The sequence below is a fragment of the Camelus dromedarius genome, chromosome 21 (genome assembly GCF_036321535.1).
Source record: "Camelus dromedarius isolate mCamDro1 chromosome 21, mCamDro1.pat, whole genome shotgun sequence".
NCBI lineage: Eukaryota > Metazoa > Chordata > Mammalia > Artiodactyla > Camelidae > Camelus > Camelus dromedarius.
In genome coordinates, this window is record NC_087456.1 from 1068454 (window position 1) to 1140542 (window position 72089).

Here is a 72089-nt window from a genome sequence, read left to right on the forward strand (position 1 = left end):
GTCTCTCCACATGCTCAGGTCTGAGAGATAAGTGTGTGTGAAAGCCGTCCATCACCTAGATATTTGGGAACACATTGTTTCCTTACAGTTGCAAACACCACTCCATACATACATATGGGGAAGTACTAGTTCCAACACGGTTTTACAGTGAAAACTGCAGGTACTTCAAACCGGCACTAGGAAACAGACTGAGAAACCAGAGTAAAAGTTTCTCCTGAAACCAGTTCCCCTTTTGCTAGATGTACGAACGTCTATCCACATGCTCACTTCTGAGAGATAAGTGTGTGTGAAAGCCGTCCTTCACCTAGATTTTTGGGAACACTAATATTCTTTAGAGTTGCAAACTCCACTCCACACATATATATGGGTAGGTACAATCTCCAACTCTGTTTTACAGTGAAAACTGCAGGAACTTCAAACCGGCACTAGGAAACAGACTGAGAAAACAGAGTAAAAGTTTCCCCTGAAACCCGTTCCCTTGGTGCTAGATGAACGAACGTCTCTCCACATGCTCAGTTCTGAGAGATAAGTGTTTGTGAAAGCAGTCCTTTACCAAGCTTGTTGGGAACACAAAGATTCTTTTCAGTGGCAAACTCCACTCCATACATATATATGGGGAGGTACTAGCTCCAACTCGATTTTACAGTGAAAGCTGCAGGAACTTCAAACCGGCACAAGGAAACAGACTGAGAAACCAGAGTAAAAGTTTCTCCTGAAACCCGTTCCCCTTTTGCTAGATGAACGAACGTCTCTCCACATGCTCAGTTCTGAGAGATAAGTGTGGGTGAAAGCCGTCCTTCACCTAGATTTTTGGGAACACAAAGTTTCTTTACAGTTGCAAAATCCACTCCTTACATATATATGAGGAGGTATAAGCTCGAACTCGGTTTTACAGTGAAAACTGCAGGAACTTCACACCGGCACTAGGAAACAGACTGAGAAGCTAGATAAAAGTTTATCCTGCAACACGTTCCCTTGGTGCTAGATGAACGAACGTCCCTCCACATGCTCAGTTCTGAGAGATAAGTGTGTGTGAAAGCCGTCATTCACCTAGATTTTTGGGAACACAAAGTTTCTTTACAGTTGCAAACTCCACTCCATACATATAAATGGGGAGGTACTAGCTCCAACACGGTTTTACAGTGAAAACTGCAGGAACTTCAAACCGGCACTAGGAAACAGACTGGGAAACCAGAGTAAAAGTTTCTCCTGCAACCCGTTCCCTTGGTGCTAGATGAACGAACGTCTATCCACATGCTCACTTCTGAGAGATAAGTGTGTGTGAAAGCCGTCCTTCACCTAGATTTTTGGGAACACTAATATTCTTTAGAGTTGCAAACTCCACTCCACACATATATATGGGTAGGTACAATCTCCAACTCGGTTTTACCGTGAAAACTGCAGGAACTTCAAACCGGCACTAGGAAACAGACTGAGAAAACAGAGTAAAAGTTTCCCCTCAAACCCGTTCCCTTGGTGCTAGATGAACGAAAGTCTCTCCACATGCTCAGTTCTGAGACATAAGTGTTTGTGAAAGCCGTCCTTCACCAAGCTTGTTGGGAAAACAAAGATTCTTTTCAGTGGCAAACTCCACTCCATACATATATATGGGGAGGTACTAGCTCCAACTCGGTTTTACTGTGAAAACTGCAGGAAATTCAAACCGGCACTAAGAAACAGACCGAGAAACAATAGTAAAAGTTTCTGCTGCAACCCGTTGCTTTGGTGCTAGATGAACGAACGTCTCTCCACATGCTCAGTCCTGAGAGATAAGTGTGTGTGGAAACCGTCCTTCAACTAGCTTGTTGGAAACACAAAGTTTCTGTTCAGTTGCAAACTCCATACATACATTTATATGGGGAGGAACTAGCTCCAACTCATTTTTACAGCGAAAACTGCAGGAAGTAAAAACCAGCACTAGGAAACAGACTGAGAAACCAGAGAAATAGTTTCTCCTGCAACCCGTTCCCTTGGTGCTAGATGAAAGAAAGTCTCTCCATATGCTCAGTTCTGAGAGATAATTGTGTGTGAAAGCCGTCCTTCACGTAGCTTGTTGGGAACACAAATTTTCTTTTCAGTTGCCAACTCCACTCCATACATGTATATGGGGAGGAACTAGCTCCAAATCTGTTTTACGGTGAAAGCTGCAGGAACTTCAAACCGGCACCAGGAAACAGACTGAGAAATCAGAGTAAAAGTTTCAACTGCAACCCGTTCCATTTGTGCTGGATGAATGAACGTCTCTCCACATGCTCAGTTCTGAGAGGAAAGTATGTGTGACAGCTGTCCTTCATCTAGCTTGTTGGGAACACAAAGTTTCTTTTCACTTGCAAACTCCACTCCATTCATATATACGGGTAGGTAAGAACTCCAACTCGGGTTTATAGTGAAAACTGCAGTAACTTAAAACCGGCACTAGGAAACAGACTGAGAAACCAGAGTAAAAGTTTCTCCTGCAACCCTTTCCATTATGCTAGATGAACGAACGTCTCTCCACATGCTAGGTTCTGAGAGATAAGAGTGTGTGAAAGCCGTCCTTCACCTAACTTGTTGGGATCTCAAAGTTTCTTTTCAGTGGCAAACTCCACTCCATACATATATATGGGGAGGAACAAGCTCCAACTCGATTTTACTGTGAAAACTGCAGGAACTTCAAACCGGCACAAGGAAACAGACTGAGAAACCAGAGTTAATGTTTCTTCTGCAACCCGTTCCCTTTGTGCTAGATGAACGAACGTCTCTCACATGCTCAGTTCTGAGAGATAAGTGTGTGTGAAAGCCGTCCTTCACCTAGATTTTTGGGAACACATAGTTTCTTTACATTTGCAAACTCCATTCCTTACATATATATGGGGAGGTACTAGATCCAACACGGTTTTACAGTGAAAACTGCAGGAACTTCAAACCGGCACTTGGAAACAGACTGAGAAATCAGTGTAAAAGTTTCTCCTGAAACCAGTTCCCCTTTTGCAAGATGAACGAACGTCTCTCCACATGCTCAGTTTTGAGAGATAAGTGTGGGTGAAAGCAGTCCTTCACATAGCTTGTTGGGAACACAAAGTTTCTTTTCAGTTGCCAACTCCACTCCATACATTTATATGGGGAGGTACAAGCTCCAAATCGGTTTTAAAGTGAAAGCTGCAGGAACTTCAACCCGGCACTTGGAAACAGACTGAGAAATCAGTGTAAAAGTTTCTCCTGCAACCCGTTCCCTTTGTGCTAGATGGACGAACGTCTCTCCACATTCTCAGCTCTGAGAGATAAGTGTGTGTGAAAGCCGTCCTTCACCTAACTTGTTGGGATCTCAAAGTTTCTTTTCAGTGGCAAACTCCACTCCATACATATATATGGGGAGGAACAATCTCCAACTCGATTTTACAGTGAAAAATGCAGGAACTTCAAACCGGCACTAGGAAACAGACTGAGAATCCAGAGTAAATGTTTCTCCTGCAACACGTTCCCTTGGTGCTAGATGAACGAACGTCTCTCAACATGCTCAGTTCTGAATGATAAGTGTGTGTGAAAGCCGTCCTTCACCTAGATTTTTGGGAACACAAAGTTTCTTTACAGTTGCAAAATCCACTCCTTACATATATATGAGGAGGTATAAGCTCGAACTCGGTTTTACAGTGAAAACTGCAGGAACTTCACACCGGCACTAGGAAACAGACTGAGAAGCTAGATAAAAGTTTATCCTGCAACACGTTCCCTTGGTGCTAGATGAACGAACGTCCCTCCACATGCTCAGTTCTGAGAGATAAGTGTGTGTGAAAGCCGTCATTCACCTAGATTTTTGGGAACACAAAGTTTCTTTACAGTTGCAAACTCCACTCCATACATATAAATGGGGAGGTACTAGCTCCAACACGGTTTTACAGTGAAAACTGCAGGAACTTCAAACCGGCACTAGGAAACAGACTGGGAAACCAGAGTAAAAGTTTCTCCTGCAACCCGTTCCCTTGGTGCTAGATGAACGAACGTCTATCCACATGCTCACTTCTGAGAGATAAGTGTGTGTGAAAGCCGTCCTTCACCTAGATTTTTGGGAACACTAATATTCTTTAGAGTTGCAAACTCCACTCCACACATATATATGGGTAGGTACAATCTCCAACTCGGTTTTACCGTGAAAACTGCAGGAACTTCAAACCGGCACTAGGAAACAGACTGAGAAAACAGAGTAAAAGTTTCCCCTCAAACCCGTTCCCTTGGTGCTAGATGAACGAAAGTCTCTCCACATGCTCAGTTCTGAGAGATAAGTGTTTGTGAAAGCCGTCCTTCACCAAGCTTGTTGGGAAAACAAAGATTCTTTTCAGTGGCAAACTCCACTCCATACATATATATGGGGAGGTACTAGCTCCAACTCGGTTTTACAGTAAAAACTGCAGGAACTTCAAACCGGCACTAGGAAACAGACTGAGAAACCAGAGTAAAAGTTTCTCCTGAAACCCGTTCCCCTTTTGCTAGATGAACGAACGTCTCTCCACATGCTCAGTACTGAGAGATAAGTGTGGGTGAAAGCCGTCCTTCACATAGCTTGTTGGGAACACAAAGTTTCTTTTCAGTTGCCAACTCCACTCCATAAATGTATATTTGGGAGGTACTAGCTCCAACTCGGTTTTACAGTGAAACCTGCAGGAACTTCAAACCGGCACTAGGAAACAGACTGAGAAGCCAGAGTTAATGTTTCTTCTGCAACCCGTTCCCTTTGTGCTAGATGAACGAACGTCTCTCACATGCTCAGTTCTGAGATATAAGTGTGTGTGAAAGCCGTCCTTCACCTAGATTTTTGGGAACACATAGTTTCTTTACAGTTGCAAACTCCATTCCTTACATATATATGGGGAGGTACTAGCTCCAACACGGTTTTACAGTGAAAACTGCAGGAAGTTAAAACCGGCACTAGGAAACACACTGAGAAACCAGAGTAAAAGTTTCTCCTGCAACCCGTTCCTTGGTGCTAGATGAACGAACGTCTCTACACATGCTCAGGTCTGAGAGATAAGTGTGTGTGAAAGCCGTCCATCACCTAGATATTTGGGAACACATTGTTTCCTTACAGTTGCAAACAGCACTCCATACATACATATGGGGAAGTACAAGTTCCAACACGGTTTTACAGTGAAAACTGCAGGAACTTCAAACCGGCACTTGGAAACAGACTGAGAAATCAATGTAAAAGTTTCTCCTGAAACCAGTTCCCCTTTTGCAAGATGAACGAACGTCTCTCCACATGCTCAGTTCTGAGAGATAAGTGTGGGTGAAAGCCGTCCTTCACATAGCTTGTTGGGAACACAAAGTTTCTTTTCAGTTGCCAACTCCACTCCATACATATATATGGGGAGGAACTAGCTCCAAATCTGTTTTACAGTGAAAACTGCAGGAAATTCAAACCAGCACTAAGAAACAGACTGAGAAACCAGTGTAAAAATTTGCCCTGCAACCCGTTCCCTTGTTGCTAGATGAACGAACGTCTCTCCACATGCTCTGTTCTGTGAGATATGTGTGTGTGAAATCCGTCCTTCACTTAGCTTGTTGAGAACACAAAGATTCTTTTGAGTGGCAAACCACAGTCCATACATATATATGGGGAGGTACTAGCTCCAACTCTGTTTTAAAGTGAAAGCTGCAGGAACTTCAACCCGGCACTTGGAAACAGACTGAGAATTCAGTGTAAAAGTTTCACCTGCAACCCGTTCCCTTTGTGCTACATGAACGAACGTCTCTCCACATGCTCAGTTCTGAGAGATAAGTGTGTGTGAAAGCCGTCCTTCAACTAACTTGTTGGGATCTCAAAGTTTCTTTTCAGTGGCAAACTCCACTCCATACATATATATGGGGAGGTACAAGCTCCAACTCGATTTTACAGTGAAAAATGCAGGAACTTCAAACCGGCACTAGGAAACAGACTGAGAAACCAGAGTAAATGTTTCTCCTGCAACACGTTCCCTTGGGGCTAGATGAACGAACGTCTCTCCACATGCTCATTTCTGAGAGGTAAGTATGTGTGACAGCTGTCCTTCACCTAGCTTGTTGGGAACACAAAGTTTCTTTTCACTTGCAAACTCCACTCCATTCATATATATGGGTAGGTAAGAACTCCAACTCGGGTTTATAGTGAAAACTGCAGTAACTTAAAACCGGCACTAGGAAACAGACTGAGAAACCAGAGTAAAAGTTTCTCCTGCAACCCTTTCCATTATGCTAGATGAACGAACGTCTCTCCACATGCTAGGTTCTGAGAGATAAGAGTGTGTGAAAGCCGTCCTTCACCTAACTTGTTGGGATCTCAAAGTTTCTTTTCCGTGGCAAACTCCACTCCATACATATATATGGGGAGGAACAAGCTCCAACTCGATTTTACTGTGAAAACTGCAGGAACTTCAAACCGGCACTAGGAATCAGACTGAGAAACCAGAGTAAAAGTTTATCCTGCAACCCGTTGCCTTGGTACAAGTTAAACGAACGTCTCTCCACATGCTCAGTTCTGAGAGATAAATGTGTGTGAAAGCCGTCTTTCAACTAGCTTTTTGGGAACACAAAGTTTCTTTACAGTTGCAAACTCCACTCCATACATATATATGGGGAGGAACAAGCTCCAACTCGGTTTTACAGTGAAAACTGCAGGAAGTTCAAACCGGCACTAGGAAACACACTGAGAAACCAGAGTAAAAGTTTCTCCTGCAACCCGTTCCTTGGTGCTAGATGAACGAACGTCTCTCCAAATGCTCCTGTCTGAGAGATAAGTGTGTGTGAATGCCGTCCTTCACCTAGATTTTTGGGAACACAAAGTTTCTTTACAGTTGCAAACTCCCCTCCATACATATATATGGGGAGGAACAAGCTCCAACTCGGTTTTACAGTGAAAACTGCAGGAACTTCAAACCGGCACTAGGAAACACACTGAGAACCCAGAGTAAAAGTGTCTCCTGCAACCCGTTCCTTGGTGCTAGGTGAACGAACTTCTCTCCACATGCTCAGGTCTGAGAGATAAGTGTGTGTGAAAGCCGTCCTTCACCTAGATTTTTGGGAACACATACTTTCCTTACAGTTGCAAACACCACTCCATACATACATATGGGGAAGTACTAGTTCCAACACGGTTTTACAGTGAAAACTGCAGGAACTTCAAACCGGCACTAGGAAACAGACTGAGAAAACAGAGTAAAAGTTTCCCCTGAAACCCGTTCCCTTATTGCTAGATGAACGAACGTCTCTACACATGCTCAGTTCTGAGAGATAATTGTGTGTGAAAGCCGTGCTTCACATATATTTTGTGAACACAAAGTTTCTTTACAGTTGCAAACCCAACTCCATACATATATATGGGGAGAAACAAGCTCCAACTCGGTTTTACAGTGAAAACTGCAGGAAATTCAAACCGGCACTAGGAAACAGACTGAGAAAACACAGTAAAAGTTTCTCCTTCAACCCGTTCCCTTGGTACTAGATGAAAGAACGTCTATCCACATGCTCACTTCTGAGAGATAAGTGTGTGTGAAAGCCGTCCTTCACCTAGATTTTTGGGAACACTAATTTTCTTTAGTGTTGCAAACTCCATTCCATACATATATATGGGTAGGTACAAGCTCCAACTCGGTTTTACAGTGAAAACTGCAGGAACTTCAAACCAGAACTATGAAACAGAGTGAGAAACCAGAGTAAAAGTTTATCCTGCAACCCGTTGCCTTGGTACAAGTTAAACGAACGTCTCTCCACACGCTCAGTTCTGAGAGATAAATGTGTGTGAAAGCCGTCCTTCAACTAGCTTTTTGGGAACACAAAGTTTCTTTACAGTTGCAAACTCCACTCCATACATATATATGGGGAGGAACAAGCTCCAACTCGGTTTTACAGTGAAAACTGCAGGAAGTTCAAACCGGCACTAGGAAACACACTGAGAAACCAGAGTAAAAGTTTCTCCTGCAACACGTTCCTTGGTGCTAGATGAACGAACGTCTCTCCAAATGCTCCGGTCTGAGAGATAAGTGTGTGTGAAAGCCGTCCTTCACCTAGATTTTTGGAACACATTGTTTCCTTACAGTTGCAAACACCACTCCATACATACATATGGGGACGTACTAGATCCAACACGGTTTTACAGTGAAAACTGCAAGAACTTCAAACCGGCACTAGGAAACAGACTGAGAAAACAGAGTAAAAGTTTCCCCTGAAACCCGTTCCCTTGGTGCTAGTTGAACGAACGTCTCTCCACATGCTGAGTTCTGAGAGATAAGTGTTTGTGAAAGCCGTCCTTCACCAAGCTTGTTGGGAACACAAAGATTCTTTTCAGTGGCAAACTCCACTCCATATATATATATGGGGAGGTACTAGCTCCAACTCGGTTTTACAGTGAAAACTGCAGGAAATTCAAACCGGCACTAAGAAACAGAACGAGAAACAATAGTAAAAGTTTCTCCTGCAACCCGTTGCTTTGGTGCTAGATGAACGAACGTCTCTCCACATGCTCAGGTCTGAGAGATAAGTGTGTGTGAAAGCCGTCCTTCACCTCGATTTTTGGGAACACAATGTTTCCTTACAGTTGCAAACACCACTCCATACATATATATGGGGAAGTACTAGTTCCAACACGGTTTTACAGTGAAAACTGCAGGAACATCAAACCGGCACTAGGAAACAGACTGAGAAAACAGAGTAAAAGTTTCCCCTGAAACCCGTTCCCTTGGTGCTAGATGAACGAACGTCTCTCCACATGCTCAGTTCTGAGAGATAAGTGTTTGTGAAAGCCGTCCTTCACCAAGCTTGTTGGGAACACAAAGATACTTTTCAGTGGCAAACTCCAATCCATACATATATATGGAGAGGTACTAGCTCCAACTCGGTTTTACAGTTAAAGCTCCAGGATCTTGAAACCGGCACTAGGAAACAGACTGAGAAACCAGAGTAAAAGTTTCTCCTGAAACCCGTTCCCCTTTTGCTAGATGAACGAACGTCTCTCCACATGCTCAGTTCTGAGAGATAAGTGTGGGTGAAAGCCGTCCTTCACATAGCTTGTTGGAAACACAAAGTTTCTTTTCAGTTGCCAACTCCACTCCATACATTTTTATGGGGAGTTACTAGCTCCAAATCGGTTTTACAGTGAAAGCTGCAGGAACTTCAACCCGGTACTTGGAAACAGACTGAGAAATCAGTGTAAAAGTTTCACCTGCAACCCGTTCCCTTTGTGCTAGATGAACGAAAGTCTCTCCACATGCTCAGTTCTGAGAGATAAGTGTATGTGAAAGCCATCCTTCACCTAGCTTGTTGGGAACGCAAAGTTTTTTTCAGTTGCCAACTCCACTCCATACATATATATGGGGAGGAACTAGCTCCAAATCTGTTTTACAGTGAAAACTGCAGGAAATTCAAACCAGCACTAAGAAACAGACTGAGAAACCAGTGTAAAAATTTGTCCTGCAACCCGTTCCCTTGTTGCTAGGTGAACGAACGTCTCTCCACATGCTCTGTTCTGTGAGATATGTGTGTGTGAAATCCGTCCTTCACTTAGCTTGTTGAGAACACAAAGATTCTTTTGAGTGGCAAACCACAGTCCATACATATATATGGGGAGGTACTAGCTCCAACTCTGTTTTAAAGTGAAAACTGCAGGAAATTCAAACCGGCACTATGAAACAGACTGAGAAACCTGAGTAAAAGTTTCACTTGCAACTCGTTCCCTTGGTGCTAGATGAACGAACGTCTCTCCACATGCTCAGTTCTGAGAGATAAGTGTGTGTGAAAGCCGTCCTTCACCTAGATTTTTGGGTACACAAAGTTTCTTTACAGTTGCAAACTCCACTCCATACATATATATGGGGAGGAACAAGCTCCAACTCGGTTTTACAGTAAAAACTGCAGGACTTCAAACCGGCACTAGGAAACACACTGAGAAACCAGAGTAAAGTTTCTCCAGAATCCCGTTCCCTTTTTGCTAGATGAACGAACGTCTCTCCACATGCTCTGTTCTGAGGGATAAGTGTGGGTAAAAGCCATCCTTCACATAGCTTGTTGGGAACACAAAGTTTCTTTTCACTTGCCAACTCCACTCCATACATGTATATCGGGAGGTACTAGCTCCAAATCGGTTTTACAGTGAAAGCTGCAGGAACTTCAACCCGGCACTTGGAAACAGACTGAGAAATCAGTGTAAAAGTTTCACCTGCAACCCGTTCCCTTTGTGCTACATGAACGAACGTCTCTCCACATGCTCAGTTCTGAGAGATAAGTGTGTGTGAAAGCCGTCCTTCAACTAACTTGTTGGGATCTCAAAGTTTCTTTTCAGTGGCAAAATCCACTCCATACATATATATGGGGAGGTACAAGCTCCAACTCGATTTTACAGTGAAAACTGCAGGAACTTCAAACCGGCACTAGGAAACAGACTGAGAATCCAGAGTAAAAGTTTCTCCTGCAACACGTTCCCTTGGTGCTAGATGAACGAACGTCTCTCAACATGCTCAATTCTGAATGATAAGTGTGTGTGAAAGCCGTCCTTCACCTAGATTTTTGGGAACACAAAGTTTCTTTACAGTTGCAAACTCCACTCCATACGTATATATGGGGTGGTATAATCCCCAACTCGGTTTTAAAGTGAAAACTGCAGTAACTTCACACCGGCACTAGGAAACAGACTGAAAAACTAGAGTAAAATTTATCCTGCAACACGTTACCTTGGTGCTAGATGAACGAACGTCTCTCCACATGCTGAGTTCTGAGAGATAAGTGTGTGTGAAAGCCGTGCTTCACCTAGATTATTGTGAACACAAAGTTTCTTTACAGTTGCAAACCCATCTCCATACATATATATGGGGAGTAACAAGCTCCAACTCGGTTTTACAGTGAAAACTGCAGGAAATTCAAACCAGCACTAAGAAACAGACTGAGAAACCAGTGTAAAAATTTGTCCTGCATCCCGTTCCCTTGTTGCTATATGAACGAACGTCTCTCCACATGCTCTGTTCTGTGAGATATGTGTGTGTGAAATCCGTCCTTCACTTAGCTTGTTGAGAACACAAAGTTACTTTTGAGTGGCAAACCCCAGTCCATACATATATATGGGGAGGTACTAGCTCCAACTCGGTTTTAAAGTGAAAACTGCAGGAAATTCAAACCGGCACTATGAAACAGACTGAGAATCCTGAGTAAAAGTTTCTCTTGCAACTCGTTCCCTTGGTGCTAGATGAACGAACGTCTCTCCACATGCTCAGTTCTGAGAGATAATTTTGTGTGAAAGCCGTCCTTCACCTAGATTTTTGGGAACACAAAGTTTCTTTACAGTTGCAAACCCTACTCCATACGTATATATGGAATGGTAAAAGCTCCAACTCGGTTTTACAGTGAAAACTGCAGGAACTTCAATCAGGCACTAGGAAACAGACTGAGAAACCAGAGTAAAAGTTTCTCCTGCAACACTTTCCCTTGGTGCTAGATGAACGAACGTCTCTCAACATGCTCAGTTCTGAATGATAAGTGTGTGTGAAAGCCTCCCTTCACCTAGATTTTTGGGAACACAAAGTTTCTTTACAGTTGCAAAACCCACTCCATACACATATATGGGGAAGTACAAGCTCCAACTCGGTTTTACAGAGAAAACTGCAGGAACTTCAATCAGGCACTAGGAAACAGACTTAGAAACCAGGGTAAAAGTTTCTCCTGCAACCCGTTCCCTTTTTGCTAGATGAACGAACGTCTCTCCACATGCTCATTTCTAAGAGATAAGTGTGTGTGAAAGCCGTCCTTCACTTAGATTTTTGGGAACACAAATTTTCTTTACAGTTGCAAACTCCATTCCATACATATATATGGGTAGGTACAATCTCCAACTCGGTTTTACAGTTTAACAGCAGGAACTTCAAACCGGCAATAAGAAACAGACTGAGAAACCAGAGTAAAAATTTATCCTGCAACCCATTGCCTTGGTGCAAGATGAACGAACGTCTCTCCACATGCTCAGTTCTGAGAGTTAAGTGTGTGTGAAAGCCGCTCTTCACCTAGATTTTTGTGAACACAAAGTTTCTTTAGAGTTGCAAACCCAACTCCATACATATATATGGGGAGGAACAAGCTCCAACTCGGTTTTACAGTGAAAACTGCAGGAACTTCAAACCGGCAATAGGAAACAGACTGAGAAACCAGAGTAAAAGTTTCTCCTGCAACCCGTTCCTTGGTGCTAGATGAACGAACGTCTCTCCACATGCTCAGTTCTGAGAGATAAGTGTGTGTGAAAGCCGTCCTTCACCTAGATTTTTGGGAACACAAAGTTTCTTTACAGTTGCAAACTCCACTCCATACATATATATGGGGAGGTACTAGCTCCAACACTGTTTTACAGTGAAAACTGCAGGAACTTCAAACCGGCACTAGGAAACAGACTGAGAAACCAGAGTAAAAGTTTCTCCTGCAACCCGTTCCCTTGGTGCTAGATGAACGAACGTCTATCCACATGCTCACTTCTGAGAGATAAGTGTGTGTGAAAGCCGTCCTTCACCTAGATTTTTGGGAACACTAATTTTCTTTAGTGTTGCAAACTCCACTCCATACATATATATGGGTAGGTACAAGCTGCAACTCGGTTTTACAGTGAAAACTGCAGGAACTTCAAACCGGCACTAAGAAACACAGTGAGAAACCAGAGTAAAAGTTTATCCTGCAACCCGTTGCCTTGGTACAACTTGAACGAACGTCTCTCCACATGCTCAGTTCTGAGAGATAAGTGTGTGTGAAAGCCGTCCTTCAACTAGCTTTTTGGGAACACAAAATTTCTTTAGAGTTGCAAATTCCACTCCATACATATATATGGATAGGAACAAGCTCCAACTCGGTTTTACAGTGAAAACTGCAGGAACTTCAAACCGGCACTAGGAAACACACTGAGAAACCAGAGTAAAAGTTTCTCCTGCAACACGTTCCTTGGTGCTAGATGAACGAACGTCTCTCCACATGCTCAGGTCTGAGAGATAAGTGTGTGTGAAAGTCGTCCTTCACCTAGATTTTTGGGAACACATTGTTTCCTTACAGTTGAAAACACCAATCCATACATCCATATGGGGACGTACTAGATCCAACACGGTTTTACAGTGAAAACTGCAGGAACTTCAAACCGGCACTAGGAAACAGACTGAGAAAACAGAGTAAAAGTTTCCCCTGAAACCCGTTCCCTTTGTGCTAGATGAACGAACGTCTCTCCACAAGCTCAGTTCTGAGAGATAAGTGTTTGTGAAAGCCGTCCTTCACCAAGTTTGTTGGGAGCACAAAGATTCTTTTCAGTGGCAAACTCCACTCCATACATATATATGGGGAGATAATAGCTCCAACTCGGTTTTACAGTGAAAGTTGCAAGAAATTCTAACCGGCACTAGGAAACAGACTGAGAAACCAGAGTAAAGTTTCCCCCGCAAACCGTTACCTTGGTGCTACATGAACGAAATTCTCTCCACATTATCAGTTATGAGAGATAAGTGTGTGTGAAAGCCGACCTTCACCTAGTTGTTGGGAACAGAAAGTTTCTTTTCAGTGGCAATCTCCACTCCATACATATATATGGGGAATTACTAGCTCCAACTCGGTTTTACAGTGAAAACTGCAGGAAATTCATAACGTCACTAAGAAACAGACTGAGAAACCAGGGTAATAGTTTCTTTTGCAACCCGTTCCTTTGGAGCTACATGAACGAACGTCTCTCCCCATGCTCAGTTCTGAGAGATAAGTGTGTGTGAAAGCCGTCATTTACCTAGCTTGTTGGGAACAAAAAGTTTCCTTTCAGTGTCAAATTCCACTCCATACTTATATATGGGGAGGTAGTATCTCCAACTCGGTTTTACAGTGAAACCTGCAGGAACTTCAAACCGGCACTAGGAAACAGTCTGAGTAACCAGAGTAAAAGTTTCTCCTGCATCCCGTTCCCTTGGTGCTAGATGAACGAACGTCTCTCCACATGCTCATTGCTGAGAGATAAGTGTGTGTGAAAGCCGTCTTTACCTAAATTTTTGGAAACACAAAGTTTTTTTACAGTTGCAATCTCCACTCCATACATATATATGGGGAGGTACAAGCTCCAACTCGGTTTTACAGTGAAAACTGCAGGAACTTCAAAATGTCAGGAGGAAATATTCAGAGAAACCAGAGTAAAAGTGTCTACTGCAACCCGTTCCCTTGGTGCTAGATGAACGTACGTCCCTCCACATGCTCAGATCTGAGAGATAAGTGTGTGTGAAACCCATCTTTCACATAGATTTTTGGGAACACAAAGTTTCTTTACAGTTGCAAACTCCAATCCATACATATATATGGGGAGGTACTAGCTCCAACTCGGTTTTACAGTGAAAGCTGCAAGAATTTCTAACCGGCACTAGGAAACAGACTGAGAAACCAGAGTAAAATTTCCCCTGCAAACCGTTACCTTGGTGCTAGATGAACGAACGTCTCTCCACATGCTCAGGTCTGAGAGATAAGTGTGTGTGAAAGTCGTCCTTCACCTAGATTTTTGGGAACACATTGTTTCCTTACAGTTGAAAACACCAATCCATACATCCATATGGGGACGTACTAGATCCAACACGGTTTTACAGTGAAAACTGCAGGAACTTCAAACCGGCACTAGGAAACAGACTGAGAAAACAGAGTAAAAGTTTCCCCTGAAACCCGTTCCCTTTGTGCTAGATGAACGAACGTCTCTCCACAAGCTCAGTTCTGAGAGATAAGTGTTTGTGAAAGCCGTCCTTCACCAAGTTTGTTGGGAGCACAAAGATTCTTTTCAGTGGCAAACTCCACTCCATACATATATATGGGGAGATAATAGCTCCAACTCGGTTTTACAGTGAAAGTTGCAAGAAATTCTAACCGGCACTAGGAAACAGACTGAGAAACCAGAGTAAAGTTTCCCCCGCAAACCGTTACCTTGGTGCTACATGAACGAAATTCTCTCCACATTCTCAGTTATGAGAGATAAGTGTGTGTGAAAGCCGACCTTCACCTAGTTGTTGGGAACAGAAAGTTTCTTTTCAGTGGCAATCTCCACTCCATACATATATATGGGGAATTACTAGCTCCAACTCGGTTTTACAGTGAAAACTGCAGGAAATTCATAACGTCACTAAGAAACAGACTGAGAAACCAGGGTAATAGTTTCTTTTGCAACCCGTTACTTTGGAGCTACATGAACGAACGTCTCTCCCCATGCTCAGTTCTGAGAGATAAGTGTGTGTGAAAGCCGTCATTTACCTAGCTTGTTGGGAACAAAAAGTTTCCTTTCAGTGTCAAATTCCACTCCATACTTATATATGGGGAGGTAGTATCTCCAACTCGGTTTTACAGTGAAACCTGCAGGAACTTCAAACCGGCACTAGGAAACAGTCTGAGTAACCAGAGTAAAAGTTTCTCCTGCATCCCGTTCCCTTGGTGCTAGATGAACGAACGTCTCTCCACATGCTCATTGCTGAGAGATAAGTGTGTGTGAAAGCCGTCTTTACCTAAATTTTTGGAAACACAAAGTTTTTTTACAGTTGCAATCTCCACTCCATACATATATATGGGGAGGTACAAGCTCCAACTCGGTTTTACAGTGAAAACTGCAGGAACTTCAAAATGTCAGGAGGAAATATTCAGAGAAACCAGAGTAAAAGTGTCTACTGCAACCCGTTCCCTTGGTGCTAGATGAACGTACGTCCCTCCACATGCTCAGATCTGAGAGATAAGTGTGTGTGAAACCCATCTTTCACATAGATTTTTGGGAACACAAAGTTTCTTTACAGTTGCAAACTCCAATCCATACATATATATGGGGAGGTACTAGCTCCAACTCGGTTTTACAGTGAAAGCTGCAAGAATTTCTAACCGGCACTAGGAAACAGACTGAGAAACCAGAGTAAAATTTCCCCTGCAAACCGTTACCTTGGTGCTAGATGAACGAAAGTCTCTCCACATGCTCAGTTCTGAGAGATATGTGTGTGTGAAAGCCGTCTTTCACCTAGCTTGTTGGGAACACAAAGTTTCTATTCAGTGTCAAATTCCACTCCATACTTATATATGGGGAGGTACTAGTTCCAACTCGGTTTTACAGTGAAAACTGCAGGAACTTCAAACCGGCACTAGGAATCAGTCTGAGAAAACAGAGTAAAAGTTTAACCTACAACACTTTCCCTTGGTACTAGATGAACGAACGTCTCTCCACATGTTAAGTTCTGAGAGATAAGTGTGTGTGAAAGCCGTCCTTCACCTACATATATGGGAACACAATGTTTCTTTTCAGTGGCAAACTCCACTCCATACATATATATGGGGAGGTACTAGCTCCAAATCGGTTTAGAGTGAAAACTGCAAGAACTTAAAACCGGCACTATGAAACAGAATGATAAAACAGAGTAAAAGTTTCCCCTGCAACCCGTTCAGTAGTTTCTAGATGAACGAACGTCTCTCTACAATCTCAGTTCTGAGAGATAAGTGTGTGTGAAAGCCGTCCTTCACCTAGATTTTTGGGAACACATAGTTTCTTTACATTTGCAAACTCCAATCCATAAATATATATGGGGAGGTAGTAGCTCCAACTCGGTTTTAAAGTAAAAGCTGCAGTCACTTCAAACCGGCACTAGGAAACAGACTGAGAAACCAGAGTAAAGTTTCTCCTGCAAATCGTTACCTTGTTGCTAGATGAACAAACGTCTCTGCACATGCTCAATTCTGTGGGATAAGTGTGTGTGAAATCCGTACTTTACCTAGCTTGTTGGGAACACAAAGTTTCTTTTCAGTGGCAAACTCCACTCCATAAATATATATGGGGAGGTACTAGCTCCAACTCGCTTTTACAGTGAAAACTGCAAGAAATTCAAAACGGCACTAAGAAACAGACTGAGAAACCAGAATAAAAGTTTCTCCTGAAAACCGTTCCTTTGGTGCTAGATGAACGAACGTCTTTCCACATGCTCAGTTCTGAGAGATAATTGTGTGTGAAAGCCGTCCTTCAACTAGCTTGTTGGGAACACAAAGTTTCTTTTCAGTGGCAAACTCCACTCCATAAATATATATGGGGAGGTACTAGTTCCAACTCGGTTTTACAGTGAAAACTGCAGGAAATTCAAACCGGAAGTAGGAAATATTCAGAGAAACCAGAGTAAAAGTTTCTCCTGCAACCCGTTCCCTTGGTGCTAGATGAAAGAAGGTCTCTCCACATGCTCATTTCTGAGAGATAAGTGTGTGTGAAAGCCGTCCTTCACCTAGATTTTTGGGAACACATAGTTTCTTTTCATTTGCAAACTCCAATCCATAAATATATATGGTGAGGTAGTAGCTCCAACTCGGTTTTAAAGTAAAAGCTGCAGGCACTTCAAACCGGCACTAGGAAACAGACTGAGAAACAAGAGGAAAGTTTCTCCTGCAACCCGTTCCCTTGGTGCTAGATGAACGAACGTCTCTCCACATGCTCAGTTATGAGAGTTAAGTGTGTGTGAAAGCCGACCTACACCTAGTTGTTGGGAACACAATGTTTCTTTTCAGTGGCAATCTCCACTACATACATATATATGGGGAAGTACTAGCTCCAACTCGGTTTAAGAGTGAAAAGTGCAGGAAATTCATACCGTCACTAAGAAACAGACTGAGAAACCAGAGTAAAAGTTTCTCCTGTAACTCGTTCCTATGGTGCTAGATGAACGAAAGTCTCCCAACAAGCTCAGTTCTGAGAGATAAGTGTGTGTGAAAGCCATCCTTCACCTAGCTTGTTGGGAACACAAAGTTTCTTTTCAGTTGCAAATTCCACTCCATACATATACATGGGGAGGTACAAGCTGCAACTCGGTTTTACAGAGAAAGCTGCAGGAACTTCAAACCGGCACTAAGAAACAGACTGAGAAACCAGAGTAAAAGTTTCTCCTGCAACCCGTTCCCTTGGTGCTAGATGAACGAACGTCTCTAAACATGCTCAGTTCTGAGAGATAAGTGTGTGTGAAAGCCGTACTTCACATAGATTTTTGGGAACACAAAGTTTCTTTTCAGTTGCAAACTCCAATCCATAAATATATATGGGGAGGTACTAGCTCCAACTCGGTTTTACAGTGAAAACTGCAGGAACTTCAAACCGGCCCTAGGAAACAGACTGAGAAACCAGAGTAAAAGTTTCCCTGCAACCTGTTACCTTGGTGCAAGATGAACGAATGTCTCGCCACATGCTCAGTTATGAGAGATAAGTGTGTGTGAAAGACGTCCTTCACCTAGTTGTTGGTAACACAAATATTCTTTTCAGTGGCAAACTATACTCCATACATATATATGGGGTAGTACTAGCTCCAACCCTGTTTTACAGTGAAAACTGCAGGAAATTCAAACCGGCTCTAAGAAACAGACTGAGAAACCAGAGTAAAAGTTTCTCCTGCAAACCGTTCCTTTTGCTAGATGAACGAACGTCTCTCCACATGCTCAGTTCTGAGAGATAAGTGTGTGTGAAAGCCGTCATTCACATAGCTTGTTGGGAACACAAAGTTTCTTTTCAGTGTCAAATTTCACTCCGTAATTATATATGGGGAGGTACTAGCTCCAACTCGGTTTTACAGTGAAAGCTGCAAGAAGTTCTAACCGGCACTAGGAAACAGACTGAGAAACCAGAGTAAAATTTCCCCTGCAAACCGTTACCTTGGCGCAAGATGAACGAACGTCTATAAATATGCTCAGTTCTGAGAGATAAGTGTGTGTGAAAACCGACCTTCACCTAGTTGTTGGGAACACAAAGGTTCTTTTCAGTGCCAAAATCCACTCCATACATATATATGGGGTAGTACTAGCTCCAAATCGATTTTACAGTGAAAACTGCAGGATATTCAAACCGTCTCTAAGAAACAGACTGAGAAACCAGAGTAAAAGTTTCTCCTGCAAACCGTTCCTTTGGTGATAGATGAACGAACGTCTCTCCACATGCTCAGTTCTGAGAGATAAGTGTGTGTGAAAGCCGTCCTTCACCTAGCTTGTTGGGAACACAAAGTTTCTTTTCAGTGTCAAATTCCACTCCATACTAATATATGGGGAGGTACTAGCTCCAACTGGGTTTTACAGTGAAACCTGCAGGAACTTCAAACCGGCACTAGGAAACAGACTGAGAAACCAGAGTAAAAGTTTCTCCTGCATCCCATTCCCTTGGTGCTAGATGAACGAACGTCTCTCCACATGCTCATTGCTGAGAGATAAGTGTGTGTGAAAGCCGTATTTCACCTAAATTTTTGGAAACACAAAATTATTTTATAGTTGCAAACTCCACTCCATACATATATATGGGGAGGTTCAAGCACAAACACGGTTTTACACTGAAAACTGCAGGAACTTCAAACCGTCAGTAGGAAATATTCAGAGAAACCAGAGTAAAAGTGTCTCCTGCAACCCGTTCCCTTGGTGCTAGATGAACGTAAGCCCATCCACATACTCAGATCTCAGAGATAAGTGTGTGTGAAAGCCGTCATTCACCTAGCTTGTTGGGAACACAAAGTTTCTTTTCAGTTGCAAACTCCACTCCATACATATACATGGGGAGGTACAAGCTGCAACTCGGTTTTACAGTGAAAGCTGCAGAAACTTCAAAACGGCACTAAGAAACAGACTGAGAATCCAGAGAAAAAGTTTCTCCTGCCACCCGTTCCCTTGTTGCTAGATGAACGAACGTCTCTCCACATGCTCAGTTCTGAGAGATAAGTGTGTGTGAAAGCCGTCATTCACCTAGCTTGTTGGGAACACAAAGTTTCTTTTCAGTGTCAAATTCCACTCCATACTTATATATGGGGAGGTACTAGCTCAAACTCGGTTTTACAGTGAAACCTGCAGGAACTTCAAACAGGCACTAGGAAACAGTCTGAGAAACCAGAGTAAAAGTTTCTCCTGCATCCCGTTCCCTTGTTGCTAGATGAACGAACGTCTCTCCACATGCTCAGTTCTGAGAGAAAATTGTGTGTGAAAGCCGTCATTCACCAATATTTTTGGGAGCACAAAGTTTCTTTACAATTGCAAACTCCACTCCATACATATATATGGGGAGGTACAAGCTCCAAATCGGTTTAGAATGAAAAATGCAAGAAGTTAAAACCGGCACTAGGAAACAGACTGATAAAACAGAGTAAAAGTTTCCCTGCAACACGTTCAGTAGTTTCTAGATGAATGAACGTCTCTGCACATGCTCAATTCTGTGGGATAAGTGTGTGTGAAATACGTACTTTACCTAGCTTGTTGGGAACACAAAGTTTCTTTTCAGTGGCAAAATCCACTCCATACATATATATGGGGAGGTACTAGCTCCAACTCGCTTTTACAGTGAAAACTGCAAGAAATTCAAAACGGCACTAAGAAACAGACTGAGAAACCAGAGTAAAAGTTTCTCCTGAAAACCGTTCCTTTGGTGCTAGATGAACGAACGTCTTTCCACATGCTCAGTTCTGAGAGATAAGTGTGTGTTAAAGCCGTCCTTCAACTAGCTTGTTGGGAACACAAAATTCTTTTCAGTGGCAAACTCCACCCCATACAAATATATGGGTTGGTACTAGCTCCAACTCGTAATTACAGTGAAAACTGCAGGAAATTCAAACCGCCACTAGGAAACAGATATAGAAACCAGTGTAAAAGTTTCTCCTGCAAAACTTTCCCTTGTGGCTACATGAACGAATGTCTCTCCACATGCTCAGTTCTGAGATATAAGTGTGTGTTAAAGCCGTCCTTCAACAAGATTTTTGGGAACACAAAGTTTCTTTAAAGTTGCAAACTCCACTCCATACATATATATGGGGAGGTACAAGCTCCAACTCCGTTTTACAGTGAAAACTGCAGGAAATTCAAACCGGCACTAGGAAACAGTCTGAGAAACCAGAGTAAAAGTTTCTCCTGCAAACCGTTCCTTTGGTGCTAGATGAACGAAAGTATCTCCACATGCTCAGTTCTGAGAGATAAGTGTGTGTGAAAGCCGTCCTTCACTTAGATTTTTGGGAAAACAAAGTTTCTTTTCAGTTGCAAACTCCAATCCATACATATATATGGGGAGGTACTAGCTCCAACTCAGATTTACAGTGAAAACTGCAGGAACTTCAAACCGGCAGTAGGAAACATACTGAGAAACCAGAGTAAAAGTTTCTCCTGCAAACCTTTCCCTTGGTGCTAGATGAACGAACGTCTCTCCACATGCTCAGTTCTGAGAGATAAGTGTGTGTGAAAGCCATCCTTCACCTAGCTTGTTGGGAACACAAAGATTCTTTTCACTGGCAAACCCCTCCATACGTATATATGGGGAGGTAATAGCTCCAACTCGGTTTTACAGTGAAAACTGCAGGAACTTCAAACCGACACTAGGAAACAGACTGAGAACCAGAGTAAAAGTTTCTCCTGCAAACCGTCCCCTTTGCGCTAGATGAACGAACGTCTCTCCACATGCTCAGTTCTGAGAGATATGTGTGTGTGATAGCCGTACTTCACCTAGCTTGTTGGGAACACAAAGTTTCTTTTCATTTGAAAACCCCACTCCATACATATATATGGGGAGGTACATGCTCCAACACGGTTTGACAGTGAAAACTGCAGGAAATTCAAACCGGCACTAGGAAACAGACTGAGAATCGAGAGTAAAAGGTTCTCCTACAAACCGTTCCATTTGTGCTAGATGGAAGAACTTCTCTCCACATGCTCAGTTCTAAGAGATAAGTGTGTGTGAAAGCCGTCTTTCCCCTATATTGTTGGGAACACAAAGTTTCTTTTCAGTTGCCAACTCAAGTCCATACATATATATGCGGAGGTACAAGCTCAAACTCGGTTTTACAGTGAAAACTGCAAGAACTTCAAAACCTGCACTAGGAAACAGACTGAGAATCGAGAGTAAAAGGTTCTCCTACAAACCGTTCCATTTGTGCTAGATGGAAGAACTTCTCTCCACATGCTCAGTTCTGAGAGATAAGTGTGTGTGAAAGCCGTCTTTCCCCTAGCTTGTTGGGAACACAAAGTTTCTTTTCAGTTGCCAACTCAAGTCCATACATATATATGCGGAGGTACAAGCTCAAACTCGGTTTTACAGTGAAAACTGCAGGAACTTCAAACCGGCACTAGGAAAAAGACTGAGAAATCAAAGTAAAAGTTTCTCTTGCAACCCGTCACTTTTGCGCTAAATTAACGAACGTCTCTCCACATGCTCAGTTCTGAGAGATATGAGTGTGTGGTAGCCGTACTTCACCTAGCTTGTTGGGAACACAAAGTTTCTTTTCATTTAAAAACCCCACTCAATAAAAATATATGGGGAGGTACATGCTACAACACGGTTTGACACTGCAAACTGCAGGAACTTCAAACCGGAACTAGGAAACAGACTGAGAAACCAGAGTAAAAGTTTCTCCTGCTACCCGTTCCTTATTTCTAGATGAACGAACGTCTCTCCACATGCTCAGATCTGAGAGATAATGTGTGTGAAAGCCGTCCTTTACTTAGATTTTTGGGAACACAAAGTTTCTTTACAGTTGCATACTCCAATCCATACATATATATGGGGAGGAACAGGTTCCAACTCGGTTTTACAGTGAAAACTGCAGGAACTTCAAACAGGCACTAGGAAACAGACTGAGAAAACAGAGTAAAAGTTTCTGCTGCAACCCGTTCCCTTGGTGATAGATGAATGATCGTCTCTATACATGCTAAGTTCTGAGAGATAAGTGTTTGTGAAAGCCGTCCTTCACTTAGATTTTTGGGAACACAAAGTTTCTTTACAGTTGCAAAATCCACTCCATAAATATATATGGGGAGGAACAGGTTCCAACTCGGTTTTACAGTGAAAACTGCAGGAACTTCAAACAGGCACTAGGAAACAGATTGAGAAAACAGAGTAAAAGTTTCTCCTGAAACCCGTTCCTTTGGTGATAAATGAACGAACGTCTCTCCACATGCTCAGTTATTAGAGATATGTGTGAGTGAAAGCCGTACTTCACCTAGATTTTTGGGAAAACAAAGATTCTTTTCAGTTGCCAACACCACTGCATAGATATATATTGGGAGGTACTAGCTCCAACTCAGTTTTACAGTGAAAACTGCAGGAACTTCAAACCGGCTCTAGGAAACAGACTGAGAAACCAGAGTAAAAGTTTCTCCTGCAACCCGTTCCCTTGGTGCTAGATGAACGAACGACCCTCCACATGCTAAGTTCTGAGAGATAATTGTTTGTGAAAGCCGTCCTTCACCTAGATTTTTGGGAACAGATAGTTGCTTTACATTTGCAAACTCCACTCCATAAATATATATGGGGAAGTACTAGCTCCAACTCGGTTTTACAGTGAAAGCTGCAGGAACATAAAACCGGCACTAGGAAACAGACTGAGAAAACAGAGTAATAGTTTCTCCTGAAACCCGTTCCCTTGGTGCTAGATGAACGAACGTCTCTCCACATGCTAACTTCTAAGAGATATGTGTGTGTGAAAGCCGTCCTTCACTTAGATTTTTGGAAAAACAAAGTTTCTTTCAGTTGCCATCTCCACTCCATACATATATATGGGGAGGTACTAGCTCCAACTCAGTTTTACAGTGAAAACTGCAGGAACTTCAAACATGCACTAGGAAACAGACTGAGAACCAGAGTAATAATTTCTCCTGCAACCCGTCCCCTTTGCGCTACATGAACGAACGTCTCTCCACATGCTCAGTTCTGAGAGATATGTGTGTGTGATAGCCGTACTTCACCAAGCTTGTTGGGAACACAAAGTTTCTTTTCATTTGAAAACCCCACTCCATACATATATATGGTTAGGTACATGATCCAACACGGTTTGACAGTGAAAACTGCAGGAAATTCAAACCGGCACTAGGAAACAGACTGAGAAACGAGAGTAAAAATTTCCCCTGAAACCCATTCCCTTTGTGCTAGATGGACGAACGTCTCTCCACATGCTCAGTTCTGAGAGATAATTGTGTGTGAAAGCCGTCCTTCACCTAGATTTTTGGGAACACAAAGTTTCTTTACAGTTTCAAACCCCACTCCATACATATATATGGGGAGATACAAGCTCCAACTCGGTTTTACAGTGAAAACTGCAGGAACTTCAAACCGGCACTAGGAGACAGACTAGATACCAGAGTAAAAGTTTCTCCTGCAACCCGTTCCCTTGGTGCTAGATGAACGAACGTCTCTCCACATTTCTATTTCTGAGAGATTAGTGTGTGTGAAAGCCGCCCCTCACCTAGATTTTTGGGAACACAAAATTTATTTACAGTTGCAAACTCCACTCCATACATATATATGGGGAGGTAGTTGCTCCAACTCGGTTTTACAGTGAAAGCTGCAGGAACTTCAAAACCGGCACTAGGAAACAGACTGAGAATCGAGAGTAAAAGGTTCTCCTACAAACCGTTATATTTGTGCTAGATGGAAGAACTTCTCTACATGCTCAGTTCTGAGAGATAAGTGTGTGTGAAAGCCGTCTTTCCCCTAGCTTGTTGGGAACACAAAGTTTCTTTTCAGTTGCCAACTCAAGTCCATACATATATATGCGGAGGTACAAGCTCAAACTCGGTTTTACAGTGAAAACTGCAGGAACATCAAAACGGCCCTAGGAAACCGACTGAGAAACCAGAGTAAATGTTTCACCAGCAACCCGTTCCCTTGGTGCTAGAGAAACGAACGTCTCTCCACATGCTCAGTTCTGAGAGAAAAGTGTGTGTGAAAGCCGTCATTCACCCAGATTTTTGGGAACACAAAATTTCTTTACAGTTGCAAACTCAACTCCATACATATATATGGGGAGGTACCAGCTCCAACTCGGTTTTACAGTGAAAGCTGCAGGAACTTCAAACCGGCACTAGGAAACAGACTGAGAAACCAGAGAAAAAGTTTCTCCTGCAACCCGTTCCCTTTGTGCTAGATGAAATAACGTCTCTCCACATGCTCAGTTCTGAGAGATATTTGTGTGTGACAGCTGTCTTTCACCTAGCTTGTTGGGAACACAAAGTTTCTTTTCACTTGCAAACTCCACTCCATACATATATATGGGGTGTCAAGAATTCCAACTCGGATTTATAGTGAATACTGCAGTAACTTAAAACTGGCACTAGGAAACAGAATGAGAAACCAGAGTAAAAGTTTCTCCTGCAACCCGTTCCTTTTTGCTAGATGAACGAACGTCTCTCCACATGCTCAGTTCTGAGAGATAAGTGTGTGTGAAAGCCGTCCTTCACCTAGATTTTTGGGAACACAAAGTTTCTTTACAGTTGCATACTCCAATCCATACATATATATGGGGAGGTACAAGCCCCAAATCGGTTTTACAGTGAAAACTGCAGGAACTTCAAACCGACACTAGGAAACAGACTGAGAAACCAGAGTAATAGTTTCCCCTGCCACCCATTCCCTTGATGCTAGATGAACGAATGTCTCTCCACATGCTCAGTTCTGAGAGATAAGTGTTTGTGAAAGACGTCCTTCACCTAGTTGTTGGTAACACAAAGTTTCTTTTCAGTGGCAAACTCCACTCCATACATATATATGGTGTAGTACTAGCTCCAACTCGGTTTTACAGTGAAAACTGAAGGAAATTCAAACCTTCTCAAAGAAAAGGCTGAGAAACCAGAGAAAAAGTTTCTCCTGCAAACCGTTCCTTTGGTGCTAGATGAACGAAAGTCTCTCCACATGCTCAGTTCTGAGAGATATGTGTGTGTGAAAGCCGTCCTTCACCTAGCTTTTTGGGAACACAAAGTTTCTATTCAGAGTCAAATTCCACTCCATACTTATATATGGGTTGGTACTAGCTCCAACTCGGTTTTACAGTGAAAACTGCAGGAACTTCAAACCGACACTAGGAAACAGACTGAGAAACCAGAGTAAAAGTTTCCCCTGCCACCCATTCCCTTGATGCTAGATGAACGAATGTCTCTCCACATGTTCAGTTCGGAGAGATATGTGTGTGTGAAAGCCATCCTTCACCTACATATTTGGGAACACAAAGTTTCTTATCAGTGGCAATCTCCACTCCATACATATATATGGGGAGGTACAAGCTCCAAATCGGTTTAGAATGAAAAATGCAAGAACTTAAAACCGGCACTAGGAAACAGACTGATAAAACAGAGTAAAAGTTTCCCTGCAACCCGTTCAGTAGTTTCTAGATGAATGAACGTCTCTGCACATGCTCAATTCTGTGGGATAAGTGTGTGTGAAATACGTACTTTACCTAGCTTGTTGGGAACACAAAATTTCTTTTCAGTGGCAAAATCCACTACATACATATATATGGGGAGGTACTAGCTCCAACTCGCTTTTACAGTGAAAACTGCAAGAAATTCAAAACGGCACTAAGAAACAGACTGAGAAACCAGAGTAAAAGTTTCTCCTGAAAACCGTTCCTTTGGTGATAGATGAACGAACGTATTCCCACATGCTCAGTTCTGAGAGATAAGTGTGTGTGAAAGCCGTCCTTCAACTAGCTTGTTGGGAGCACAAAATTCTTTTCAGTGGCAAACTCCACCCCATACAAATATATGGGTTGGTACTAGCTCCAACTCGTAATTACAGTGAAAACTGCAGGAAATTCAAACCGCCACTAGGAAACAGATATAGAAACCAGTGTAAAAGTTTCTCCTGCAACACTTTCCCTTGTGGCTACATGAACGAATGTCTCTCCACATGCTCAGTTCTGAGATATAAGTGTGTGTTAAAGCCGTCCATCAACAAGATTTTTGGGAACACAAAGTTTCTTTAAAGTTGCAAACTCCACTCCATACATATATATGGGGAGGTACAAGCTCCAACTCCGTTTTACAGTGAAAACTGCAGGAAATTCAAACCGGCACTAGGAAACAGACTGAGAAACCAGAGTAAAAGTTTCTCCTGCAAACCGTTCCTTTGGTGCTAGATGAACGAAAGTATCTCCACATGCTCAGTTCTGAGAGATAAGTGTGTGTGAAAGCCGTCCTTCACTTAGATTTTTGGGAAAACAAAGTTTCTTTTCAGTTGCAAACTCCACTCCATACATATATATGGCGAGGTACTAGCTCCAACTCAGATTTACAGTGAAAACTGCAGGAACTTCAAACCGGCAGTAGGAAACATACTGAGAAACCAGAGTAAAAGTTTCTCCTGCAAACCTTTCCCTTGGTGCTAGATGAACGAACGTCTCTCCACATGCTCAGTTCTGAGAGATAAGTGTGTGTGAAAGCCATCCTTCACCTAGCTTGTTGGGAACACAAAGATTCTTTTCACTGGCAAACCCCTCCATACATATATATGGGGAGGTAATAGCTCCAACTCGGTTTTACAGTGAAAACTGCAGGAACTTCAAACCGGCACTAGGAAACAGACAGAGAAACCAGACTAAAAGTTTCTCAAGCAACCCGTTCCCTTGGTGCTAGATGAACGAACGTCTCTCCACATGCTAACTTCTAAGAGAGATGTGTGTGTGAAAGCCGTTCTTCACCTAGATTTTTGGGAAAACAAAGTTTCTTTTCAGTTGCCAACTCCACTCCATACATATATATGGGGAGGTACTAGCCCCAACTCAGTTTTACAGTGAAAACTGCAGGAACTTCAAACATGCACTAGGAAACAGACTGAGAACCAGAGTAATAGTTTCTCCTGCAACCCGTCCCCTTTGCGCTAGATGAACGAACGTCTCTCCACATGCTCAGTTCTGAGAGATATGTGTGTGTGATAGCCGTACTTCACCTAGCTTGTTGGGAACACAAAGTTTCTTTTCATTTGAAAACCCCACTCCATACATATATATGGGGAGGTACATGCTCCAACACGGTTTGACAGTGAAAACTGCAGGAAATTCAAACCGGCACTAGGAAACAGACTGAGAAACGAGAGTAAAAATTTCCCCTGAAACCCATTCCCTTTGTGCTAGATGGACGAACGTCTCTCCACATGCTCAGTTCTGAGAGATAAGTGTGAGTGAAAGCCGTCCTTCACCTAGATTTTTGGGAACACAAAGTTTCTTTACAGTTTCAAACTCCACTCCATACGTATATATGGGGAGGTACAAGCTCCAACTCGGTTTTACAGTGAAAACTGCAGGAACTTCAAACCGGCACTAGGAGACAGACTAGATAACAGAATAAAAGTTTCTCCTGCAACCCGTTCCCTTGGTGCTAGATGAACGAACGTCTCTCCACATGCCTAGTTCTGAAGAGATTAGTGTGTGTGAAAGCCGTCCTTCACATAGATTTTTGGGAACACAAAATTTCTTTACAGTTGCAAACTCCACTCCATACATATATATGGGGAGGTACTTGCTCCAACTCGGTTTTACAGTGAAAGCTGCAGGAACTTCAAAACCGGCACTAGGAAACAGACTGAGAATCGAGAGTAAAAGGTTCTCCTACAAACCGTTCCATTTGTGCTAGATGGAAGAACTTCTCTCCACATGCTCAGTTCTGAGAGATAAGTGTGTGTGAAAGCCGTCTTTCCCCTAGCTTGTTGGGAACACAAAGTTTCTTTTCAGTTGCCAACTCAAGTCCATACATATATATGCGGAGGTACAAGCTCAAACTCGGTTTTACAGTGAAAACTGCAGGAACTTCAATACCTGCACTAGGAAACAGACTGAGAATCGAGAGTAAAATGTTCTCCTACAAACCGTTCCATTTGTGCTAGATGGAAGAACTTCTCTCCACATGCTCAGTTCTGAGAGATAAGTGTGTGTGAAAGCCTTTTTTCCCCTAGATTGTTGGGAACACAAAGTTTCTTTTCAGTTGCCAACTCAAGTCCATACATATATATGCGGAGGTACAAGCTCAAACTCGGTTTTACAGTGAAAACTGCAGGAACTTCAAACCGGCACTAGGAAAAAGACTGAGAAATTAAAGTAAAAGTTTCTCTTGCAACCCGTCACTTTTGCGCTAAATTAACGAACGTCTCTCCACATGCTCAGTTCTGAGAGATATGAGTGTGTGGTAGCCGTACTTCACCTAGCTTGTTGGGAACACAAAGTTTCTTTTCATTTAAAAACCCCACTCAATAAAAATATATGGGGAGGTACATGCTACAACACGGTTTGACACTGCAAACTGCAGGAACTTCAAACCGGAACTAGGAAACAGACTGAGAAACCAGAGTAAAAGTTCCTCCTGCAACCCGTTCCTTATTTCTAGATGAACGAACGTCTCTCCACATGCTCAGATCTGAGAGATAATGTGTGTGAAAGCCGTCCTTTACTTAGATTTTTGGGAACACAAAGTTTCTTTACAGTTGCACACTCCAATCCATACATATATATGGGGAGGAACAGGTTCCAACTCGGTTTTACAGTGAAAACTGCAGGAACTTCAAACAGGCACTAGGAAACAGACTGAGAAAACAGAGTAAAAGTTTCTGCTGCAACCCGTTCCCTTGGTGATAGATGAATGATCGTCTCTATACATGCTAAGTTCTGAGAGATAAGTGTTTGTGAAAGCCGTCCTTCACTTAGATTTTTGGGAACACAAAGTTTCTTTACAGTTGCAAACTCCACTCCATAAATATATATGGGGAGGAACAGGTTCCAACTCGGTTTTACAGTGAAAACTGCAGGAACTTCAAACAGGCACTAGGAAACAGACTGAGAAAACAGAGTAAAAGTTTCTCCTGAAACCCGTTCCTTTGGTGATAAATGAACGAACGTCTCTCCACATGCTCAGTTATTAGAGATATGTGTGAGTGAAAGCCGTACTTCACCTAGATTTTTGGGAAAACAAAGATTCTTTTCAGTTGCCAACACCACTCCATACATATATATTGGGAGGTACTAGCTCCAACTCAGTTTTACAGTGAAAACTGCAGGAACTTCAAACAGGCTCTAGGAAACAGACTGAGAAACCAGAGTAAAAGTTTCTCCTGCAACCCGTTCCCTTGGTGCTAGATGAACAAACGACCCTCCACATGCTAAGTTCTGAGAGATAATTATTTGTGAAAGCCGTCCTTCACCTAGATTTTTGGGAACAGATAGTTGCTTTACATTTGCAAACTTCACTCCAAAAATATATATGGGGAAGTACTAGCTCCAACTCGGTTTTACAGTGAAAGCTGCAGGAACTTAAAACCGGCACTAGGAAACAGCCTGAGAAACCAGAGTAAAAGTTTCTCCTGAAACCCGTTCCCTTGGTGCTAGATGAACGAACGTCTCTCCACATGCTAACTTCTAAGAGATATGTGTGTGTGAAAGCAGTCCTTCACCTAGATTTTTGGAAAAACAAAGTTTCTTTCAGTTGCCATCTCCACTCCATACATATATATGGGGAGGTACATGCTCCAACACGGTTTGACAGTGAAAACTGCAGGAAATTCAAACCGGCACTAGGAAACAGACTGAGAAACGAGAGTAAAAATTTCCCCTGAAACCCATTCCCTTTGTGCTAGATGGACGAACGTCTCTCCACATGCTCAGTTCTGAGAGATAAGTGTGTGTGAATGCCGTCCTTCACCTAGATTTTTGGGAACACAAAGTTTCTTTACAGTTTCAAACTCCACTCCATACATATATATGGGGAGATACAAGCTCCAACTCGGTTTTACAGTGAAAACTGCAGGAACTTCAAACCGGCACTAGGAGACAGACTAGATACCAGAGTAAAAGTTTCTCCTGCAACCCGTTCCCTTGGTGCTAGATGAACGAACGTCCCTCCACATTTCTATTTCTGAGAGATTAGTGTGTGTGAAAGCCGTCCTTCACCTAGATTTTTGGGAACACAAAATTTATTTACAGTTGCAAACTCCACTCCTTACATATATATGGGGAGGTAGTTGCTCCAACTCGGTTTTACAGTGAAAGCTGCAGGAACTTCAAAACCGGCACTAGGAAACAGACTGAGAATCTAGAGTAAAAGGTTCTCCTATAAACCGTTCTATTTCTGCTAGATGGAAGAACTTCTCTCCACATGCTCAGTTCTGAGAGATAAGTGTGTGTGAAAGCCGTCTTTCCCCTAGCTTGTTGGGAACACAAAGTTTCTTTTCAGTTGCAACTCAAGTCCATACATATATATGCGGAGGTACAAGCTCAAACTCGGTTTTACAGTGAAAACTGCAGGAACTTCAAACCGGCACTAGGAAACAGACTGAGAAATCAAAGTAAAAGTTTCTCTTGCAACCCGTCACTTTTGAACTAAATTAACGAACGTCTCTCTACATGCTCAGTTCTGAGAGATATGAGTGTGTGATAGCCGTACTTCACCTAGCTTGTTCGGAACAAAAAGTTTCTTTTCATTTAAAAACCCCACTCAATAAAAATATATGGGGAGGTACATGCTCCAACACGGTTTGACACTGCAAACTGCAGGAACTTCAAACCGGAACTAGGAAACAGAATGAGAAAGCAGAGTAAAAGTTTCTCCTGAAACCCGTTCCTTTGGTGATAAATGAACGAACGTCTCTCCACATGCTCAGTTCTTAGAGATATGTGTGAGTGAAAGCCGTTCTTCACCTAGATTTTTGGGAAAACAAAGATTCTTTTCAGTTGCCAACACCATTCCATACATATATATTGGGAGGTACTAGCTCCAACTCAGTTTTACTGTGAAAACTGCAGGAACTTCAAACCGGCTCTAGGAAACAGACTGAGAAACCAGAGTAAAAGTTTCTCCTGCAACCCGTTCCCTTGGTGCTAGATGAATGAACGACTCTCCACATGCTAAGTTCTGAGAGATAATTGTTTGTGAAAGCCGTCCTTCACCTAGATTTTTGGGAACACATAGTTGCTTTACATTTGCAAACTCCACTCCATAAATATATATGGGGAGGTACTAGATCCAACTCGGTTTTACAGTGAAAGCTGCAGGAACTTCAAACCGGCACTAGGAAACAGACTGAGAAACCAGAGTAAAAGTTTCTCTTGCAACCCTTTCCGAATTGTGCTACATGAACGAACGTCTCTCCACATGCTCAGTTCTGAGAGATAAGTGTGTGTGAAAGCCGAACTTCACTTTGATTTTTGGGAACACAAAGTTTTTTTACAGTTGTAAACACCAAACCATACATATATATGGGGAGGAACAAGCTCCAACTCGGTTTTACAGTGAAAACTGCAGGGACTTCAAACCGGCATTAGGAAACAGACTGAGAATCCAGAGTAAAATTTCTCCTGCAACCCGTACCCTTGGTGCTAGATGAACGAACGTCTCTCCACCTGCTCAGTTCTGAGAGATATGAGTGTGTATAGCCGTACTTCACCTAGCTTGTTGGGAACACAAAGTTTCTTTTATTTGAAAACCCCACTCCATACATATATATGGGGAGGTACATGCACCAACACGGTTTGACACTGCAAACTGCAGGAACTTCAAACCGGCACTAGGAAACAGACTGAGAAACCAGAGGAAAAGTTTCTCTTGCAACCCTTTCCCAATTGTGCTAGATGAACGAACGTCTCTCCACATGCTCAGTTCTGAGAGATAAGTGTGTGTGAAAGCCGTCCTTCACCTAGCTTGTTGGGAACACAAAGTTTCTTTTCAGTTGCCAACTCCACTCCATAAATATATATGGGGAGGTACTAGCTCCAACTCGATTTTACAATGAAAACTGCAGGAACTTCAAACCGACACTAGGAAACAGACTGAGAATCCAGAGTAAAAGTTTCTCCTGCAAACCATTCCCTTTCTGCTAGATGAACGAACGTCTCTCCACATGCTCAGTTCTGTGAGATATGTGTGTTTGATAGCCGTACTTCACCTAGCTTGTTGGGAACACAAAGTTTCTTTTCATTTGAAAACCCCACTCCATACATATATATGGGGAGGTACATGCTCCAACACGGTTTGACAGTGAAAACTGCAGGAAATTCAAACCGGCACTAGGAAACAGACTGAGAAACGAGAGTAAAAATTTCCCCTGAAACCCATTCCCTTTGTGCTAGATGGACGAACGTCTCTCCACATGCTCAGTTCTGAGAGATAAGTGTGAGTGAAAGCCGTCCTTCACCTAGATTTTTGGGAACACAAAGTTTCTTTACAGTTTCAAACTCCACTCCATACGTATATATGGGGAGGTACAAGCTCCAACTTTGTTTTACAGTGAAAACTGCAGGAACTTCAAACCGGCACTAGGAGACAAACTAGATACCAGAGTAAAAGTTTCTCCTGCAACCCGTTCCCTTGGTGCTAGATGAACGAACGTCTCTCCACATGCCTAGTTCTGAGAGATTAGTGTGTGTGAAAGCCGTCCTTCACATAGATTTTTGGGAACACAAAATTACTTTACAGTTGCAAACTCCACTCCATACATATATATGGGGAGGTACTTGCTCCAACTCGGTTTTACAGTGAAAGCTGCAGGAACTTCAAAACCGGCACTAGGAAACAGACTGAGAATCGAGAGTAAAAGGTTCTCCTACAAACCGTTCCATTTGTGCTAGATGGAAGAACTTCTCACCATATGCTCAGTTCTGAGAGATAAGTGTGTGTGAAAGCCGTCTTTCCCCTAGCTTGTTGGGAACACAAAGTTTCTTTTCAGTTGCCAACTCAAGTCCATACATATATATGCGGAGGTACAAGCTCAAACTCGGTTTTACAGTGAAAACTGCAGGAACTTCAAACCGGCACTAGGAAAAAGTCTGAGAAATCAAAGTAAAAGTTTCTCTTGCAACCCGTCACTTTTGCGCTAAATTAACGAACGTCTCTCCACATGCTCAGTTCTGAGAGATATGAGTGTGTGGTAGCCGTACTTCACCTAGCTTGTTGGGAACACAAAGTTTCTTTTCATTTAAAAACCCCACTCAATAAAAATATATGGGGAGGTACATGCTCCAACACGGTTTGACACTGCAAACTGCAGGAACTTCAAACCGGAACTAGGAAACAGACTGAGAAACCAGAGTAAAAGTTTCTCCTGCAACCCGTTCCTTATTTCTAGATGAACGAACGTCTCTCCACATGCTCAGATCTGAGAGATAATGTGTGTGAAAGCCGTCCTTTACTTAGATTTTTGGGAACACAAAGTTTCTTTACAGTTGCATACTCCTATCCATACATATATATGGGGAGGAACAGGTTCCAACACGGTTTTACAGTGAAAACTGCAGGAACTTCAAACAGGCACTAGGAAACAGACTGAGAAAACAGAGTAAAAGTTTCTGCTGCAACCCGTTCCCTTGGTGATAGATGAATGATCGTCTCTATACATGCTAAGTTCTGAGAGATAAGTGTTTGTGAAAGCCGTCCTTCACTTAGATTTTTGGGAACACAAAGTTTCTTTACAGTTGCAAACTCCACTCCATACATATATATGGGGAGGAACAGGTTCCAACTCGGTTTTACAGTGAAAACTGCAGGAACTTCAAACAGGCACTAGGAAACAGACTGAGGAAACAGAGTAAAAGTTTCTCCTGAAACCCGTTCCTTTGGTGATAAATGAACGAACGTCTCTCCACATGCTCAGTTATTAGAGATATGTGTGAGTGAAAGCCGTTCTTCACCTAGATTTTTGGGAAAACAAAGATTCTTTTCAGTTGCCAACACCACTCCATACATATATATTGGGAGGTACTAGCTCCAACTCAGTTTTACAGTGAAAACTGCAGGAACTTCAAACCGGCTCTAGGAAACAGACTGAGAAACCAGAGTAAAAGTTTCCACTGCAACCCGTTCCCTTGGTGCTAGATGAACGAACGACTCTCCACATGCTAAGTTCTGAGAGATAATTGTTTGTGAAAGCCGTCCTTCACCTAGATTTTTGGGAACACATAGTTGCTTTACATTTGCAAACTCCACTCCATAAATATATAAGGGGAAGTACTAGCTCCAACTCGGTTTTACAGTGAAAGCTGCAGGAACTTCAAACCGGCACTAGGAAACAGACTGAGAAACCAGAGTAAAAGTTTCTCCTGCAACCCGTTCCCTTGGTGCTAGATGAACGAACGTCTCTCCACCTGCTAACTTCTAAGAGATATGTGTGTGTGAAAGCCGTCCTTCACCTAGATTTTTGGAAAAACAAAGTTTCTTTTCAGTTGCCATCTCCACTCCATACATATATATGGGGAGGTACTAGCTCCAACTCAGTTTAACAGTGAAAACTGCAGGAACTTCAAACATGCACTAGGAAACAGACTGAGAACCAGAGTAATAGTTTCTCCTGCAACCCATCCCCTTTGCGCTAGATGAACGAACGTCTCTCCACATGCTCAGTTCTGAGAGATATGTGTGTGTGATAGCCGTACTTCACCAAGCTTGTTGGGAACACAAAGTTTCTTTTCATTTGAAAACCCCACTCCATACATATATATGGTTAGGTACATGCTCCAACTCGGTTTTACAGTGAAAACTGCAGGAACTTCAAACCGGCACTAGGAGACAGACTAGATACCAGAGTAAAAGTTTCTCCTGCAACCCGTTCCCTTGGTGCTAGATGAACGAACGTCTCTCCACATGCCTATTTCTGAGAGATTAGTGTGTGTGAAAGCCGTCCTTCACCTAGATTTTTGGGAACACAAAATTTATTTACAGTTGCAAACTCCACTCCATACATATATATGGGGAGGTAGTTGCTCCAACACGGTTTTACAGTGAAAGCTGCAGGAACTTCAAAATCGGCACTAGGAAACAGACTGAGAATCGAGAGTAAAAGGTCCTCCTACAAACCGTTCTATTTGTGCTAGATGGAAGAACTTCTCTCCACATGCTCAGTTCTGAGAGATAAGTGTGTGTGAAAGCCGTCTTTCCCCTAGCTTGTTGGGAACACAAAGTGTCTTTTCAGTTGCCAACTCAAGTCCATACATATATATGCGGAGGTACAAGCTCAAACTCGGTTTTACAGTGAAAACTGCAGGAACTTCAAACCGGCACTAAGAAACAGACTGAGAAATCAGAGTAAAAGTTTCTCTTGCAACCCGTCACTTTTGCACTAAATTAACGAACGTCTCTCTACATGCTCAGTTCTGAGAGATATGAGTGTGTGATAGCCGTACTTCACCTAGCTTGTTGGGAACACAAAGTTTCTTTTCATTTAAAAACCCCACTCAATAAAAATATATGGGGAGGTACATGCTCCAACACGGTTTGACACTGCAAACTGCAGGAACTTCAAACCGGAACTAGGAAACAGACTGAGAAACCAGAGTAAAAGTTTCTCCTGCAACCCGTTCTTTATTGCTAGATGAACGAACGTCTCTCCACATGCTCAGATCTGAGAGATAATGTGTGTGAAAGCCGTCCTTTACTTAGATTTTTGGGAACACAAAGTTTCTTTACAGTTGCATACTCCAATCCATATATATATATGGGGAGTTACAAGCTCCATCTCGCTTTTACAGTGAAAACTGCAGGAACTTCAAACCGGCACTAGGAAACAGACTGAAACCAGAGTAAAAGTTTCTGCTGCAACCCATTCCCTTGGTGATAGATGAATGATCGTCCCTATACATGCTAAGTTCTGAGAGATAAGTGTTTGTGAAAGCCGTCCTTCACTTAGATTTCTGGGAACACAAAGTTTCTTTACAGTTGCAAACTCCACTCCATAAATATATATGGGGAACTACAGGTTCCAACTCGGTTTTACAGTGAAAGCTGCAGGAACTTCAAACAGGCACTAGGAAACAGACTGAGAAAACAGAGTAAAAGTTTCTCCTGAAACCCGTTCCTTTGGTGATAAATGAACGAACGTCTCTCCACATGCTCAGTTCTTAGAGATATGTGTGAGTGAAAGCCGTTCTTCACCTAGATTTTTGGGAAAACAAAGATTCTTTTCAGTTGCCAACACCATTCCATACATATATATTGGGAGGTACTAGCTCCAACTCAGTTTTACAGTGAAAACTGCAGGAACTTCAAACCGGCTCTAGGAAACAGACTGAGAAACCGGAGTAAAAGTTTCTCCTGCAACCCGTTCCCTTGGTGCTAGATGAACGAACGACTCTCCACATGCTAAGTTCTGAGATATAATTGTTTGTGAAAGCCGTCCTTCACCTAGATTTTTGGGAACTCATAGTTGCTTTACATTTGCAAACTCCACTCCATAAATATATATGGGGAGGTACTAGCTCCAACTCGGTTTTACAGTGAAAGCTGCAGGGACTTCAAACCGGCAGTAGGAAACAGACTGAGAAACCAGAGTAAAAGTTTCTCTTGCACCCTTTCCGAATTGTGCTACATGAACGAACGTCTCTCCACATGCTTAGTTCTGAGAGATAAGTGTGTGTGAAAGCCGAACTTCACTTTGAGTTTTGGGAACACAAAGTTTTTTTACAGTTGTAAACACCACACCATACATATATATGGGGAGGAACAAGCTCCAACTCGGTTTTACAGTGAAAACTGCAGGAACTTCAAACCGGCTCTAGGAAACAGACTGAGAATCCAGAGTAAAATTTCTCCTGCAACCCGTTCCCTTGGTGCTAGATGAACGAACGTCTCTCCACCTGCTCAGTTCTGAGAGATATGAGTGTGTATAGCCGTACGTCACCTAGCTTGTTGGGAACACAAAGTTTCTTTTCTTTTGAAAATCCCACTCCATACATATATATATAGGGAGGTACATGCACCAACACGGTTTGACACTGCAAACTGCAGGAACTTCAAACCGGCACTAGGAAACAGACTGAGAAACCAGAGTAAAAGTTTCTCCTGAAACCCGTTTCTTTGTGCTAGATGAACGAACGTCTATAAACATGCTCAGTTCTGAGAAATAAGTGTGTGTGAAAGCCGTCCTTCACCTAGATTTTTGGGAACACAAAGTTTCTTTACAGTGGCAAACTCCACTCCTTAAATATATATGGGGAGGTACAAGCTCCAACTCGGTTTTACAGTGAAAACTGCAGGAACTTCAAACATGCACTATGAAACAGACTGAGAACCAGAGTAATAGTTTCTCCTGGAACCCGTCCCCTTTGCGCTAGATGAACGAACGTCTCTCCACATGCTCAGTTCTGAGAGATATGTGTGTGTGATAGCCGTACTTCACCAAGCTTGTTGGGAACACAAAGTTTCTTTTCATTTGAAAACCCCACTCCATACATATATATGGGGAGGTACAAGCTCCAACACGGTTTGACAGTGAAAACTGCAGGAAATTCAAACTGGCACTTAAAAAGAGACTGAGAAACGAGAGTAAAAATTTCACCTGAAACACATTCCCATTGTGCTAGATGGACGAACGTCTCTCCACATGCTAAGTTCTGAGAGATATGTGTGAGTGAAAGCCGTCCTTCACCTAGATTTTTGGGAACACAAAGTTTCTTTACAGTTTCAAACCCACTCCATACATATATATGGGGAGGTACAAGCTCCAACTCGGTTTTACATTGAAAACTGCATTAACTTCAAACCGGCACTAGGAGACAGACTAGATACCAGAGTAAAAGTTTCCCCTGCAACCCGTTCCCCTGGTGCTAGATGAACGAACGTCTCTCCACATGCCTAGTTCTGGGAGATAAGTGTGTGTGAAAGCCGTCCTTCACCTAGATTTTTGGGAACACAAAATTTTTTACAGTTGCAAACTCCACTCCATACATATATATGTGGAGGTACTTGCTCCAACTCGGTTTTACAGTGAAAGCTGCAGGAACTTCAAACCGCCACTAGGAAACAGACTGAGAAACCAGAGTAAAAGTTTCTCCTGCAAACCGTTCCCTTTCTGCTAGATGAACGAACGTCTCTCCACATGCTCAGTTCTGAGAGATATTTGTGTGTGACTGCTGTCCTTCACCTAGCTTGTTGGGAACACAAAGTTTCTTTTCACTTGCAAACTCCACTCCATGCATATATATGGGGAGTTAAGAACTCCAACTCGGATTTATAGTGAATATTGCACTAAATTAAAACTGGCACTAGGAAATAGACTGAGAAACCAGAGTAAAAGTTCCTCCTGCAACCCGTTACTTTTTGCTAGATGAACGAACGTCTCTCCACATGCTCAGTTCTGACAGATAAGTGTGTGTGAAAGCCGTCCTTCACCTAGATTTTTTCGGAAAACAAAGTTTCTTTTCAGTTGCCAACTCCACTCCATACATATATGTGGGGAGGAACAGGTTCCAACTCGGTTTTACAGTGAAAACTGCAGGAACATCAAACAGGCACTAGGAAACAGACTGAGAAAACAGAGTAAATGTTTCTCCTGCAACCCGTTCCTTTGGTGATAAATGAACGAACGCCTCTCCACATGCTCAGTTCTGACAGATTAGTGTGTGTGAAAGCCGCCCTCCACCTAGATTTTTGGGAAAAGAAAGTTTATTTCAGTTGCCAACTCCACTCCATACTTATATATGGGGAGGTACTAGCTCCAACTCAGTTTTACAGTGAAAACTGCAGGAACTTCAAACCGGCACTAGGAAACAGACTGAGAATCCAGAGTAAAAGTTTCTCCTGCAACCCGTTCCCTTGGTGCTAGATGAACGAACGTCTCTCCACATGCTCAGTTCTGAAAGATAAGTGTGTGTGAAAGCCGTTCTTCAACTAGATTTTTGAGAACACATAGTTGCTTACAGTTGCAAACTCCACTCCATAAATATATATGGGGAGGTACTAGCTCCATCTCGGTTTTAGAGTGAAAGCTGCAGGAACGTCAAACCGGCACTAGGAAACAGACTGAGAAACCAGAGTAAAAGTTTCTCCTTCAACCCGTTCCCAATTGTGCTAGATGAACGAACGTCTCTCCACATGCTCAGTTCTGAGAGATATGTGTGATTGATAGCCGTACTTCACCAAGCTTGTTGGGAACAGAAAGTTTCTTTTCATTTGAAAACCCCACTCCATACATATATATGGGGGGGTACATGCTCCAACACGGTTTGACAGTGAAAACTGCAGGAAATTCAAACCGGCATTATGAAACAGACTGAGAAACCAGAGTAAATATTTCTCCTGAAACCCGTTCCTTTGTGCTAGATGAACGAACGTCTATCCACATGCTCAGTTCTGAGAAATAAGTGTGTGTGAAAGCCGTCCTTCAACTAGATTTTTGGGAACACAAAGTTTCTTTACAGTGGCAAACTCCACTCCATAAATATATATGGGGAGGTACAAGCTCCAACTCGGTTTTACAGTGAAAACTGCAGGAACTTCAAACATGCACTAGGAAACAGACTGAGAACCAGAGTAATAGTTTCTCCTGGAACCCATCCCCTTTGCGCTAGATGAACGAACGTCTCTCCACATGCTCAGGTCTGAGAGATATGTGTGTGTGATAGCCGTACTTCACCAAGCTTGTTGGGTACACAAAGTTTCTTTTCATTTGAAAACCCCACTCCATACATATATTTGGGGAGGTACATGCTCCAACACGGTTTCACAGTGAAAACTGCAGGAAATTCAAACCGGCACTAGGAAACAGACTGAGAAACGAGAGTAAAAATTTCCCCTGAAACCCATTCCCTTTGTGCTAGATGGACGAACGTCTCTCCACATGCTAAGTTCTGAGAGATAAGTGTGAGTGAAAGCCGTGCTTCACCTAGATTTTTGGGAACACAAAGTTTCTTTACAGTTTCAAACTCCACTCCATACATATATATGGGGAGGTACAAGCTCCAACTCGGTTTTACAGTGAAAACTGCAGGAACTTCAAACCGGCACTAGGAGACAGACTAGATACCAGAGTAAAAGTTTCTCCTGCAACCCGTTCCCTTGGTGCTAGATGAACGAACGTCTCTCCACATGCCTAGTTCTGAGAGATAAGTGTGTGTGAAAGCCGTCCTTCACCTAGATTTTTGGGAACACAAAATTTCTTTACAGTTGCAAACACCACTCCATACATATATATGGGGAGGTACTTGCACCAACTCGGTTTTACAGTGAAAGCTGCAGGAACTTCAAACCGGCACTAGGAAACAGACTGAGAATAGAGAGTAAAAGGTTCTCCTACAAACCGTTCCATTTGTGCTAGATGGAAGAAATTCTCTCCACATGCTCAGTTCTGAGAGATAAGTGTGTGTGAAAGCCGTCTTTCCAATAGCTTGTTGGGAACACAAAGTTTCTTTTCTGTTGCCAACTCAAGTCCATACAAATATATGCGGAGGTACAAGCTGAAACTCGGTTTTACAGTGAAAACTGCAGGAACTTCAAACCGGCACTAGGAAACAGACTGAGAAATCAGAGTAAAAGTTTCACCTGCAACCCGTTCCTTTGGTGATAAAAGAACGAACGCCTCTCCACATGCTCAGTTCTGACAGATAAGTGTGTGTGAAAGCCGTCCTTCACCTAGATTTTTGGGAAAACAAAGTTTCTTTTCAGTTGCCAACTCCACTCCATACTTATATATGGGGAGGTACTAGCTCCAACTCAGTTTTACAGTGAAAACTGCAGGAACTTCAAACCGGCACTAGGAGACAGACTGAGAAACCAGAGTAAAAGTTTCTCCTGCAACCCGTTCCCTTGGTGCTAGATGAACGAACGTCTCTCCACATGCTCAGTTCTGACAGATAAGTGTGTGTGAAAGCCGTCCTTCACCTCGATTTTTCGGAACACATAGTTGCTTACAGTTGCAAACTCCACTCCATAAATATATATGGGGATGTACTAGCTCCATCTCGGTTTTAGAGTGAAAGCTGCAGGAACTTCAAACCGGCACTAGGAAACAGACTGAGAAACCAGAGTAAAAGTTTCTTCTGCAACCCTTTCCCAATTGTGCTAGATGAACGAACGTCTCTCCACATGCTCAGTTCTGAGAGATATGTGTGTTTGATAGCCTTACTTCACCAAGCTTGTTGGGAACAGTAAGTTTCTTTTCATTTGAAAACCCCACTCCATACATATATATGGGGAGGTACATGCTCCTACACGGTTTGACAGTGAAAACTGCAGGAAATTCAAACCGGCACTCGGAAACAGACTGAGAAACCAGAGTAAATATTTCTCCTGAAACCCGTTCCTTTGTGCTAGATGAACGAACGTCTATCCACATGCTCAGTTCTGAGAAATAAGTGTGTGTGAAAGCCGTCCTTCACTTAGATTTTTGGGAACACAAAGTTTCTTTACAGTGGCAAACTCCACTCCATAAATATATATGGGGAGGTACAAGCTCCAAATCGGTTTTACAGTGAAAACTGCAGGAACTTCAAACATGCACTAGGAAACAGACTGAGAACCAGAGTAATAGTTTCTCCTGGAACCCGTCCCCTTTGCGCTAGATGAACGAACGTCTCTCCACATGCTCAGTTCTGAGAGATATGTGTGTGTTATAGCCGTACTTCACCAAGCTTGTTGGGAACACAAAGTTTCTTTTCATTTGAAAACCCCACTCCATACATATATATGGGGACGTACATGCTCCAACACGGTTTGACAGTGAAAACTGCAGGAACTTCAAACCGGCACTAGGAAACAGACTGAGAAACCAGAGTAAATAATTCTCCTGAAACCCGTTCCTTTGTGCTAGATGAACGAACGTCTATCCACATGCTCAGTTCTGAGAAATAAGTGTGTGTGAAAGCCGTCCTTCACATAGATTTTTGGGAACACAAAGTTTCTTTACAGTGGCAAACTCCACTCCATAAATATATATGGGGAGGTACAAGCTCCAACTCGGTTTTACAGTGAAAACTGCAGGAACTTCAAACATGCACAAGGAAACAGACTGAGAACCAGAGTAATAGTTTCTCCTGGAACCCGTCCCCTTTGCGCTAGATGAACGAACGTCTCTCCACATGCTCAGTTCTGACAGATATGTGTGTGTGATAGCCGTACTTCACCAAGCTTGTTGGGAACACAAAGTTTCTTTTCATTTGAAAACCCCACTCCATACTAATATATGGGGTGGTACATGCTCCAACACGGTTTGACAGTGAAAACTGCAGGAAATTCAAACCGGCTCTAGGAAACAGACTGAGAAATCAGAGTAAAAGTTTCACTTGCAACCCTTTCCCAATTGTGCTAGATGAACGAACGTCTCTCCACATGCTCAGTTCTGAGAGGTAAGTCTGTGTTAAAGCCGTCCTTCACCTAGCTTGTTGGGAACACATAGTTTCTTTTCAGTTGCCAACTCCACTCCATAAATATATATGGGGAGGTACTAGCTCCAACTCTGTTTTACATTGAAAACTGCAGGAACTTCAAACCGACACTAGGAAACAGACTGAGAAACCAGAGTAAAAGTTTCTCCTGCAACCCGTTCCCTTGGTGCTAGATGAACGAACGTCTCTCCACATGCTCAGTTCTGAGAGATATTTGTGTGTGACAGCTGTCCTTCACCTAGCTTGTTGGGAACACAAAGTTTCTTTTCACTTGCAAACTCCACTCCATACATATATATGGGGAGTTAAGAACTCCAACTCGGATTTATAGTGAATATTGCACTAAATTAAAACTGGCACTAGGAAACAGACTGAGAAACCAGAGTAAAAGTTTCTCTTGCAACCCGTTCCCTTGGTGCTAGATGAACGAACGTCTCTCCACATGCTCAGTTCTGAGTGATAAGTGTGTGTGAAAGGCGAGCTTCACCTAGATTTTTGGGAACACAAAGTTTCTTTTCAGTTGACAACTCCACTCCGTACATATATATGGGGTGGTAATAGATCCAACTCAGATTTACTGTGAAAAATGCAGGAACTTCAAACCGGCACTAGGAAACAGACTGAGAAAACACAGTAAAATTTTCCCTGCAACCCGTTCCCTTGGTGCTAAATGAACGAACGTCTCTCCACATGCTCAGTTCTAAGAGATAAATGTGTGTGAAAGCCGTCACTCACCTAGCTTGTTGGGAACACAAAGTTTCTTTTCAGTTGCAAACTCCACTCCATACATATATATGGGGAGGTACAAGTTCCAACACGGTTTTAAAGTGAAATCTGCAGGAACTTCAAACCGGCACTAGGAAACAGACTGAGAAACCAGAGAAATAGTTTCTCCCGCAACCCGTTCCATTTGTGCTAGATGAAAGATCGTCTCTCCACATGCTCATTTCTGAGAGATAAATGTGTGTGAAAGCCGTCCTTCACCTAGCTTGTTGGGAACACAAAGTTTCTTTTCATTTGAAAACCCCAATCCATACATATATATGGGGAGGTACTAGCTCCAACACGGTTTGACAGAGCAAAATGCAGGAAATTCAAATCGGCACTAAGAAACAGTCTGAGAAACCATAGTAAAAGTTCCTCCAGAAACCCGTTCCATTTTTGCTAGATGAACGAACGTCTCTCCACATGCTAAGTTCTGAGGGATAAGTGTGTGTGAAAGCCGTCCTTCACCTAGCTTGTTGGGAACACAAAGTTCCTTTTCACTTGCCAACCCCACTCCATACATATATATGGGTAGGTACTAGCTCCAACACGGTTTTACAGTGAAAACTGCAGGAACTTCAGAACGGCACTAGGAAACAGACTGAGAAAACAGAGAAAAAGTTTCTCCTGCACACCGTTCCCTTTGTGCTAGATGAACGAACGTCTCTCCACATGCTCAGTTCTGAGAGATAAGTGTGTGTGACAGCTGTCCTTCACCTAGCTTTTTGGGAACACAAAGTTTCTTTTCACTTGCAAACTCCACTCCATACATTTATATGGGAAGGTAAGAACTCCAACTCGTATTTATAGAGAAAACTGCAGTAACATAAAACCGGAACTAGGAAAAAGAGTGAGAAACCAGAGTAAATGTTTCTCCTGAAACCCGATCCCTTTTTGCTAGATGAACGAACGTCTCTCCACATGCTCAGTTCTGAGAGATAAGTGTGTGTGAAAGCCTACCTTCACCTAGATTTTTGGAAACACAAAGTTTCTTTACAGTTGCAAACTCCACTCCATACATATAAATGGGGAGGAACAAGCTCCAACTCAGTTTTACAGTGAAAACTGCAGGAAATTCAAAAAGGCACTAAGAAACAGACTGAGAAACCAGAGTAAAAGTTTCTCCTGCAACCCGTTCCAATTGTGCTAGATGAAAGAACGTCTTTCCACATGCTCATTTCTGAGAGATAAATGAGTGTGAAGCCGTCCTTCACCTAGCTTGCTGGTAACACAAAGTTTCTTTTCAGTTGCCAACTCAACTCCATACATATATATGGGGAGCTACTAGATCCAACCCGGTTTTACAGTGAAAACTGCAGGAACTTCAAACCGGCACTAGGAAACAGACTGAGAACCAGAGTAAAAGTTTCTCATGCAACACGTCCCCTTTGCGCTAGATGAACGAACGTCTCTCCACATGCTCAGTTCTGAGAGATATGTGTGTGTGACAGCCGTACTTCACATAGCTTGTTTGGAACACAAAGTTTCTTTTCATTTGAAAACCCCAATCCATACATATATACGTGGAGGTACAGGCTCTAACACTGTTTGACAATGCAAACTGCAGGAACTTCAAAACGGCACTAGGAAACAGACTGAGAAACCATAGTAGAAGTTCCCCCTGAAAACCGTTCCATTTGTGCTAGATGAACGAACGTCTCTCCACATGCTAAGTTCTGAGAGATAAGTGTGTGTGAAAGCCGTCCTTCACCTAGCTTGTTGGGAACACAAAGTTTCTTTTCAGTTGCCAACCCCACTCCATAAATATATATGGGGAAGTACTAGCTCCAACACGGTTTTAAAGGGAAAACTGCAGGAACATCAAACCGGCACTAGGAAACAGACTGAGAAACAAGAGTAAAAGTTTCTCCTGCAACCCGTTCCCTTGGTGCTAGATGAACGAACGTCTCTCCACATGCTCAGTTCTGAGAGATATGTGTGTGTGAAAGCCGTCCTTAACCTAGATTTTTGGGAACACAAAGTTTCTTTACAGTTGCAAACTGCACTCCATACATATATATGGGGAGTTACTAGCTCCAACACGGTTTTACAGTGAAAACTGCAGGAACTTCAAACCGGCACTAGGAAACAGACTGAGAAAACAGAGTAAAAATTTCTACTGCAACCCGTTCCCTTTTTGCTAGATGAACGAACGTCTCTCCACATGCTCAGTTCTGGGAGATAAGTGTGTGTGAAAGTCGTCCTTCACCTAGATTTTTGGGAACACAAAGTTTCTTTACAGTTGCAAACTCCACTCCATACGTATATCTGGGGAGGTACAAGTTCCAACTCGGTTTTACTGTGAAAACTGCAGGAACTTCAAACCGGCACTAGGAAACAGACTGTGAAAACAGAGTATAGGTTTCTCCTGCAACACGTTCCCTTGGTGATAGATGAACGAACGTCCCTCCACATGCTCAGTTCTAAGAGATAAGTGTGTGTGAAAGCCGTCCTTCAGCTAGATTTTTGGGAACACAAAGTTTCTTTACAGTTGCAAATTCCACTCCATACATATATATGGGGAGGACAAGCTCCAACTGGGTTTTACAGTGAAAACTGAAGGAACTTCAACCGGCACTAAGAAACAGACTGAGAATCCAGAGTAATAGTTTTTCCTGCAACACTTTCCCTTGGGGATAGATGAACGAAAGTCTCTCCAAATGATCAGTACTGAGAGATAAGTGTGTGTGAAAGCCGAACTTCATCTAGATTTTTCGGAACACAAAGTTTCTTTTCAGTGGCAAACTCCACTCAATACATATATATGGGGAGGTACTAGCTCCAACACGGTTTGACAGTGAAATCTGCAGGAACTTCAAACCGGAACTAGGAAACAGACTGAGAAAACAGAGTAAAAGTTTCTCCTGAAACCCGTTCCCTTTGTGCTAGATGAACGAACGTCTCTCAACATGCTCAGTTCTGAGAGATAAGTGTGTGTGGCAGCTCGCCTTCACCTGGTTATTTGGGAACACTAGGTTTCTTTTCAGTTGCAAACCCCAATCCATACTTATATAAGGGGAGGTAAGAACTCCAACTCGGATTTATAGTGAAAACTTCAGTAACTTAAAAACGGCACTAGGAAACAGACTGAGAAACCAGATTAAAAGTTTCTCCTGCAACCCGTTCCTTTGGTGCTAGATGAACAAACGTCTCTCCACATGCTCTGTTCTGTGAGATAAGTGTGTGTGAAATCCGTCCTTCACCAAGCTTATTGAGAACACAAAGTTTCTTTTCAGTGGCAATCTCCAATCCATACATATATATGGGGAGGTACTAGCTCCAACTCGGGTTTACAGTGATAACTGCAGGAAATTCAAACCAGCACTAAGAAACAGACTGAGAAATCAGAGTAAAAAATTCTCCTGCAACCCGTTCCCTTGGTGCTAGATGAACGAACTTCTCTCCACATGCTCATTTCTGAGAGGTAAGTTTGTGTGAAAGACGTCCTTCACCTAGATTTTTGGGAACACAGAGTTTCTTTACAGTTGCAAACTCCAATCCATACATATATATGGGGAGGTACTAGCTCCAACTCTGTTTTACACAGAAAATTGCAGGAAATTCAAACAGGCACTAGGAAACATACTGAGAAAACAGAGTAAAAGTTTCCCTGCATCCCGTTCCCTTGGTGCTAGATGAACGAAAGTCTCTCCACATGCTCAGTTCTGAGAGATAAGTGTGTGTGAAAGCCGTCCTTCACCTAGCTTGTTGGGAACACAAAGTTTCTTTTCAGTGGAAAATTCCACTCCATACATATATATGGGGAGCTACTAGCTCTAACTCTGTTTTACAGTGAAAACTGCAGGAACTTCAAAAAGGCACTAGGAAACAGACTGAGAAACCAGAGTAAATGTTTCTCCTGCAACACGTTCCCTTGGTGCTACATGAACGAACGTCTCTTCAAATGCTCAGTTCTGAAGAGATAAGTGAGTGTGAAAGACGTCCTTCACTTAGATTTTTGGGAACACAAAATTTCTTTTCAGTTGCAAACTCCACTCCATACTTATATATGGGGTGGTACAAGCCCCAACTCGGTTTTACAGTGAAAACTGCAGGAAAATCAAAAAGGCACTAGGAAGCAGGCTGAGAAGACTGAGTAAAAGTTTCTCCTGCAACGCGTTCCCTTGGTGCTAGATGAACGAACGTCTCTCCACATGTTCAGTTCTGAAAGAAAAGTTTATGTGAAAGCCGAACTTCACCTAGATTCTTGGGAACACAAAGTTGCATTAAATTGCAAACTCCACTCCATACATATATATGGGGAGGACAAGCTCCAACTCGGTTTTACAGTGAAAACTACAGGAACTTTAAACCGACACTAGGAAACAGACTGAGAAACCAGAGAAATAGTTATTCCTGCAACCCTTTCCCATGGGGCTAGATGAACGAACGTCTCTCCAAATGCTCAGTTCTGAGAGATAAGTGTGTGTGAAATCCCTCCTTCACCTAGATTTTTCGGAACACAAAGTTTATTTACAGTTGCAAACTCCAATTATAACATATATAAGGGGAGGTCCTAGCTCCAACATGGTTTTACAGTGAAAATTGCTGGAACTTCATACCAGCACTAGGAAAAAGACAGAGAAACCAGAGTAAAAGTTTCTCCTGCAACACGTTACCTTGGTTCTAGATGAACGAAATTCTCTCCACATGCTCAGTTCTGAGACATATGTGTGTGTGAAAGCCGTCCCTCACCTAGCTTGTTGGGAACACAAAGTTTCTTTTCATTTGCCAACTCCACTCAATACATATATATGGGGAGGTACAAGCTCCAAATCTTTTTTACAGTGAAAACTGCAGAAATTCAAACCGGCACTAGGAAACAGACTGAGAAACCAGAGTAAAAGTTTCCCTGCAACCCGCTTCTTTAATGTTAGATGAACGAAAGTCTCTCCACATGCTCTGTTCTGTGAGATAAGTTTGTGTGAAATCCGTCCTTCACCTATCTTGTTGAGAACACAAAGTTTCTTTTCAGTGGTAAACTCCACTCAATACATATATATGGGGAGGTTCTAGCTCCAACACTGTTTTACAGTGAAAACTGCAGGAAATTCAAACCGGCACTAAGAAACTGACTGAGAAACCAGAGTAATAGTTTCTCCTCCAACCCGTTCCGTTGGTGCTAGATGAACGAACGTCTCTCCACATGCTCAGTTCTGAGAGATAAGTGTGTGTGAAAGCCGTCCTTTACCTAGCTTTTTGGGAACACAAAGTTTCTTTTCACTTGCAAACACCTCTCCATACATATATATGGGTAGGTAAGAACGCCAACTCGGATTCATAGAGAAAATTTCAGTAACTTCAAACCGGCACTAGGAAACATACTGAGAAACCAGAGTAATAGTTTCTCCTCCAACCCATTCCCTTGGTGTTAGATGAACGAACGTCTGTCCACATGCTCAGTTCTGAGAGATAATTGTGTGTGAAAGCCGTTCTTCACCTCGATTTTTGGGAACACAAAGTACCTTTATATTTGCAAACTTCACTCCATACATATATATGGGGAGGAAAAAGCTCCACTCGGTTTTACAGTGAAAACTGCAGGAACTTCAAACCGGCACTAGGAAACAGACTGAGAAATCAGAGTAAAAGTTTCTCCTGCAACCCGTTCCCTTGGTACTAGATGAACGAACGTCTCTCCACATGCTCATTTCGGAGAGATAAATGTGTGTGAAAGCTTTCCTTCACCTAGATTTTTGGGAACACAAAGTTTCTTTACAGTTGCCATCTCCACTCCATTCATATATATGGGGAGGTACTAGCTCCAACACGGTTTTACAGTGAAAACTGCAGGAACTTCAAACCGGCACTAGGAAACAAACTGAGAAAAAAGAGTAAAAGTTTCTCCTGCAACCCGTTCCCTTGGTGCTAGATGAACGAACGTCTCTCCACATGCTCAGTTCTGAGAGATAAGTGTGTGTGAAAGCCGTCCTTCACCTAGCTTGTTGGGAACACAAAGTTACTTTTCAGTTGCCAACTCCAATCCATTCATATATATGGGGAGGTACTAGCTCCAAATCGGTTTTACAGTGAAAACTGCAGGAAATTCTAACCGGCAGTAAGAAACAGAATGAGAAACAAGAGTAAAAGTTTCCCCGGCAACCCGTTCCTTTGGTGCTAGATGAACGAAAGTCTCTCCACATGCTCTGTTGTGTGAGATAAGTGTGTGTGAAAGCCGTCCTTCAACTAGATTTTTGGGAACACAAAGTTTCTTTACAGTTGCAAACTCCACTCCATACATATATATGGGGAGGTACTATCTCCAACTCGGATTTACAGTGAAAATTGCAGGAAATTCAAACGGGCACTAGGAAACAGAACGAGAAACCAGAGTAAAAGTTTCTCCTGCAACCCGTTCCCTTGGTGCTAGATGAACGAACGTCTCTCCACATGCTCAGTTCTGGGAGATAAGTGTGTGTGAAAGCCGCCCTTCACCTAGATATTTGGGAACACAAAGTTTCTTTACAGTTGCTAACTCCAATCCATACATATATATGGGGAGGTACTAGCTCCAACACGGTTTTACAGTGAAAACTGCAGGAAATTCAAAACAGCACTAGGAAACAGACTGAGAAAACAGAGTAAAAGTTTCTCCTGCAACTCGTTCCCTTGGTGCTAGATGAACGAACGTCTCTCCACATGCTCTGTTCTGTGAGATAAGTGTGTGTGAAATCCGTCCTTCACCTAGCTTGTTGAGAACACAAAGTTTCTTTTCAGTGGCAAACTCCAATCCATACATATATATTGGGAGGTACTAGCTCCAACACGTGTTTACAGTGAAAACTGCAGGAAATTCAAACCAGCACTAAGAAACAGACTGAGAAACAAGAGTAAAAGCTTCTCCTGCCACCCGTTCCCTTGGTGCTCGATGAACGAACATCTCTCCACATGCTCAGTTCTGAGAGATAAGTGTGTGTGAAAGCCGTCCTTCTCCTAGATATTTGGGAACACAAAGTTTCTTTACAGTTGCAAATTCCACTCCATATATATATATGGGGTTACTAGCTCCAAATCGGTTTTACAGTGAAAACTGCAGGAAATTCAAACCAGCACTAAGAAACAGACTCAGAACCAGAGTAAAAGTTTCTCCTGCAACCCGTTCCCTTGGTGCTACATGAAGGAAAGTCTCAATATGCTCACTTCTGAAGAGATAATTGTGTGTGAAAGCCGTACTTCACCTAGATTTTTGGGAACACAAAATTTCTTTTCAGTTGCAAACTCCTCTCCATACATATATATGGGGAAGTACTAGCTCCAACACGGTTTTACAGTGAAAACTGCAGGAATTTCAAACCAGCACTAGGAAACAGACTGAGAAAACAGAGTAAAAGTTTCTCCTGCAACCCGTTCCCTTGGTGCTAGATGAACGAACGTCTCTCAACATGCTCAGTTCTGAGAGATAAGTGTGTGTGAAAGCCGTCCTTCAAATAGCTTGTTGGGAACACAAAGTTACTTTTCAGTTGCCAACTCCAATCCATTCATATATATGGGGAGGTACTAGCTCCAAATCGGTTTTACAGTGAAAACTGCAGGAAATTCTAACCGGCAGTAAGAAACAGACTGAGAAACCAGAGTAAAAGTTTCTCCTGCAACCCGTTCCTTCGGTGCTAGATGAACGAACGTCTCTCCAAATGCTCAGTTCTGTGAGATAAGTGTGTGTGAAATCCGTCCTTCACCTAGCTTGTTGAGAACACAAAGTTTCTTTTCAGTGGCAAACTCCAATCCATAAATATATATGGGGAGGTACTAGCTCCAACACGTGTTTACAGTGAAAACTGCAGGAAATTCAAACCAGCACTAAGAAACAGACTGAGAAACCAGAGTAAAAGCTTCTCCTGCAAACCGTTCCCTTGGTGCACGATGAACGAAAGTCTCTCCACATGCTCAGTTCTGAGAGATAAGTGTGTGTGAAAGCCGTCCTTCACCTAGTTGTTGAGAACACAAAGTTTCTTTTCAGTGGCAAACTCCAATCCATACATACATATGGGGAGGTACAAGCTCCAACCCGTGTTTACAGTGAAAACTGCAGGAAATTCAAACCAGCACTAAGAAACAGACTGAGAAACCAGAGTAAAAGCTTCTCCTGCAACCCGTTCCCTTGGTGCTCGATGAACGAACGTCTCTCCTCATGCTCAGTTCTGAGAGATAAGTGTGTGAGAAAGCCGTACTTCACCTAAATATTTGGGAACACAAAGATTCTTTACAGTTGCAAATTCCACTCCATACATATATATGGGGAGGTACTAGCTCCAACTCGGTTTTACAGTGAAAACTGCAGTATGTTCAAACCGGCAAAAGGAAACAGACTGAGAAAACAGAGTAAAAGTTTCCCTGCTACACGTTCCCTTGGTGCTAGATGAACGAACGTCTCTCCACATACTCAGTTCTGAGAGATAATTGTGTGTGAAATCCATCCTTCACCTAGCTTGTTGAGAACGCAAAGTTTCTTTTCACAGGCAAACTCCACTCCATACTTATAAATGGGGAGTTACTAGCTCCAAATCGGTTTTACAGTGAAAACTGCAGGAAATTCAAACCAGCACTAAGAAAGAGACTCAGAACAAGAGTAAAAGTTTCCCCTGCATCCCGTTCCCTTGGTGCTACATGAAGGAACGTCTCTCAATATGCTCACTTCTGAAGAGATAATTGTGTGTGAAATCCGTCCTTCACCTAGATTTTTGTGAACACAAAGTTTCTTTTCAGTTGCAAACTCCAATCCATAAATATATATGGGGAGGTACTATCTCCAACTCGGTTTTACATTGAAAACTGCAGGAAATTCAAACCGGCACTAGGAAACAGACTGAGAATCAGAGTAAAAGTTTCTCCTGCAACCCGTTCCCTTGGTCCTAGATGAACGAACGTCTCTCCACATATTCAGTTCTGAGAGATAAGTGTGTGTGATAGCCGTCCTTCACCTAGCTTGTTGGGAACACAAAGTTACTTTTCAGATGCCAACTCCACTCCATTCATATATATGGGGAGGTACTAGCTCCAAATCGGTTTTACAGTGAAAACTGCACGAAATTCTAACCGGCAGTAAGAAACAGACTGAGAAACCAGAGTAAAAGTTTCTCTTCCAACCCGTTCCTTTGGTGCTAGATGAACGAACGTCTCTCCACATTCTCTGTTCTGTGAGATAAGTGTGTGTGAAATCCGTCCTTCACCTAGCTTGTTGAGAACACAAAGATTCTTTTCAGTGGCAAACTCCACTCCATTCATATATATGGGGAGGTACAAGCTCCAACTCGGGTTTACAGTGAAAACTGCAGGAAATTCAAACCAGCACTAAGAAACAGACTCAGAACCAGAGTAAAAGTTTCTACTGCAACCCGTTCCCTTGGTGCTACATGAAGGAACGTCTCAATATGCTCACTTCTGAAGAGATAATTGTGTGTGAAAGCCGTACTTCACCTAGATTTTTGGGAAAACAAAATTTCTTTTCAGTTGCAAACTCCTCTCCATACATATATATGGGGAGGTACTATCTCCAACTCGGATTTACAGTGAAAACTGCAGGAAATTCAAACCGGCACTAAGAAACAGACTGAGATAACAGAGAAAAGTTTCCCTGCAACCCGTTCCCTTGGTGCTAGATGAACGAACTTCTCTCCACATGCTCAGTTCTGAGAGATAAGTGTGTGTGAAAGCCGCACTTCACCTAGATTTTTGGGAACACAAAGTTTCTTTACAGTTGCAAACTCCACTCCATACATATATATGGGTAAGTACTAGCTCCAACACGGTTTTACAGTGAAAACTGCAGGAATTTCAAACCAGCACTAGGAAACAGACTGAGAAAACAGAGTAAAACTTTCTCCTGCAACCCGTTCCCTTGGTGCTAGATGAACGAACGTCTCTCAACATGCTCAGTTCTGAGAGATAAGTGTGTGTGAAAGCCGTCCTTCAAATAGCTTGTTGGGAACACAAAGTTACTTTTCAGTTGCCAACTCCAATCCATTCATATATATGGGGAGGTACTAGCTCCAAATCGGTTTTACAGTGAAAACTGCAGGAAATTCTAACCGGCAGTAAGAAACAGACTGAGAAACCAGAGTAAAAGTTTCTCCTGCAACCCGTTCCTTCGGTGCTAGATGAACGAACGTCTCTCCAAATGCTCTGTTCTGTGAGATAAGTGTGTGTGAAATCCGTCCTTCACCTAGCTTGTTGAGAACACAAAGTTTCTTTTCAGTGGCAAACTCCAATCCATAAATATATATGGGGAGGTACTAGCTCCAACACGTGTTTACAGTGAAAACTGCAGGAAATTCAAACCAGCACTAAGAAACAGACTGAGAAACCAGAGTAAAAGCTTCTCCTGCAAACCGTTCCCTTGGTGCTCGATGAACGAAAGTCTCTCCACATGCTCAGTTCTGAGAGATAAGTGTGTGTGAAAGCCGTCCTTCACCTAGTTGTTGAGAACACAAAGTTTCTTTTCAGTGGCAAACTCCAATCCATACATACATATGGGGAGGTACAAGCTCCAACCCGTGTTTACAGTGAAAACTGCAGGAAATTCAAACCAGCACTAAGAAACAGACTGAGAAACCAGAGTAAAAGCTTCTCCTGCAACCCGTTCCCTTGGTGCTCGATGAACGAACGTCTCTCCTCATGCTCAGTTCTGAGAGATAAGTGTGTGAGAAAGCCGTACTTCACCTAAATATTTGGGAACACAAAGATTCTTTACAGTTGCAAATTCCACTCCATACATATATATGGGGAGGTACTAGCTCCAACTCGGTTTTACAGTGAAAACTGCAGTATATTCAAACCGGCAAAAGGAAACAGACTGAGAAAACAGAGTAAAAGTTTCCCTGCTACACGTTCCCTTGGTGCTAGATGAACGAACGTCTCTCCACATACTCAGTTCTGAGAGATAATTGTGTGTGAAATCCATCCTTCACCTAGCTTGTTGAGAACGCAAAGTTTCTTTTCACAGGCAAACTCCACTCCATACTTATAAATGGGGAGTTACTAGCTCCAAATCGGTTTTACAGTGAAAACTGCAGGAAATTCAAACCAGCACTAAGAAAGAGACTCAGAACAAGAGTAAAAGTTTCCCCTGCATCCCGTTCCCTTGGTGCTACATGAAGGAACGTCTCTCAATATGCTCACTTCTGAAGAGATAATTGTGTGTGAAATCCGTCCTTCACCTAGATTTTTGTGAACACAAAGTTTCTTTTCAGTTGCAAACTCCAATCCATAAATATATATGGGGAGGTACTATCTCCAACTCGGTTTTACATTGAAAACTGCAGGAAATTCAAACCGGCACTAGGAAACAGACTGAGAATCAGAGTAAAAGTTTCTCCTGCAACCCGTTCCCTTGGTCCTAGATGAACGAACGTCTCTCCACATATTCAGTTCTGAGAGATAAGTGTGTGTGATAGCCGTCCTTCACCTAGCTTGTTGGGAACACAAAGTTACTTTTCAGATGCCAACTCCACTCCATTCATATATATGGGGAGGTACTAGCTCCAAATCGGTTTTACAGTGAAAACTGCACGAAATTCTAACCGGCAGTAAGAAACAGACTGAGAAACCAGAGTAAAAGTTTCTCTTCCAACCCGTTCCTTTGGTGCTAGATGAACGAACGTCTCTCCACATTCTCTGTTCTGTGAGATAAGTGTGTGTGAAATCCGTCCTTCACCTAGCTTGTTGAGAACACAAAGATTCTTTTCAGTGGCAAACTCCACTCCATTCATATATATGGGGAGGTACAAGCTCCAACTCGGGTTTACAGTGAAAACTGCAGGAAATTCAAACTAGCACTAAGAAACAGACTCAGAACCAGAGTAAAAGTTTCTACTGCAACCCGTTCCCTTGGTGCTACATGAAGGAACGTCTCAATATGCTCACTTCTGAAGAGATAATTGTGTGTGAAAGCCGTACTTCACCTAGATTTTTGGGAAAACAAAATTTCTTTTCAGTTGCAAACTCCTCTCCATACATATATATGGGGAGGTACTATCTCCAACTCGGATTTACAGTGAAAACTGCAGGAAATTCAAACCGGCACTAAGAAACAGACTGAGATAACAGAGAAAAGTTTCCCTGCAACCCGTTCCCTTGGTGCTAGATGAACGAACTTCTCTCCACATGCTCAGTTCTGAGAGATAAGTGTGTGTGAAAGCCGCACTTCACCTAGATTTTTGGGAACACAAAGTTTCTTTACAGTTGCAAACTCCACTCCATACATATATATGGGGAAGTACTAGCTCCAACACGGTTTTACAGTGAAAACTGCAGGAATTTCAAACCAGCACTAGGAAACAGACTGAGAAAACAGAGTAAAAGTTTCTCCTGCAACCCGTTCCCTTGGTGCTAGATGAACGAACGTCTCTCAACATGCTCAGTTCTGAGAGATAAGTGTGTGTGAAAGCCGTCCTTCACCTAGCTTGTTGGGAACACAAAGTTACTTTTCAGTTGCCAACTCCAATCCATTCATATATATGGGGAGGTACTAGCCCCAAATCGGTTTTACAGTGAAAACTGCAGGAAATTCTAACCGGAAGTAAGAAACAGACTGAGAAACCAGAGTAAAATTTTCTCCTGCAACCCGTTCCTTCGGTGCTAGATGAACGAACGTCTCTCCAAATGCTTTGTTCTGTGAGATAAGTGTGTGTGAAATCCGTCCTTCACCTAGCTTGTTGAGAACACAAAGTTTCTTTTCAGTGGCAAACTCCAATCCATAGATATATATGGGGAGGTACTAGCTCCAACACGTGTTTACAGTGAAAACTGCAGGAAATTCAAACCAGCACTAAGAAACAGACTGAGAAACCAGAGTAAAAGCTTCTCCTGCAATCCGTTCCCTTGGTGCTCGATGAACGAAAGTCTCTCCACATGCTCAGTTCTGAGAGATAAGTTTGTGTGAAAGCCGTCCTTCACCTAGTTGTTGAGAACACAAAGTTTCTTTTCAGTGGCAAACTCCAATCCATACATACATATGGGGAGGTACAAGCTCCAACCCGTGTTTACAGTGAAAACTGCAGGAAATTCAAACCAGCACTAAGAAACAGACTGAGAAACCAGAGTAAAAGCTTCTCCTGCAACCCGTTCCCTTGGTGCTCGATGAACGAACGTCTCTCCTCATGCTCAGTTCTGAGAGATAAGTGTGTGAGAAAGCCGTACTTCACCTAAATATTTGGGAACACAAAGATTCTTTACAGTTGCAAATTCCACTCCATACATATATATGGGGAGGTACTAGCTCCAACTCGGTTTTACAGTGAAAACTGCAGTATATTCAAACCGGCAAAAGGAAACAGACTGAGAAAACAGAGTAAAAGTTTCCCTGCTACACGTTCCCTTGGTGCTAGATGAACGAACGTCTCTCCACATACTCAGTTCTGAGAGATAATTGTGTGTGAAATCCGTCCTTCACCTAGCTTGTTGAGAACACAAAGTTTCTTTTCACAGGCAAACTCCACTCCATACTTATAAATGGGGAGTTACTAGCTCCAAATCGGTTTTACAGTGAAAACTGCAGGAAATTCAAACCAGCACTAAGAAAGAGACTCAGAACAAGAGTAAAAGTTTCCCCTGCAACCCGTTCCCTTGGTGCTACATGAAGGAACGTCTCTCAATATGCTCACTTCTGAAGAGATAATTGTGTGTGAAATCCGCCCTTCACCTAGATTTTTGTGAACACAAAGTTTCTTTTCAGTTGCAAACTCCAATCCATAAATATATATGGGGAGGTACTATCTCCAACTCGGTTTTACATTGAAAACTGCAGGAAATTCAAACCGGCACTAGGAAACAGACTGAGAAACAGAGTAAAAGTTTCTCCTGCAACCCGTTCCCTTGGTGCTAGATGAACGAACGTCTCTCCACATATTCAGTTCTGAGAGATAAGTGTGTGTGATAGCCGTCCTTCACCTAGCTTGTTGGGAATACAAAGTTACTTTTCAGATGCCAACTCCACTCCATTCATATATATGGGGAGGTACTAGCTCCAAATCGGTTTTACAGTGAAAACTGCACGAAATTCTAACCGGCAGTAAGAAACAGACTGAGAAACCAGAGTAAAAGTTTCTCCTGCAACCCTTTCCTTCGGTGCTAGATGAACGAACGTCTCTCCAAATGCTCTGTTCTGTGAGATAAGTGTGTGTGAAATCCGTCCTTCACCTAGCTTGTTGAGAACACAAAGTTTCTTTTCAGTGGCAAACTCCAATCCATAAATATATATGGGGAGGTACTAGCTCCAACACGTGTTTACAGTGAAAACTGCAGGAAATTCAAACCAGCACTAAGAAACAGACTGAGAAACCAGAGTAAAAGCTTCTCCTGCAATCCGTTCCCTTGGTGCTCGATGAACGAAAGTCTCTCCACATGCTCAGTTCTGAGAGATAAGTGTGTGTGAAAGCCGTCCTTCACCTAGTTGTTGAGAACACAAAGTTTCTTTTCAGTGGCAAACTCCAATCCATACATACATATGGGGAGGTACAAGCTCCAACCCGTGTTTACAGTGAAAACTGCAGGAAATTCAAACCAGCACTAAGAAACAGACTGAGAAACCAGAGTAAAAGCTTCTCCTGCAACCCGTTCCCTTGGTGCTCGATGAACGAACGTCTCTCCTCATGCTCAGTTCTGAGAGATAAGTGTGTGAGAAAGCCGTACTTCACCTAAATATTTGGGAACACAAAGATTCTTTACAGTTGCAAATTCCACTCCATACATATATATGGGGAGGTACTAGCTCCAACTCGGTTTTACAGTGAAAACTGCAGTATATTCAAGCCGGCAAAAGGAAACAGACTGAGAAAACAGAGTAAAAGTTTCCCTGCTACACGTTCCCTTGGTGCTAGATGAACGAACGTCTCTCCACATACTCAGTTCTGAGAGATAATTGTGTGTGAAATCCATCCTTCACCTAGCTTGTTGAGAACGCAAAGTTTCTTTTCACAGGCAAACTCCACTCCATACTTATAAATGGGGAGTTACTAGCTCCAAATCGGTTTTACAGTGAAAACTGCAGGAAATTCAAACCAGCACTAAGAAAGAGACTCAGAACAAGAGTAAAAGTTTCCCCTGCATCCCGTTCCCTTGGTGCTACATGAAGGAACGTCTCTCAATATGCTCACTTCTGAAGAGATAATTGTGTGTGAAATCCGTCCTTCACCTAGATTTTTGTGAACACAAAGTTTCTTTTCAGTTGCAAACTCCAATCCATAAATATATATGGGGAGGTACTATCTCCAACTCGGTTTTACATTGAAAACTGCAGGAAATTCAAACCGGCACTAGGAAACAGACTGAGAATCAGAGTAAAAGTTTCTCCTGCAACCCGTTCCCTTGGTCCTAGATGAACGAACGTCTCTCCACATATTCAGTTCTGAGAGATAAGTGTGTGTGATAGCCGTCCTTCACCTAGCTTGTTGGGAACACAAAGTTACTTTTCAGATGCCAACTCCACTCCATTCATATATATGGGGAGGTACTAGCTCCAAATCGGTTTTACAGTGAAAACTGCACGAAATTCTAACCGGCAGTAAGAAACAGACTGAGAAACCAGAGTAAAAGTTTCTCTTCCAACCCGTTCCTTTGGTGCTAGATGAACGAACGTCTCTCCACATTCTCTGTTCTGTGAGATAAGTGTGTGTGAAATCCGTCCTTCACCTAGCTTGTTGAGAACACAAAGATTCTTTTCAGTGGCAAACTCCACTCCATTCATATATATGGGGAGGTACAAGCTCCAACTCGGGTTTACAGTGAAAACTGCAGGAAATTCAAACCAGCACTAAGAAACAGACTCAGAACCAGAGTAAAAGTTTCTACTGCAACCCGTTCCCTTGGTGCTACATGAAGGAACGTCTCAATATGCTCACTTCTGAAGAGATAATTGTGTGTGAAAGCCGTACTTCACCTAGATTTTTGGGAAAACAAAATTTCTTTTCAGTTGCAAACTCCTCTCCATACATATATATGGGGAGGTACTATCTCCAACTCGGATTTACAGTGAAAACTGCAGGAAATTCAAACCGGCACTAAGAAACAGACTGAGATAACAGAGAAAAGTTTCCCTGCAACCCGTTCCCTTGGTGCTAGATGAACGAACTTCTCTCCACATGCTCAGTTCTGAGAGATAAGTGTGTGTGAAAGCCGCACTTCACCTAGATTTTTGGGAACACAAAGTTTCTTTACAGTTGCAAACTCCACTCCATACATATATATGGGGAAGTACTAGCTCCAACACGGTTTTACAGTGAAAACTGCAGGAATTTCAAACCAGCACTAGGAAACAGACTGAGAAAACAGAGTAAAAGTTTCTCCTGCCACCCGTTCCCTTGGTGCTAGATGAACGAACGTCTCTCAACATGCTCAGTTCTGAGAGATAAGTGTGTGTGAAAGCCGTCCTTCACCTAGCTTGTTGGGAACACAAAGTTACTTTTCAGTTGCCAACTCCAATCCATTCATATATATGGGGAGGTACTAGCCCCAAATCGGTTTTACAGTGAAAACTGCAGGAAATTCTAACCGGAAGTAAGAAACAGACTGAGAAACCAGAGTAAAATTTTCTCCTGCAACCCGTTCCTTCGGTGCTAGATGAACGAACGTCTCTCCAAATGCTTTGTTCTGTGAGATAAGTGTGTGTGAAATCCGTCCTTCACCTAGCTTGTTGAGAACACAAAGTTTCTTTTCAGTGGCAAACTCCAATCCATAAATATATATGGGGAGGTACTAGCTCCAACACGTGTTTACAGTGAAAACTGCAGGAAATTCAAACCAGCACTAAGAAACAGACTGAGAAACCAGAGTAAAAGCTTCTCCTGCAATCCGTTCCCTTGGTGCTCGATGAACGAAAGTCTCTCCACATGCTCAGTTCTGAGAGATAAGTTTGTGTGAAAGCCGTCCTTCACCTAGTTGTTGAGAACACAAAGTTTCTTTTCAGTGGCAAACTCCAATCCATACATACATATGGGGAGGTACAAGCTCCAACCCGTGTTTACAGTGAAAACTGCAGGAAATTCAAACCAGCACTAAGAAACAGACTGAGAAACCAGAGTAAAAGCTTCTCCTGCAACCCGTTCCCTTGGTGCTCGATGAACGAACGTCTCTCCTCATGCTCAGTTCTGAGAGATAAGTGTGTGAGAAAGCCGTACTTCACCTAAATATTTGGGAACACAAAGATTCTTTACAGTTGCAAATTCCACTCCATACATATATATGGGGAGGTACTAGCTCCAACTCGGTTTTACAGTGAAAACTGCAGTATATTCAAACCGGCAAAAGGAAACAGACTGAGAAAACAGAGTAAAAGTTTCCCTGCTACACGTTCCCTTGGTGCTAGATGAACGAACGTCTCTCCACATACTCAGTTCTGAGAGATAATTGTGTGTGAAATCCGTCCTTCACCTAGCTTGTTGAGAACACAAAGTTTCTTTTCACAGGCAAACTCCACTCCATACTTATAAATGGGGAGTTACTAGCTCCAAATCGGTTTTACAGTGAAAACTGCAGGAAATTCAAACCAGCACTAAGAAAGAGACTCAGAACAAGAGTAAAAGTTTCCCCTGCAACCCGTTCCCTTGGTGCTACATGAAGGAACGTCTCTCAATATGCTCACTTCTGAAGAGATAATTGTGTGTGAAATCCGCCCTTCACCTAGATTTTTGTGAACACAAAGTTTCTTTTCAGTTGCAAACTCCAATCCATAAATATATATGGGGAGGTACTATCTCCAACTCGGTTTTACATTGAAAACTGCAGGAAATTCAAACCGGCACTAGGAAACAGACTGAGAAACAGAGTAAAAGTTTCTCCTGCAACCCGTTCCCTTGGTGCTAGATGAACGAACGTCTCTCCACATATTCAGTTCTGAGAGATAAGTGTGTGTGATAGCCGTCCTTCACCTAGCTTGTTGGGAATACAAAGTTACTTTTCAGATGCCAACTCCACTCCATTCATATATATGGGGAGGTACTAGCTCCAAATCGGTTTTACAGTGAAAACTGCACGAAATTCTAACCGGCAGTAAGAAACAGACTGAGAAACCAGAGTAAAAGTTTCTCCTGCAACCCTTTCCTTCGGTGCTAGATGAACGAACGTCTCTCCAAATGCTCTGTTCTGTGAGATAAGTGTGTGTGAAATCCGTCCTTCACCTAGCTTGTTGAGAACACAAAGTTTCTTTTCAGTGGCAAACTCCAATCCATAAATATATATGGGGAGGTACTAGCTCCAACACGTGTTTACAGTGAAAACTGCAGGAAATTCAAACCAGCACTAAGAAACAGACTGAGAAACCAGAGTAAAAGCTTCTCCTGCAATCCGTTCCCTTGGTGCTCGATGAACGAAAGTCTCTCCACATGCTCAGTTCTGAGAGATAAGTGTGTGTGAAAGCCGTCCTTCACCTAGTTGTTGAGAACACAAAGTTTCTTTTCAGTGGCAAACTCCAATCCATACATACATATGGGGAGGTACAAGCTCCAACCCGTGTTTACAGTGAAAACTGCAGGAAATTCAAACCAGCACTAAGAAACAGACTGAGAAACCAGAGTAAAAGCTTCTCCTGCAACCCGTTCCCTTGGTGCTCGATGAACGAACGTCTCTCCTCATGCTCAGTTCTGAGAGATAAGTGTGTGAGAAAGCCGTACTTCACCTAAATATTTGGGAACACAAAGATTCTTTACAGTTGCAAATTCCACTCCATACATATATATGGGGAGGTACTAGCTCCAACTCGGTTTTACAGTGAAAACTGCAGTATATTCAAACCGGCAAAAGGAAACAGACTGAGAAAACAGGGTAAAAGTTTCCCTGCTACACGTTCCCTTGGTGCTAGATGAACGAACGTCTCTCCACATATTCAGTTCTGAGAGATAATTGTGTGTGAAATCCATCCTTCACCTAGCTTGTTGAGAACACAAAGTTTCTTTTCACTGGCAAACTCCACTCCATACTTATAAATGGGGAGTTACTAGCTCCAAATCGGTTTTACAGTGAAAACTGCAGGAAATTCAAACCAGCACTAAGAAAGAGACTCAGAACAAGAGTAAAAGTTTCCCCTGCATCCCGTTCCCTTGGTGCTACATGAAGGAACGTCTCTCAATATGCTCACTTCTGAAGAGATAATTGTGTGTGAAATCCGTCCTTCACCTAGATTTTTGTGAACACAAAGTTTCTTTTCAGTTGCAAACTCCAATCCATAAATATATATGGGGAGGTACTATCTCCAACTCGGTTTTACATTGAAAACTGCAGGAAATTCAAACCGGCACTAGGAAACAGACTGAGAAACAGAGTAAAAGTTTCTCCTGCAACCCGTTCCCTTGGTCCTAGATGAACGAACGTCTCTCCACATATTCAGTTCTGAGAGATAAGTGTGTGTGATAGCCGTCCTTCACCTAGCTTGTTGGGAACACAAAGTTACTTTTCAGATGCCAACTCCACTCCATTCATATATATGGGGAGGTACTAGCTCCAAATCGGTTTTACAGTGAAAACTGCACGAAATTCTAACCGGCAGTAAGAAACAGACTGAGAAACCAGAGTAAAAGTTTCTCTTGCAACCCGTTCCTTTGGTGCTAGATGAACGAACGTCTCTCCACATTCTCTGTTCTGTGAGATAAGTGTGTGTGAAATCCGTCCTTCACCTAGCTTGTTGAGAACACAAAGATTCTTTTCAGTGGCAAACTCCACTCCATTCATATATATGGGGAGGAACAAGCTCCAACTCGGGTTTACAGTGAAAACTGCAGGAAATTCAAACCAGCACTAAGAAACAGACTCAGAACCAGAGTAAAAGTTTCTACTGCAACCCGTTCCCTTGGTGCTACATGAAGGAACGTCTCAATATGCTCACTTCTGAAGAGATAATTGTGTGTGAAAGCCGTACTTCACCTAGATTTTTGGGAAAACAAAATTTCTTTTCAGTTGCAAACTCCTCTCCATACATATATATGGGGAGGTACTATCTCCAACTCGGATTTACAGTGAAAACTGCAGGAAATTCAAACCGGCACTAAGAAACAGACTGAGATAACAGAGAAAAGTTTCCCTGCAACCCGTTCCCTTGGTGCTAGATGAACGAACTTCTCTCCACATGCTCAGTTCTGAGAGATAAGTGTGTGTGAAAGCCGCACTTCACCTAGATTTTTGGGAACACAAAGTTTCTTTACAGTTGCAAACTCCACTCCATACATATATATGGGGAAGTACTAGCTCCAACACGGTTTTACAGTGAAAACTGCAGTATATTCAAACCGGCAAAAGGAAACAGACTGAGAAAACAGGGTAAAAGTTTCCCTGCTACACGTTCCCTTGGTGCTAGATGAACGAACGTCTCTCCACATACTCAGTTCTGAGAGATAATTGTGTGTGAAATCCATCCTTCACCTAGCTTGTTGAGAACACAAAGTTTCTTTTCACTGGCAAACTCCACTCCATACTTATAAATGGGGAGTTACTAGCTCCAAATCGGTTTTACAGAGAAAACTGCAGGAAATTCAAACCAGCACTAAGAAAGAGACTCAGAACAAGAGTAAAAGTTTCCCCTTCATCCCGTTCCCTTGGTGCTACATGAAGGAACGTCTCTCAATATGCTCACTTCTGAAGAGATAATTGTGTGTGAAATCCGTCCTTCACCTAGATTTTTGTGAACACAAAGTTTCTTTTCAGTTGCAAACTCCAATCCATAAATATATATGGGGAGGTACTATCTCCAACTCGGTTTTACATTGAAAACTGCAGGAAATTCAAACCGGCACTAGGAAACAGACTGAGAAACAGAGTAAAAGTTTCTCCTGCAACCCGTTCCCTTGGTCCTAGATGAACGAACGTCTCTCCACATATTCAGTTCTGAGAGATAAGTGTGTGTGATAGCCGTCCTTCACCTAGCTTGTTGGGAACACAAAGTTACTTTTCAGATGCCAACTCCACTCCATTCATATATATGGGGAGGTATTAGCTCCAAATCGGTTTTACAGTGAAAACTGCACGAAATTCTAACCGGCAGTAAGAAACAGACTGAGAAACCAGAGTAAAAGTTCCTCTTGCAACCCGTTCCTTTGGTGCTAGATGAACGAACGTCTCTCCACATTCTCTGTTCTGTGAGATAAGTGTGTGTGAAATCCGTCCTTCACCTAGCTTGTTGAGAACACAAAGATTCTTTTCAGTGGCAAACTCCACTCCATTCATATATATGGGGAGGAACAAGCTCCAACTCGGGTTTACAGTGAAAACTGCAGGAAATTCAAACCAGCAATAAGAAACAGACTCAGAACCAGAGTAAAAGTTTCTACTGCAACCCGTTCCCTTGGTGCTACATGAAGGAACGTCTCAATAAGCTCACTTCTGAAGAGATAATTGTGTGTGAAAGCCGTACTTCACCGAGATTTTTGGGAAAACAAAATTTCTTTTCAGTTGCAAACTCCTCTCCATACATATATATGGGGAGGTACTATCTCCAACTCGGATTTACAGTGAAAACTGCAGGAAATTCAAACCAGCACTAAGAAACAGACTGAGAAACCAGAGTAAAAGCTTCTCCTGCAACCCGTTCCCTTGGTGCTCGATGAACGAACGTCTCTCCTCATGCTCAGTTCTGAGAGATAAGTGTGTGAGAAAGCCGTACTTCACCTAAATATTTGGGAACACAAAGATTCTTTACAGTTGCAAATTCCACTCCATACATATATATGGGGAGGTACTAGCTCCAACTCGGTTTTACAGTGAAAACTGCAGTATATTCAAACCGGCAAAAGGAAACAGACTGAGAAAACAGAGTAAAAGTTTCCCTGCTACACGTTCCCTTGGTGCTAGATGAACGAACGTCTCTCCACATACTCAGTTCTGAGAGATAATTGTGTGTGAAATCCATCCTTCACCTAGCTTGTTGAGAACACAAAGTTTCTTTTCACTGGCAAACTCCACTCCATACTTATAAATGGGGAGTTACTAGCTCCAAATCGGTTTTACAGTGAAAACTGCAGGAAATTCAAACCAGCACTAAGAAAGAGACTCAGAACAAGAGTAAAAGTTTCCCCTGCATCCCGTTCCCTTGGTGCTACATGAAGGAACGTCTCTCAATATGCTCACTTCTGAAGAGATAATTGTGTGTGAAATCCGTCCTTCACCTAGATTTTTGTGAACACAAAATTTCTTTTCAGTTGCAAACTCCAATCCATAAATATATATGGGGAGGTACTATCTCCAACTCGGTTTTACATTGAAAACTGCAGGAAATTCAAACCGGCACTAGGAAACAGACTGAGAAACAGAGTAAAAGTTTCTCCTGCAACCCGTTCCCTTGGTCCTAGATGAACGAACGTCTCTCCACATATTCAGTTCTGAGAGATAAGTGTGTGTGATAGCCGTCCTTCACCTAGCTTGTTGGGAACACAAAGTTACTTTTCAGATGCCAACTCCACTCCATTCATATATATGGGGAGGTACTAGCTCCAAATCGGTTTTACAGTGAAAACTGCACGAAATTCTAACCGGCAGTAAGAAACAGACTGAGAAACCAGAGTAAAAGTTTCTCTTGCAACCCGTTCCTTTGGTGCTAGATGAACGAACGTCTCTCCAAATTCTCTGTTCTGTGAGATAAGTGTGTGTGAAATCCGTCCTTCACCTAGCTTGTTGAGAACACAAAGATTCTTTTCAGTGGCAAACTCCACTCCATTCATATATATGGGGAGGTACAAGCTCCAACTCGGGTTTACAGTGAAAACTGCAGGAAATTCAAACCAGCACTAAGAAACAGACTCAGAACCAGAGTAAAAGTTTCTACTGCAACCCGTTCCCTTGGTGCTACATGAAGGAACGTCTCAATATGCTCACTTCTGAAGAGATAATTGTGTGTGAAAGCCGTACATCACCTAGATTTTTGGGAAAACAAAATTTCTTTTCAGTTGCAAACTCCTCTCCATACATATATATGGGGAGGTACTATCTCCAACTCGGATTTACAGTGAAAACTGCAGGAAATTCAAACCGGCACTAAGAAACAGACCGAGATAACAGAGAAAAGTTTCCCTCAACCCGTTCCCTTGGTGCTAGATGAACGAACTTCTCTCCACATGCTCAGTTCTGAGAGATAAGTGTGTGTGAAAGCCGCACTTCACCTAGATTTTTGGGAACACAAAGTTTCTTTACAGTTGCAAACTCCACTCCATACATATATATGGGGAAGTACTAGCTCCAACACGGTTTTACAGTGAAAACTGCAGGAATTTTAAAACAGCACTAGGAAACAGACTGAGAAAACAGAGTAAAAGTTTCTCCTGCAACCCGTTCCCTTGGTGCTCGATGAACGAACGTCTCTCAACATGCTCAGTTCTGAGAGATAAGTGTGTGTGAAAGCCGTCCTTCACCTAGCTTGTTGGGAACACAAAGTTACTTTTCAGTTGCCAACTCCAATCCATTCATATATATGGGGAGGTACTAGCTCCAAATCGGTTTTACAGTGAAAACTGCAGGAAATTCTAACCGGCAGTAAGAAACAGACTGAGAAACCAGAGTAAAATTTTCTCCTGCAACCCGTTCCTTCGGTGCTAGATGAACGAACGTCTCTCCAAATGCTCTGTTCTGTGAGATAAGTGTGTGTGAAATCCGTCCTTCAACTAGCTTGTTGAGAACACAAAGTTTCTTTTCAGTGGCAAACTCCAATCCATAGATATATATGGGGAGGTACTAGCTCCAACACGTGTTTACAGTGAAAACTGCAGGAAATTCAAACCAGCACTAAGAAACAGACTGAGAAACCAGAGTAAAAGCTTCTCCTGCAATCCGTTCCCTTGGTGCTCGATGAACGAAAGTCTCTCCACATGCTCAGTTCTGAGAGATAAGTGTGTGTGAAAGCCGTCCTTCACCTAGTTGTTGAGAACACAAAGTTTCTTTTCAGTGGCAAACTCCAATCCATACATACATATGGGGAGGTACAAGCTCCAACCCGTGTTTACAGTGAAAACTGCAGGAAATTCAAACCAGCACTAAGAAACAGACTGAGAAACCAGAGTAAAAGCTTCTCCTGCAACCCGTTCCCTTGGTGCTCGATGAACGAACGTCTCTCCTCATGCTCAGTTCTGAGAGATAAGTGTGTGAGAAAGCCGTACTTCACCTAAATATTTGGGAACACAAAGATTCATTACAGTTGCAAATTCCACTCCATACATATATATGGGGAGGTACTAGCTCCAACTCGGTTTTACAGTGAAAACTGCAGTATATTCAAACCGGCAAAAGGAAACAGACTGAGAAAACAGAGTAAAAGTTTCCCTGCTACACGTTCCCTTGGTGCTAGATGAACGAACGTCTCTCCACATACTCAGTTCTGAGAGATAATTGTGTGTGAAATCCGTCCTTCACCTAGCTTGTTGAGAACACAAAGTTTCTTTTCAGTGGCAAACTCCACTCCATACTTATAAATGGGGAGTTACTAGCTCCAAATCGGTTTTACAGTGAAAACTGCAGGAAATTCAAACCAGCACTAAGAAAGAGACTCAGAACAAGAGTAAAAGTTTCCCCTGCAACCCGTTCCCTTGGTGCTACATGAAGGAACGTCTCTCAATATGCTCACTTCTGAAGAGATAATTGTGTGTGAAATCCGCCCTTCACCTAGATTTTTGTGAACACAAAGTTTCTTTTCAGTTGCAAACTCCAATCCATAAATATATATGGGGAGGTACTATCTCCAACTCGGTTTTACATTGAAAACTGCAGGAAATTCAAACCGGCACTAGGAAACAGACTGAGAAACAGAGTAAAAGTTTCTCCTGCAACCCGTTCCCTTGGTGCTAGATGAACGAACGTCTCTCCACATATTCAGTTCTGAGAGATAAGTGTGTGTGATAGCCGTCCTTCACCTAGCTTGTTGGGAACACAAAGTTACTTTTCAGATGCCAACTCCACTCCATTCATATATATGGGGAGGTACTAGCTCCAAATCGGTTTTACAGTGAAAACTTCACGAAATTCTAACCGGCAGTAAGAAACAGAATGAGAAACCAGAGTAAAACTTTCTCTTGCAACCCGTTCCTTTGGTGCTAGATGAACGAACGTCTCTCCACATTCTCTGTTCTGTGAGATAAGTGTGTGTGAAATCCGTCCTTCACCTAGCTTGTTGAGAACACAAAGATTCTTTTCAGTGGCAAAATCCACTCCATTCATATATATGGGGAGGTACAAGCTCCAACTCGGGTTTACAGTGAAAACTGCAGTAAATTCAAACCGGCACAAGGAAACAGACTGAGAAAACAGAGGAAAAGTTTCCCTGCAACACGTTCCCTTGATGCTAGATGAACGAACGTCTCTCCACATGCTCAGTTCTGAGAGATAATTGTGTGTGAAAGCCGTCCTTCACATAGCATGTTGGGAACACAAAGTTACGTTTCTGTGGCAAACTCCACTCCATAAATATTTATGGGGAGATACTAGCTCCAACTCTTTTTTACAGTGAAAACTGCAGGAAATTCAAACCGGCACTAGGAAACAGACTGAGAAACCAGAGTAAAAGTTTCACCTGCAACCCGTTCCCTTGGTGCTAGATGAATGATAGTCTCTCCTCATGATTAGTTCTGAGAGATAAGTGTGTGTGAAAGCCATCCTTCACCTAGATTTTTGGGAACACAAAGTTTCTTTTCAGTTGCAAATTCCACTCCATACATATATATGGGGAGGTACAATCTCCAACTCGGATTTACAGTGAAAACTACAGGAAATTCAAACAGGCACTAGGAAACAGAACGAGAAACCAGAGTAAAAGTTTCTCATGCAACCCGTTCCCTTGGTGCTAGATGAACGAACGTCTCTCCACATGCACATTTCTGAGAGATAATTGTGTGTGAAAGCCGTACTTCACCTAGATTTTTGGGAACACAAAGTTTCTTTACATTTGGAAACTCCACTCCATACATATATATTTTTAGGTACAAGCTCCAACACGGTTTTACATTGAAAACTGCAGGAACTTCAAAACGGCACTAGGAAACAGACTGAGAAAACAGAGTAAAAGTTTCTCCTGCAACCCGTTCCCTTGGTGCTAGCTGAACAAACGTCTCTCCACATGCTCAGTTCTGAGAGATAATTGTGTTTGAAAGACGTCCTTCACCTATATTGTTGAGAACACAAAGTTTCTTTTCAGTTGCCACCTCACTCCATTCAAATATACGGGAAGGTACTAGCTCCAAATCGGTTTTACAGTGAAAACTGCTGGAAATTAAAAACGGCAGTAAGAAACAGACTGAGAAACCAGAGTAAAAGTTTCTCCTGCAACCCGTTCCTTTGCTGCTAGATGAACGAACTTCTCTCCACATGCTCTGTTCTGTGAGATAAGTGTGTGTGAAATCCGTCCTTCACCTAGCTTGTTGAGAACACAAAGTTTCTTTTCAGTGGCAAACTCCACTCCATACATATATATGGGGAGTTACTAGCTCCAACTCGGTTTTACAGTGAAAACTGCAGGAAATTCAAACCAGCACTAAGAAACAGACTGAGAAACCAGAGTAAAATTTCCTCCTGCAACCCGTTCCCTTGGTGCTAGATGAACGAACGTCTCTCCACATGCTCAGTTCTGAGAGATAAGTGTGAGTGAAAGACGTCCTTCACCTAGATTTTTGGGAACACGAAGTTTCTTTACAGTTGCAAACTCCACTCCATACATATATATGGGGAGGTAATAGCTCCAACACGGTTTTACAGTGAAAACTGCAGGAACTTCAAACAGGCACTAAGAAACAGACTGAGAAAACACAGTAAAAGTTTCCCTGCCATCCGTTCCCATGGTGCTAGATGAACGAACGTCTCTCCACATGCTCAGTTCTGAGAGAAAAGTGTGAGTGAAATTTGTACTTCACCTAGCTTGTTGGGAACACAAAGTTTCTTTTCAGTGGAAAAATCCACTCCATAAATATATATGGGGAGGTACTAGCTCCAACACTGTTTTACAGTGAAAACTGCAGGAACTTCAAACCGGCACTAGGAAAAAGACTGAGAAACCAGAGTAAAAGTTTCTCCTGCAACCCGTTCCCTTGGTGCTACATGAACGAACGTCTCTCAATATGGTCAGTTCTGAAGAGATAAGTGTGTGTGAAGCCGTCCTTCACCTAGATTTTTGGGAACACAAAGTTTCTTTTCAGATGCAAACTCCACTCCATACATATATATGGGGATGTACTAACTCCAACTCGGTTTTAAAATGAAAACTGCACTAACTTCAAACCGGCACTAGGTAACAGACTGAGAAAACTGAGTAAAATTTCTCCTGCAACCCGTTCCCTTGGTGCTAGATGAACGAAAGTCTCTCCACATGCTCAGTTCTGAGAGATAATTGTGTGTGAAAGCCGTCCTTCACCTAGATTTTTGGGAAAACAAAGTTTCTCTTCAGTTGCAAACTCCACTCCATATATATATATGGGGAGGTACTATCTCCAACTCGGTTTTACTGTGAAAACTGCAGGAAATTCAAACCGGCACTAGGAAACAGACTGAGAAACCAGAGTAAAAGTTTCTCCTGCAACCCGTTCCCTTGGTGCGAGATGAACGAATGTCTCTCCACATGTTCAGTTCTGAGAGATAAGTGTGTATGAAAGCCATCCTTCACCTAGATTTTTGGGAGCACAAATTTTCTTTAGAGTTGCAAATTACACTCCATACATATATATGGGGAGGTACTAGCTCCAACTCGTTTTTGCAGTGAAAACTGCAGGAACTTCAAACCGGCACTAGGAAACAGACTGAGAACCCAGAGTAAAAGATACTCCAGCAACCCGTTCCCTATGTGCTAGATGAAAGAACGTCTCTCCACATGCACAGTTCTGAGATATAAGTGTGTGTGAAAGCCGTAATTCACCTAGATTCTTGGGAACACAAAGTTGCATTACAGTTGCAAACTCCACTCCATACATATATATGGGGATGTACTAACTCCAACTCGGTTTTAAAATGAAAACTGCAGGAACTTCAAACCGGCACTAGGAAACAGACTGAGAAAACTGAGTAAAATTTCTCCTGCAACCCGTTCCCTTGGTGCTAGATGAACGAAAGTCTCTCCACATGCTCAGTTCTGAGAGGTAAGTGTGTGTGAAAGCCGTCCTTCACCTAGATTTTTGGGAACACAAAGTTTCTTTACAGTTGCAAATTACAATCCATACATATATATGGGGAGGTACTAGCTCCAACTTGGTTTTACAGTGAAAATTGCAGGAACTTCAAAACGGCACTAGGAAACAGACTGGGAAACCAGAGTAAAAGATACTCCTACAACCCGTTCCCTATGTGCTAGATGAAAGAACGTCTCTCCACATGCACAGTTCTGAGATATAAGTGTGTGTGAAAGCCGTCCTTCACCTAGCTTGTTGGGAAAACAAAGTTTCTTTTCAGTTGCCAACTCCACTCCATACATATATATGGGGAGGTACTAGCTTCAACTCGGTTTTACAGTGAAAACTGCAGGAACTTAAAACCGGCACTAAGAAAAAGACTGAGAACCAGAGAAAAGTTTCACTGCAAACCGTCCCGTTGGCGCTAGATGAACGAACGTCTCTCCACATGCTCATTTCTGAGAGA